Genomic DNA, 72089 nt, shown 5'->3' on the forward strand with positions numbered 1-72089 from the left:
AAAAGTGTTTATATGTATTTTCTATTACAGTTATTCAAGGCTGGTGTTAAAGGCTGAACACCAGCCTTGAAAGTCCCCCCACCCCCCGGGTTGACTGCTTCAGCATTTTCACTTAAACATACAAACCTTGTCTTTAAAGGCCTATTAACTGGCAACTCTCAGGTCCTAATGGGCCTCGTCGTTAGTGCTTTACTGAAGGGAGGATGGAAAGGTCAAACGGTTACACTCATGGTTTTCAGGTAGCACATTGATGCTTCACAGCAATGGACGAAGGCAGAAATGAGTCAAATTGAAATAAAGGGCAAACGAATCAGCAGAGGAACAGAAAATACGAAGGCAAAGTGAGATAGTGGGAGAAAAAAAAAAGAAGGGAAGACAGACGGAAGGTTAGATTGAATGAAATATGTGAGTAGCCAGACCGGCCCAGCTGGTCTCTGTCTGACGAGTGCCTTAATTAAGAGACATGGGGGGGGGGGGGGGGGGGCTTGGATTGGCCACATACACACTGGCAAGAAGCTCTGGAGGGGAAACTGTTAAACAGGCATACTTGTGTGTACAATGCCAAGCATCACTCACACACACACACACTTATCCTCTGGGACCTTGTGCAAAATATCGGCCAGTTATTTTTTGGCAACGCCTGCAAAGTGTACTAACCCTCAAAGTGAATATAAGCGTGTTTGATGTTTCCTTATTTTTTTGCTTTTGATTGTTAAACTGAACTGATTCCAAGTCAGGCCCCCGTCGTTTGTTCTAATGAGGCGAGGAGTCGAAAACGAAGATAGGGAGATGAACAAACAGAGGTTTTGTAGATCTCCGACTGACTTTTGCCCTTAACTGCCCCCCCCCCCCCCCCCCCCACGTCCCTCTTCCTCAATATACCGTATTTTCCGGAGTATAAGTCGCGCTTTTGTTTTTTTTTTACATAGGTCCTGCAAAGAATATTCAATCAGCTATTTGATTAAAATGGATTAAATATAACCTGTGTACATATGTAATTAAGTTTTTAATACTTTACCTTGATGCTGCACGCAATTATAGTACTAACTACTATTTTGAATTTTATAATACACATTATACAATTTTATCATGAAATAAAGCCATGAAAGGGGTAAATGGGGCATTTTGTGCAGGTTAACTGGATGTTAGGGGGTGATTTTTGGAAACTGGAAATGGAACTGATGGTGAGTCTGACGAGAGGAGGAGGAGACGGCGCTTCATCTTCCTCTGAGTCGGCGGAACTGTTCAGGAGTGACACAGAGGATGAAGAATTCAATGCATTCAGTGATGTAGAATGAGATCGCGAGTTTGTTAAAGTTGTATACTTGCTTGTTGAAGTAGCATGCACGGCAGGTTGACTGGGTGTCCGGTGTGTTTGGTTTTCGGTTGTTGTGCACGCGATACGTTGCCGAATACCGGTAGTTGTTAATGTGTTTTGTTTTTGATTGTTGTGCAAAATAAATATCCCAAAGAAGCGCGACTTATTTGTTGTTTTCATTAATTGACTAATGCGATTAATGCGAATTACACTCGGGAGCGACGTATAAGTACATCTGAAAAATACGGTACATCCCTCAAAACAACCTCGTCCCTCACAAAAATATATCACCACCCGAGGCTAAAAGTTAATCAAGCTTCTCAAAGACCCCCCCCCCCCCCCCCCACCACCACCACCCTGCACTTTTCAGGCTTAAAAAGCCAAAGACAGACAGCAAGGTTAATGTTCTCTCTTTAAATCAAAGAACAGAAATTAATACAGTCCCACAGGACCTTCCTCTCCTCTCTCTCCCAGTCACCCCCAAAATAATTTCATTTCCCATTAAGTGATTGCTTAATTATAATTACTATTAACTTTGCCAAAGAGGTTATGTTTTCCACAGGCTCCGGCTTTCTGACTGCAGGATGCCTCAAACAGTTCTGAACAGATGTTGATGAACGTTTTGTGGAGAGGTAGAGCTTTTGCCCAAGGAACAATCTATGAGGTTGTTCTGATGGTTTCACCATTGCATGTCGAGAACAATTACAGAGCTCCTTCTTCTAAGTTTATGACTAATGCCGACAATGCTTTGATGAAAGTCACACGTGACATTTCCCTCGGCTTTACACCTCATCAGAGTATGATCTGGATCAAGAAATATTCTGGATCTGGTGATGCAGAATGTGCAAATTTATATTCAGGAAATAATAACGCTATAACACCAACTACCACACACACACGTGTGTGGCCACTTGTGTGTGTGATAGAATTTATTGTTATGAAGGGCTCAGGTAAGTGGATCACTGTATTTTCAAGCAATGAAAGTCTACAAGAATCTCGGCTCCTGACAACAGATTTGTTTTTGCCCGAGTCCTCAAAAAGAATCCTATTACCGGTATTTGAATCTCATCACGGGACTGTTGTTTTAGGAGCAATGACATAATGAGGTTTGTTTGTTGCAAATTCTCTGCAGCTTTAAAATACTAATAATAATAATAAAGGCGGTGAAAATGCACAGAAGAGTGAAAATAGCAGGGAGAGGGTTGGTTAAAAAAAAAGAAAATCACACTGAACCAATAGGCCCTTACGCCAGTTCAGCGCTCGGGCCTAAATATGCCATCTAAATACTCCTATAGTCTTGCTGCCTGATGGAACACACAATGCAGGACTATGGTTTTGAAGCTTTTACATTTTATTTCATCATAAATGAGTGTGTGTGTGTGTTCATCTGTCCCATGTCTTATCCTGTCGCTTCAGGGCACGCTGTCTGCTGAAGGTCTCCTTAGAAAAGAGATTCTTGCTCTCAATGGAATATCTTGGTTAAATAAAGGTTAAAGAAGGAGACAGTGATTTCCCTGCCCCCACATACACATTTAACTACAGTCGGGACCCTCTGGTATCCGGGTTATTACCATTTCCTCGAGGGTACAGCTGCTTAAATCAGGAGGTGGTATCATTTGTACTTTTCCAAGAAAAACGTTGCCTTTTTTCAGATACTTCTTGAACCAGATTTGGTATTTAAAAAAAACATGTTCAAGTGCCCAGCAAAAATCAGTGTGTGATTTTCTCTATTTGGAACTACATATGGTGAAACTTTGCTCCGGGGGAGCCCGGCCATGGTTATTGGGCACCCCTCGGGCATGGTGAGGCCGATCCCGGCTGGTACACACACACACTTTCACACTACAATACACACAAAATTCAGCCTTCAGATGTTCTCTTATTTCTACACGTCTCAAATATTAGACTTTAACGGTCACAGTTCCTAATAAATAACTTCAGAAAGAGTTTAATCCTATGAAGAAATTTAAAAGACAGAGGATTCAAGACACCCGGCAGGCAGCGTGGGTGAGTGTCTAAGATTAGTCAAAATGTTTTCGACCAGATTAGATTTAAATACTGGTTATTACGCACTCTGAAGAGCCAACAGTTGAATCAATACAAATTAACACCTGCAGCCACAAACACAGATGTCTGTGGGTGTTTTTTTTTTTTTTGGTCAAAGTTTCCAAGAATAAAAAAAGAAAGAAAGACATTTTCATAGGTTATTTTCACAAAGCTGACTTTCAAACAGGATGGCGTGTCCCTGGCAGATGCAGATAAAATTGATATAAATAAACTATCGTCATGAAACACACACACAACAATCAGCTGCAGATGCAGCGCAGAATGAAAATTTCAGAGCTGTCCTGCCATATGAACGCATGCAGAGGGAGGGCAATGCCATAAAAAAGATTTGTTGTGTAAATTACACACATTTTGCATCACATAATTATAAAGTTGTAATAACTTAAACCACAAGCTAAAAGAGTCGAATCAGCGGATTCAAATGTGGCCGCCATGTTAGCGATCTGGATCAGCTCACAATATAATCGTCTGTTTCATGTTAAAAAACAGAGTGGGCTCTTCCCACTGCGAGAAGCCGACAGATCTACAAAGCGAGAACAAAACAAAACCCAAAACCTGGTTTCTAATTATTCAAAGAACACAATTTCAATGAGCAAATTAGAATCATAGGAGCAAATCTGAAATGTAACAAACACGGGAAGAGAACAATGAAGGGGCACAACGGCGGACAGAAGCAGTTAAAAAATGATTCACTTGAAAAAAAATCAAATAAATAAGTTTAATCTTTTTTTTTAATCAAACAATTAGGCTTTCTGCTGAATTTCTACATTTCCTCTTCTGTCGCCTGCACTAATATTCAGTCTCATGTAATGTGCATATCCTCTGTTTAAAAAGATAATACGAGTCAAACTATGGCACAGTGATTTCATGGTGCCTGTGTGTGTGTGTGTGTGTGTGTGTGTGTGTGTGTGTGTGTGTGTGTGTGTGTGAGTGTGTGTGTGCCTGTTCAAACACACGGCGTAGTAGTGTGGGTGTGGCGTTACACCTCGTGTGGTACTGGGCCGCCAAGATAAGCGCTGATCCTATCCAAGCCTCCCTTCTGTGACGCACGCCCACCCACCCACCCACACACACACACACACACACACACACACACACCAGAAACCTCGTCTGGTACCCAATATCCACTGTAATCTCACCATCATTAGCACACAGACAAACCGGCCAAATCAATATTTCACTCTGTGCAGTGTCCTGGCATGCGAGTGAAGATCTCGCACACCTTCGAAAAAGGACCCCAGAAAGTTTTTGCCTCAGATCTCAGAGTTCAACCATCTGAACACAAACGTAAAAGGCCAAAGCAGCGAGGAAGCTGTGGATTAGATTACAGCCGAGTCGAGTGGAGTGAAAAAAAACATCTTACCTTTCTCCTTTTTGCAGACAGAGAAGCGCTAACCTTTAGGCACATGTTCTATCGGTTTCTCTAATTCGTCAAAGACCCCCCCCCCCCCCCCGACACACACTCCACAGCTCGACGCACACTGGTGTGATCAACCACCCCCGATAGCAAGTCGGAGCTGACTCTCTGAGCCTCAAACAAAGTTTTGTGTGCACTGATCAAAGGCGAGGGGCCAAAAAAGTTACGGAGTGGGAAATAGGGGGGTGGGGGGGGTGACCACTAGGTGAAGTTTAACCACTTTCGATTGGAGTTTAGCTCCAGCCCATCCTGCCTACACCCCCCAGACGCATTCACGGGACCAGGCCCACCTCCCCGAATGGGCTCGGCGCTGAGCCGGAGTCCTACGTTTTCCATCTGACTGATGCTGCAATGCAGGACAAGCTGCCAGCCCTCCTTCATCATCCTCCTCCTCCTCCTGCTGTCTTTTCTCTTTCTCTTATCCAGTGTCTCCCACAGATACACCCACCAGCAGCTGCCCACTGTGCAGCCAGGTGACAGATCGTTGCTGGGGGGGCCATGCGTTTGATAAAAAAAATTAAAAAAACACATAAGTGAAATCATATAAGAGAAGAACGATGAAATTATTCCATTTCTGCAGGGAGAGGGGGGGGGGGGGGGAACTAAGTGTAGTGAATGTGATTTGATGGAGATGCTGAGATGGGGTTAAAGCGTACAAATACTATTAGGCACTGCTGTGCAAACCTGTTACTCACATCCACACAATGTGGGAAGAAAAAAATAAATACAAATGAGCCAAGGCTCCCAACTGAATGCAGTGAAAACCAAACATGAAATCAATCTTTAGATTTATCCAACAGCCCTGGAATAGAAATGTAATTGCAATTTTTGCCATCATGAACCTTCAACCAACCATAACCTTAAAAACAAACTGCCAGCCGATTTCAATTTCCTGTAAATGTGGAGATAGAAAAAGCATGTCTGCTTGAGGCTCAATTAAAATCAGCACCAATCATTACAAAGAGAAGGCCCAATCAAAAAAGATGACCAGTCACTTATATAGGACAGCAACTGTATGCAGTTTATACACAGTTTCAACGCATACTGGTTTTGCATTAATGGGTACGTGAAATCAATAATAAAATACATGTAGTTTGTACTCAAGACATTGTGCAACATGTCATGCCACGATAACAAATAATAACTTTACGTTCATTCTTTATTTATTTAAAAATGAAAAATATTTTCAGCATAAAAAAACTGGTCATAGAATGTGCAGCAACCTTTATTTACTAAATCAGGCAAGGCTTTATTGTCATAGAGGTGTAAAATGCTTGTGTCAGAGATTAATAATACCAAGTAAATAACGCAATAATATAAATCATAAGCCTAAACTTTGGATTACAGTAGAATGTGAACGCAGGTTCACGAAACAGAATTATTTCGATTCTCCGCTACTTTATTTTTATACTCCACTACATTTCAGATGAATATTATACGCTTCACTTCACTGCATTTCACTGATTATGAGAACTGCTGGTACTTTATCGATGTAAAATATCCCCCCCATGCCAACCCCCCTCCCCATCTCATTTCAGGACAATCTGTAAAGAAGAATTTGTGAGATTCTTTAAAAAATAAATGAATAAATAAAATTTGTAAAAAGAAGATCTCCTTGGCAGATTTAATAAACATTCCAATATACAGAATTGACAATTATTTGAAAACTGATCTATCTTCCTTGCAACTTTTGGAAAAAATAGACTCTGATATCCGTCAAGTGATCCGACCAGTTTATCCCTTCTAGTGATGCATTAGCCTCCACCTCAGTACAAGGCAGACTCATCCCCCAAAATTCTTTGCCATCCATTCTTCTCTTTCTTTTTTCTTTTTACTAATCCCCCCCCCCCCCCACACACACACACACATATTCCTCCCACTTTAGGACCCCTTCCACAACACACCCATGACCCCCCCATATGCAGACATGAGGTCAAGCTCCAAAGATCACAGAGAGAAGCCAGACGAGGGAGAGAAGAGAGAGAGAGGATAAAGAGAGAAAAGGAGTAGAGGGGGACAGACACCTAAAATCCTCCTCTCCAAGCCGAAAACTCAAGCCTTCCCGCCAGCCCCAAACCCCCTCTCCTCAAGCCCAGTTGTGTGTCGAGGAGGCAGTGCGCACTCTTGCAGAAACATCAGCCCAGGGAAATTCAAATGAGGAAGAAACAGTGAGAGACAGAGAGAGAGAGAGAGAGAGAGAGAAAGAGTGAGAGAGACGGAGAACACAATAGTGTGAAAATAGGATGAAAGAATGAGATAGGAGGGAGCCGGAGAGGAACTGGAGAGGTTGCCGAGGTTAAGATAATGCGCAGATCTGAAGAGATTTGAGAACATTTTCATTCCTTTTTTTCTTTTTTCTTACTCCCATCTCTCTCTCTCTCTCTCTCTCTCAACCGCTCCTCCCTCTCCTCCTCCATTGTTGCCTCGCTGTTTGTTTTCAGCATTAGCGTTATGGCTGTTGGCTGTTGCATGCGCCGCGTACACACGCATGCTGATTAGAGTCGGAATACAAATATTCATACTTTGCACCAGCCCTCACACACACACACACACACGCACACACACACACACACACACACACACACATCAATACGCACAATGCACATAAACACACTTAAAGATGCATCAGTGAAGAAAGAGGCTGGCCAGAAGGCGCCAAGAACGCTTACAAGGTTTACAAATTCTGAAACATGCAGAGACAGATGCTGCATATGTACATACAAATATGTGCACGCACACACACACGCACACGTTGCCCCTGGCGGTGCCCGTTTCTTATCAATGTGGTGCAGGTAGGTTGTGTTTTGAGCAAGCTGGTCCGTACAGAATTACTCACCATGTCCATTCTCGTGGTCACGCACGTTAAAAAGGCGATAAACACACTACAAGAGTAAAACACACACACACACACACACACAGAGAGAGACAAATACACACCTGCTTCGCTGTCAGACCCCCCTCCCTCCAGGTTGAGTGAGATGGACTGGTCCCCATCCTGATTCGCTCGGCCGAGGATCATCCAGTTTTCCAGGTAATCCGAATCAGACGAATCCGACGGTTCAGATGGAGACGTCGATTCGGAATCGGAAGATTCGGAGCAGCTGGAGTCCACGATCACTGGAGCGCCGAGACCCTGCTTCCTTTTTTGGGCTCCCTATGTAAGCAAATAGAACCGAGACTTTAGCTTTAAGTTACACCATGATGCATCCAATACTAAACTGACCAAACCACTTACTAGAAGCAAAATGTAAAAAAAAAAAGGGAATCCCTTGTTAAAATTAATGAGCTGGAGATTTGGGCAATGCTCTGTAGAGCAGAAAGTCACGAGACATTGCTACCGGTCCGACAGATCAAGTAGCAAATTAAAATTAAAAGAACAGCGAAAGTGGGAACATTGTGTTCAGAAACAAATGGTGCCTAAAATGTTTTAAAAAACAAACATATTCTGGGTTTAACACATTTAGAGCGCCTCATCTGAATTGTGAAGGGATGTGGGATAATAGATTATTCCCTGTCGGCATGTGGCCTACATGAGCAGCAGGACGGTTAAACCAGACCTCTCTGTGTATTGTAGAAGGGGACACCAGCGGTCGACCACCAGTCAAGGTCAAGTAATTGTGGATCCTATCGCACTGTTGGACAGATTTTAATTCTTCTAATTCTTCTGTTTCCGGCTCGTCCCGTCAGGGGTCGCCACAGCAAATCAACCTTCTAGTCAATTGCATGCTTAATTCTGGCAAAGTTTTACGCCGGATGCACCTTCCTGCCGCAACCCTCTGCATTTATCCGGGCTGGGAACCGGCTCAAGAGAGACCCTACCGGTATAACATGTCCTCTGCTCCTTAGGATTTGTGCTATGATGATTAAATGAATGAAATTAATGAAAGTCAAATCTTCAAAAAGCCTAAAAGGCATAAAAAGGGGTGTGGCCACACAGTCACACAGCTTGTTAATCCTCACCTGTTGGGGAGGGGCTGAAGTCTGGCATCGCTGTGTGCCTTTACCCTTAAAGGCACAGACCCCATCGTCGTCATCACCGCTGTCCCCCTCAGAGATGGAGATGACGTCAGTGCTGGAGTCGATCACAATGACCTCCTCAAAAAGAAGTGCCGACGACTTCTGACCCTTCGTGACCCTGACCCTCCTCTTCTTCTGGATGTCCGGTTTTTCCGGACGTTGCTGTAATTGGTGCCGACTTCCATCAGTGTCCTCCTGATCGCCACCAACATCTGCACCCAGCTCCGTCACTTCGGGCTGCAGACTGCCTCTGCCCTCCTCCACCTCTTCTCCTCTGCCCAACTGCTCCTCCATGTCCCCAGCATTAGAGGAGTAGTGGAGCTGACTATAGAGATGGAAATCCAGCTCACTGTTGGCCTCCGAGTCCTCGGAGTCGCCGTCATCTTCTTTGTAAAGATCGTCCTCAAACGCCTCTCGATCCCGGTGTGTACAGTACATTCCTCTGAACACCTTGATCCACACTCGTACGTACAAGCACAGCCGGCGAGATGCTGCAGACGCCTGCGGTGGCAAAAACACAAAGAACATAGTCGTTACAATGGATCTATCATTTGCATATTACAATCTAAAATTGAATGCAATAGCATAGCATAGACATAATTTGTAATATTAGCTTAATATTAAAATGAGGGAAAACAACTTTTGAATTAAAGCCTGTTAACTTTTAATTATGCAAATAAAACATTTTCCATTGCACATCACATTCAAAGCTACAACTAGAACAGAGTAATGCTCATTTAATTTATTAATGGTTAAAAAAATGAATGGCAAAAGGAAAAAAAAAATAGCACACAGCACAAGCATACAGAGTTCTATTTATTCTGGATCCTTCATTTAACACAATGAAACGGTTTAAAGCCGACACTATTTTGGTGTTCCGTGTGGTATATTCAAATGCTAGGTAAAAGCCGCATTGTGTAAAATTCTAAAGTAAAGCATTGCATTCAGTCATTCATGACAATTCGGAGAGCGTCGTGAAATAAACACGGGGCAACAACCTTTCTCAAAACACCAATTCAGGAGATTTTCTTTATTGCAACCTTTAATTATTTTCCTCCAAACCATGAAACTCCACAGCGATCTGCAGCTCAGAAGAAGAATGAAGTAAATAAACCAAGCATCGAATGCGGGAAGACTTTTGTCCTCTACTGATCCATAAGGCCTCGTCAATAAAGCAGAGAAACACAATGGATCAGCTACAACTTCTTAAACAAGCCTTAGTCTGTACCAAGAAGGAGCTCGTCGGTCAGGTGAAAATGTCGCTCCAAATTCATGAAATGATCTCCTAAATTCACCCAGCAATGTTCCAAATCTCTATCTCACACACACGTAGGCACACGGAACAGCGAAGGGGCACTGGCCCATTGCTCTGTCCAGTCCTGCGTGTCTTTGCCATGATGGCTGGAGATGATTGGCTCCCAGGCCGCACCCGCCGCCGAAATGCCACGCTACATGGTCACAAGCCGGCCCACTGGGGATTAAGTGGACAGAAAGAAGAGGCTTCCCTGGTAGCAAGACAGAGCAATCATTCTGAAGTTGAGCAGAACTTCAGCATGTGTCTTTTTAATGTATTGTTATTTTGCACCTGTGGAGGAATTTACTTTTATTTTATTGGTATTGTTTAAATGTCGATGATTTATGTACTAAGGACTTTCAACGGAAACAAGACCGCACAGGCTTTTTTTTGAAATGCTAGACACTTCATACAGTAATTGTACCTCACCAATCACCACCTTGTCACGCGCTTTCTTTGGACGCATCACTTATCAAAAAAAGAATATTCCCAAATGCATCAAAAATCACTTAATGAATTTTAAATCTAAAGTTACAGTTAGATTAACCTTTACATTAGCAAATTACTTTCCCCGCTTAAAGCATGCGGTTGGGGATGGGGCATAAGTTTCAAGCAGCCAGATTGTCATTCACTTATATTAAATACTTTAATAGCAAAAAGTGACTATTATTTTGTCATAATAAATGTTTTGCTGTTGGTTCTACTGGGTTTTGACCGTCACACATCTCTATTGTGAGATGCTGGCAGTAATGCAGTCACTGATGCAGTTTGTAAAAGCTTGTGATGGTTCTGTGTGGAACTCCTTATATATATATATATATATATAAGGAGTTCCATATATATATATATATATATATAAAGTGATATTTACTTGGTAAATAAGGTATAGTGGTAACTTTGCAAGGTTAAACAAGCTTATCCCTTGTCTTCCAAAAGGATGCACAATATTTCAGAGGAAAGCACCCGGCAGAAAAAGGTATATCCTCAGCTCAACAATCTGTGGCTGATAAATACAGAAAATACAAAGATCCTTTCAAAAGGCATGCTTTTCTGCTGCAACCGTATTTTATGAAGTACGAGTCAGCCTTTGGCTAGATCTCAGTTTAGGGCGAAACACCTCGGGGGATGTTTCTGAAGGAAGAATGAGCAAAGAAACTAATAAAGTGCGAACAGATCTGATTAAAACCGAAACCAAAAGAACAGAAATCTGAACTTAATTCATCTTAGCAACGGCTAGCCAAATGCTAGAGCTAGCAGTGAGTCCGAAATACACGTTAGCTCTGTGTAACCAAACTGTTGAAATACTAGCGCTTCGCTGCGTCCAGGACGCAAACTGTCTTTGAACACCGATCGCGTCTAACTGCGTCCACAAACGGAGAGTTTTGTTAGTTTGTATGGCTAACGTCTGTCCACGTGGTTCTGAGCAGCAGGTCAGCCGGTCCGATGTAAACAAAAAAAAAGGTCTTTGTAGTCGCGAAACTCACAATCATACATCACACAACATATTTATATGGAGGTCGCCTCGATCAAAGCCTTTCACTGCTAAATGTTTGGTAAGAATGACCTCACCTTTATCCAAACCACTGGGGAAAAGGGCAGACGAGTCACAACACCGGTCCTGCTTACAGGCAGGCGACAAACAACTTCCGGGTATCGCCGGGGGGATAAAATAGGTTGGCCGACCGAAACGTTTCACTGAGTGCAAGCAAATGCTTCTGGAACCGCGGTCAGAAACATTTTGGTTCAGAGCATCCCTAGCAGGGATAGAGTCGTGATCGGAGCAGAGCTCAACGGGCATGTTGGTGCAGGAAACAGAGGAGATGAAGAAGTGATGTGCACGTTCGGTCTTCAGGACGGGAACCTAGAAGAACACACGGTGGTGGACTTTGCCACACGAAATCTGTTCTGTTGGAAACCCCACATAAAACATAAAGTAACACGGAGTGATGGGGAAGGCAAGGCACGTTTTGAATGAGAGAGCGTCGTTCTGTCTTGTTCATTTATGTGTTACCATATTTAAAGTACTGTGTGGAAGTTCAAGTATGGGGCCACACCTACAAAACCAACTTACAATCATTAAGCACAGTACAAAAAAGAGCCGTTCACATCACCGCAGGATATTATGAACACACCAATACATTATTTTTAACATTACACACTGTAAAGTTTGTAAAAAGCCAAAAAATAAACTGTTCAAAGAGAGAATGGGGGGGGGGGGGGGGGGGGAATAACATTTTAAAAGAAACCTAAACTTGAAACAGTATGCTCAGACCAATTTAAAAAGTATGAATATAATGCAATTTAGAAAGTTTGATTTAAATAAGAGATATATCTTTGAAAAATACAGAAATTAGTAATGAGAGTGTAAACTCACCGATGATAATCGCACCTGTTCATTTGGTATTTTTTCTTAAATAGCTTAAATTGAGTATTTTTGTGTTGCCTGTTTAGTTTATTTACTGGATTTTGCATTGGTTGATGATGAAGGACAGGGAGCATACTATTTCAGCATGTGAATTTGATTCATTCTAAGGCACCATAACTTCAGCTGCTTTTGAATATCTGTCTTCTGTCATTATCAACCGGCCATGAATAGACAAGGAGGGAGGCCTTTGAAAACTTGCCAAAACAAAATATAAAAATTACATTTTAAATTGCTGGTTGAGCTATTGTCATGCCAAATATTATGGTCTCTCATGTTGCGTGTGCTTGGAGAATAACATGTAGACTATATTATTGTGAAACTTGCACTCTGATTATTACTGCTGATGTGCAATTATTAAGTGTTGTACTTGTAAGGCATCACATCTCTTTCTGCAGTACGCTGTTTTCTACTCCACACACTTTCATCAATCTGATGCATGCTGGGCATTTTCACCATCCTCAATGAGGCACTAATATTAGCTGTGAAATGTCAGAACATGTGCATAAATGTGTGAGTGAATGAACGGTAAGGTCCTTCAGGCCTGTGCTATTATGACATGTTGATGGGAATGTAAATCTATATGTAAATGTAATTCTACACACCGGCTTGTCGACATCAGTCACATTTACAGCAAGTAGAATGCAGCAAAAGTCTGCCCTCCTGGCTCCCCATGCAGACTGTGTGATATTTAACGTTCATCTTTTAACTATTTCCATATCAAAGGAATCATTGTGAACTCTGTATATCTGATGATAGACGTCGCCACCATGATAGTGAGCAAATGGCGTTATGATAGGAAATCAAAGGGTGAATGCCATTTGATTCCAGAGGTTTTTCCAAGCGTGTCGAGACAGGAAAGGCCACGACAGAGTTGAATTGTTTCCTTTCAAAGGTTACAGGCTTTGCTCTGTGTCTCACAGTTTGACTTTTAGTCCCTCTATACATCAGACACACACACACACACACACACACACACTTAATAACCTGCATCTGTTTTGTTTTTTGGAAGTGCATCTGCAGGCCTTCTGCCTCCTCTGCTCCCCATATCCCCTTTAAATTGGATGCAGGTTCGGGATGCCTCACTGCCCCAGTGAAATTGTGATGTGGCCGCCTGATTTGGGTTCCATGAATTTCACGCTATTTACTACTATTATTTTAAAAAGAAATGTAGAGGAGACTGTGTGAATGGAAGCACCTGGTTCAGCGGTTCATCTCGGAGCATCCAGACCAATGGTGTGTTGAAGATGGATGGAGAGTCCCAGGAAAGGGATTTAAAGTCCCTGATTTCCAATCACACATTCCAGAGGGATGGTTCTGCCTGATGAATGTTCTTTATTGAGGAGCAGAAGTTAAAAGAAGCATGTCATTGCTCTCATTTGATGGTTTTTGTTGTATGTGCCATGGTGGCTTCTACTTTCATTTAGTGGCAGATGTTACAACCATCACTCGATAGAGGGGTTCAGCCAAACAGGATTCTCGTTAGCCAGCGGTATTGGCAATATTCTGCAACTGATAGTCATTTGTGCACGAAACCAGTTGTGCAAAGAAAAAAATGCCTACGTTATTCTACGTTATACTTCTACGTTATTGCTCAGATTTGGTTAGTGTGATATGACACTAATGGGAAATAAAAAAACAACAACATTTAGTTAACAATGTTAGTTCATCATTACATTTTCTGCTGATCACAGGACATATTAATGAAGTATTACATTGTTAACTGACTAATTCTTTGAGTACACTAAACATACAGCTGACATGTTTTTTTTTTTAAATCACAAGAAGACAAAGAAAATAAAATGTTTGTTTTTTTTATTATGTGACATTGTGACATGCTTCTTTTAACTTCTCCGCATAAAAGGAAGCGGAATCGTTATCAACCCAGGTCTCGCTACAGACATGAAACAAGCTGATGCCACCAATTACAGTTAGAATCCACATCTGAGCGGCGCTACATATATTTCACTGAGCAGCTATTACAAATTTCATGATTGTTTGTTCTATAGTGCCATCAAAAAAGCAATGAATGATTTTTTTTAATTCCATGTTTCAAAAGTACATATTGACAAATTTACCTTTACGCAATACAAAAAAGAATTCGCCAAAATTTGGATCTAGAATATGAATATTTCTAGCTTTCTTTGTATTGAGTAAAAGTACATTTGTGAATATGTACTTTTGAAAGATGGACTTTAAAAAAATAATTCATGACACTATAGAACAAACAATCATGACATTTGTAATAGCTGCTTACATGTCTGAAAAAAACATTTATATGGCAAGTGGATTCTAACTGTAATTGGTGACCTCAGCTTGATTCATGTCTGTAGCGAGACCTGGGTTGATAACGATTCCGCTTCCTTTTTTTTTTGCTGTTGGTGCAGGTCTCCTTGGTACTGTATGTATGTAAATACAACCAGGCAGTATCAAAGCAGCCAGGCAGGAAGAATTTCCTCCAAAAAAAAAAAAAAGCCTTGCCCTGGATCAGTGCCCCTGAACAAAAAATGGCTCCCATGCGTCACCCATACGGGGGCCCTATTTGCTGGAGACATTCACGAACACCGGATGTGCAGCATTTTGTGATCCTAAAGTCACATCACCAGTGATTTATTTCACTCCATCACACACAGGGCTTACTTTATTCATAGTTAGGGTGCTATATTTTCTTTAAATTATTGACTTTGAATCACAGAATCAAATAGCTTTGAAGGCTAAGAGACTGATGGTGTTTTTGAGAATTTCAGTTGATTCTGGAGTTAATCTATCAAGTACAGCGTGTAGTAATCACTGGCAAAGCGCATATGCACGAAGAAGCACATGATAAAACTCATTTGATAGGGTAGATCTTGAAATTCTGAGGCATGTATTATAATATTTTTCATAACATTTTGAGAATACTTTGATACTGAATTATGATACTGGAAAAGCATGAAGATCCAAATGTTGTTTTTTAAAAACATGTAATTTAATTAGATGAGACACAAAGTTATGCCGCAATTGCATCTTCATCCTGGATCAGTGTCTCCAAACCAGGGAGATAAGACCTCTCTCTTTCTCAAGGGACTCCAAGAAAAAGCTGAGGGGTCACGTGCATACAAAAATATAAAAAATCATTTGTATTAACAAAACAGAAATATTTAGGCTTTTTTCTTTTCTTTGTAAAGACTGGATAAATAAGACATGTAAAAATGCTTTAGATGTTACATATCTATAAGATGCACAATCTTGTTATTTATGGTATTGATACTTGTACTAGACCTCTATGTCAAATAAAATCAATTAAGAAATATCCCAAAAATCTGGTTATTCTGTCAATTCCTCAGAATTATTCTAGAAAAATGTAACTACTGCACTTCCATTAAAAAAAATATCATTTAAGAAAAAACAGCACATTTGAGACTGTTTCTTGAAACTCCTGTCGATTGCTCCCACTGGGAGTGACCGACAAATGAAATGAACAAGCTTGACGATACCTTTCTATACTGGATAAAGTGGCTTGTGTCTACGGGGATTAAAGAGGTGAACAAGCCTTGTCTGCTTCGGAGGAATCGCCTCGCTGAAATGTTTACTTTTACATACAAATGTCCCAGTGCCATGTCGTGTCACATAATGTTTCACGGGGGGAAAAAAAGAATGTGTCCCGTTTCCCCAATTCACCCTGCAGCCCTTGAGCTCTCTTTTAACCCCCCCCCCACATCTTGGCACCATAATGACCAAGAAAAGGAATATTGTATCAATCCGGATTAAATCCCAGGGATATCAGGGAACATCGAGCACCGCTGCGATTGCAAATACTTTAATAGCAAAGGCAAATTATCATCGTTCTTGTGTTGTTGTTACCTGGTTTATCCAAAGTCCAAAAACACACAGTCGAATCAAAAGTGGCACAATGACCCACCCAACGGAGCCTTATTCAAGCACGCATGCATCAAACCCATGAGCAGGACCCTCTGGTTCAGTCGAGAAGTCAATTGAGGGATTCTTGAAAGATTATTTTTGTGGTATTGACTATTGAATTAAAGCCAAAGATAATGTACACCGACCGATGAGGCAACGCATAATGTGTGATGTCCTGTCATCTTCTGCCGAGCTCTTATACGAGGACAGTTTGGTTGCAGGGCATCGTGACCACTGCAGATTATACAGAAATAGTTTTAATGAACGGTGTTGCCATGGTTGGCTCTGAGGTGAGATCTTACATTGGGCTATGACAGTGGTTTAAATCTGTGGAGTTAAAGCAGGCACATATTACTTGAAAGCTGTCGGTAGAATTTCTGCGATACTCTTGTATTACTTGAGTGTTTATGTTCTGCTTCTAAAATGACAAATATTAACGTCACCATATTTCTCTCGCTACAGTGTTTGCATACAAACCACGATCCTAAAAACGCACAGCAGAGGCCTTTCTCAACAGCAAAGCATTGTTGGCCCACTTTGAAGCAGCTGCTTGCATATCAAACACGGACAGGCAATATTCTGTCGTACATTTTGTGACAATGAAGATTTTCTTGTAGCAGGTGACTAAATAAATTTAGTGGGTTATGCAAATCTAACTCTGAACCTCTGAACTCAGACCTAAATACACTGAGTGTAAACAGTGTGCTAAAAGCCAGACGCCCCAGAGAAGACATCGAGCCTCTACCCTTGTGTTTACGTGTTTACTTATTGTTCTCATCGTCCCTTTACTTCTTCTTTCTCACGCCTTAATGCGATTCTTTCCGGTTCCGCTCGGTCAGAGCGAGGGGTCACCGGTCCAACAATTCCCGCTCACATTAATTACATTAATTAACACGGAGATGGAAAAACAAACAAGTGATGAGTAAATATGTAAACCATGACGAATGATTTCATAAGATCCTGTAAGCAGTGTTCACCTGTTATCTCTATAGATTACAAAGGCCATATTTACATGAACCATGTGTGTATATGTGACATATTGTTGATTTCCTTATGTATTATTTTATGTTATATATTAAAATACTTAAAAACTATTTTAAGAAATAAGAATGAATGAATAAAATGTCTGTTTGTTGAAAGAAAATCCACTTAGTGTAATGTCCAGGTTTATGCAACAGTTTACTAAAAGTAAAGCTCTGATTAAGGTTCCTAAAATTATAATGATTTTAGGAACCTTAATTCCCTCAAATTGTATCCTTTTTTTTAAAAGATATTTTTATTGGCTTCTCCCCTCATTGCAAAGCTTGCCAAAATAGACTTTATGGTTTATCTGAAATTAATATCGAGTTAATATAACTGGGTTTAGCTCACGAGCATATAATTGTAAACCGACGGGGAGTTCTTTTATTTTTTTTCTGAGAGTTAGGAAATGCAGTGACTAATTCCTTCATGGCCATGAATACAGATTGGTCTATAAAAAAGATAACGATGAAATGTGCCAGGATCTAAACTCTTTTCCTAAACCACTAGAGTATAGAGTTGGTTTATGCTGTCAGAAAATAACTATGTGAAACAATTCTGTGTCTTGTGCAAAAAAAATGTTTGCTGTCTCTCAATAGTCTAAATATCAGAAAGTATTATAAAACTAAAAAATATCCACTGTACATCCTCATTTAACATAATTTAAATTCTCTTCTGTTCCACGTTTTTTCAATGAGAGTTGAAGCTACCTTTTTTTTTTTGCTGCCATGCACGGAGCCCTCCGCGTTTCTGTTTTCATGTCGGGCACAAGCCGAAGGTCAGGGTCGCTCTGTCGCCGCGCGAGGCGGACACGAGGAGCCCAAAGGGCCGCCGTCTCGCGCTTTGTTCCGGACTCAATTGTCTCGGCGCGGAGTGAACTCTGACCCGCAGCTGTCTCGAGGACCAGGGGACGGAGGGACGAGTCTGTCTGCGAGCATCGCGACGCAGCCATTGTTGTTATCGAACCTCTATTTTTTTTTAATATATATATATTAAATTATTTCGTTCAGGTGAAGAAGGAAAGATGCCTTCAGCTTCCGGAGGCCTGTCGGGCTTCATTTGTTTTGTCACACATTTTTGGGTTTTGGTGTCTCACAACATAAAAAAAAATATTTTTTTGTATAAGATCTTATATAAGTTATTTGGCAAATAGAGTTGTTATAGTTGAAATAGCAGAACTGTTGTAATTCGGTGGGAAAAGACACTTCTGCTCCTCTTGAACTCGCATTTCTTGCATCAAATGTTGCATCTTGCGACTATTGCTGTTTGTTTTATGATGATATTGTGTTGTTGAAGTGTGATGGAAACAGCTGCTAAACCGGGACACGTGCCTCAGTGTTATGGGCTGTATCCCCAGTAAAATGTGTCAAAGCAGTTTAATTCACGCTCACAAAAAGAACTTTGGTACTCGAATGAGTTTTTTATATATATATATATATATATATACTTACATTTAAATGCTTACTTGCCGTATTGTTTTCATTAATTATAATTGATTTTTTTTTTAATGGTACACAATGGTACAGTAAAAATTCGGAATGTTGTTTCCTGTGTTTTTTCTTTTTCCCTTTTCTCTCGTTTTCATATTCAGGGTATATCCTGCCTTTCGGTCGTATATACTGCTGGGATGAATGAATGAATGAATGAATGAATGAATGAATATTCCGGGTATTACCCCTGAGCCAGACGTATACAGCTCCTTGCATAACACTTTTCATACACGCAGCAGGCATCTAAGAAAATTCTTTTTTGATGGGGCCCTTCTAAGAGATTTCTTTCTGTAAACCTAACTGGAAGGGACATTGGTGGAAAGATAATTTCTGACTGAATAAATGTAATTTGATGTTATTTGATGTTGCTTCTAATTAAACCAAATATCCATAGAGCGCACACGTCTGGGAAATAAAGTAAAGTTCCAAAATGCGCGAAAAAACACGGGTAGTATATCACTATATGAGTCACCCTGTGTCAAATTTCAGCAGCCAAAGGACAAAACGAGGGGCAGAGGAAGAGACAGTGGGACGGCAAAGTTTAGTAAAGTGGAACTCGAACAGATGTGTCGAAGGGGGGCGCGACACTACAAGGAGGGGTGGAGATTTTATATTGCGGGCGTGGCCGCGCGTCAATGCACGTGCGCGCGTATTGAATTTGTGTGCGCATGCAGGGTCGTGCAGGAAAAAGGACAGGACATGAGCGCACATTGAGAGCGCGGCTCCTTCACTCGGTGTGATCATTTCACGCCCCCCCCCCCCCCCCTTTCCCCACCTAAAGCGTTTAGTTGCAGCTGACTGAACACTTACAGGGAGCGGAAGGGTCGAATTATTGCAACCCACAACTCGCTTTAAAAGTACTGTAGAACCAAGAGAGAGAGAGAGAGAGAGAGAGAGAGAGAGAGAGAGAGAGAGAGAGGGAGTGAGGGAGGGAGGGAGAGAGATAGTGGGAAAAAGTTTTTGTTCCCCCCCCCCCCCCCCCTGTTCTTACCGGGTAACATGGACCATGGGCCCAAGAGTCCTGCGCTGCGCCCGGGGAGAGCAGGTAGGATTGCATCGGCTCAGGCTATAAGATTTGAACTTATCTTTTATATATAAACAGAAATATGAGTTTGTGATCTGAAGTTGTAGTTCAATTAAAAAGTTCTATTTAATTTCAAGATACAGAAGGTGGCAGAACCTCAACTATTTTTTTGTTCGTTTTCCGTGCGTTAATCAATACTTTAATATTTTGAGACCTGGGCCCCCATAGAGCTCTGGTTTTTTCCCACTTTGATAAAAACTTTAATGGATATGTTTTATTGGTTGGTTTGGGTTGGCAACGCCTTCTGCGTCACCTGAATGAACATGATCAAACATGTGATAAACGAAGGAAAAACGTGTAAATTCACATAAAGAAAAAACAAATCAAACGGCCAATCAGCTCTTTTATGTTGGATGAAACGAGCACAGTGACTATTTCTTTGTGTTTTTGAGGACAAAAAGTTGAAGCTGCAAGGCGGCTTCGGGTCGTGACGTGTTTGTATCCTGCGTGTCTTCATCAGTTTATTCAACAGGTTCATTTCCTATTGAGCTATTCATAAAACAGCGGGCTCTGACGCAACAAGGGACGAGGCCATCGACCTTGTTCAGACACCCAATGGCTGTCGCATCATTTCATATTGCATGCCCGCTGTGTCTGCATTGATCAAACGTCGTTTGTCATTAAGAATTTTTTTTTTTTTTTTTTTGGTGCGCTTCAGAAATGAAAGATAAAGAAGAGCAGGATGAACAGAGGCGAGAGAGAGAGAGAGAGAGAGAATGACCTCACATGACATATAGCCTTTCATTTTGACCTCAAACGCCCCATCATAACGCAGAGCATGGTTTTTCAGGGCCTTGCATTTCATCTGACAGATGACAACCCGGCCTTTGCTTGCATTATCAGTCAGATGATTTCTAGTTTAGGTCCATGTGGTCAGAGAAAGAGGGCGTGTCATTTACAGTCGCGTCCCACCTCGGGAAGTCTATATATATATAAGACTGTTATCCCTCTTCGCTCCATATATTTATTTATTTATTATAGTTATGACTTTCATATTTTAAAAGCAAATGAAATTTTAAGAGGCGATACGGGAGCGTTCTCATTATGTTTATAGTCAGCGGGCGTGTAATAAGCGAGTTGGCGGAGTTAACATGCGCTATTAATTTTTCATTGCTTTTTCGTTTCGAGGCTCGGGCACAAAAAAAAAAAAAAAAAAAAGTGAACCAGCCGAGGCTTTGGTGGTGGATGGAGGGAAGGCAGAGAGGAGCATCGCCTTCCCATTCCGCTCCAAATGATTAACACAATTGTGCCACATTCTTGATGTTTAAAAAAAAAAAAAAAAAAGTCTACACACCCTCCTCCCCTCCCTCCCTCCAAACCTTCCATTTCCAAGGTAATGAAATATGGTAATGATTGGTACCCCCGGATTAAACTCGTCCCACCCCTGATGGAAGTTTTCTCCAAAATTTCAACCCTAAAGCAACAACAATTTGTATACATGATTGATTGTGTTTGGATTTTTTTTAATTGCTTATGTATTTAATTTGCAAATCGGATAGACAAAGGGCGACGGCATGAAGAAGAGCGGTCTCGTCTCTATCGCAATAAACAGATTGAGGAAAGAACGAGAACAATGAAAGAGACCAAACAAGCTATCGATCTCTTGGCTTTGGAAAATACTTGTTAGAAGACCGTAAGAGTCAAATACTCTGTCGGTGCGAAGTACTTATTTCTGTGGCAAATCAAAGGAAGACAAAAAAATATACAAAAATAGAAATACAGTATATACATATTTAAATTTGTCAGATATTTCTGCTTTCGTTCATTCGTGACCCACGTGTTTCATTTTCATCTGTATGTGTGTGTGTGAGTGTGTGTTTTTGTGTGTGTGTGTGTGAGTGCATGTGTGTGTGCGTGCTTTGCATCTTGTCAGATTTGTTTGAGGCCTCTAATTCAAGAATACTGCAGTAAAGAGATGAGAAATGTGAATGAGGATTAGTGCGAATGTTTCAGAGTGTACTTTTACTGCATGTCAGTGGATTAAAGAGCAAAGGAGGAGGTGGAATCAATGATCAATATTTAGTGCTGAACACAGATCGGTCATTTAACGCCGCGAATCAAATGCCACATTGTGTATTATTAAAGTACACAAGCCTGGACATTCTGGGTCAGTTTAAGGACACACTACATGAAAGTATATATGTCTTGTACTTGCGAGTGTGTATCTGTGTGTACGCGCGAGAACGCGCGAGCTAATATCTCAAGATTGATCGCCCCCCAGTGGTTTCTATCATAATGGAACCAGAGGAATCCGCACAGAAAGCGCCACATGCACAGAAAACCAGCAACCTCCATTGTGTTTTTAAAGTGAAATCAGACTGAGATGAGATGTCTGCTCATTTTGATGGAGACATCGGGGTGCTTCAGTGCACTAATATCTAGTTTGGGGGGGGGGGGGGTCGCATCCGCAAAGCTTGTTAGAATATAAATAAAAAAAGACATTAAACCAAGTATAGGCCTAAACGTTCTGGTGCCATACGTTGACATTTTCAGGGACAGAGGCTAAACAACAAAAACGAGAATTAATATCGCCGTTCTTATACTCCTGTTGTTCATCCAACCTAAATGTTGAATCTTTAAAGACACCGTGAAAGGTGAGAGCCCCCTTTAGCTTCGGGTTTACCTGCGTATAATCCAAACACAGCCGAAATGATTAAATGTCTAGAAACAGGAAGAAGGGAAATAACATTTTTTTTTTTATTTGGCTCATGCTTTAGGCTATTTACGAGGTTAATATTACAAGGGTGAGGCTTTCATACGCCCTCCCAAATCAGGTGGGACGTGCATGTAATGAATCCCTCTCTCTTTCTGTTATAGGAGTCCAAACGCGCACCTCACTCAATTGCATTTCATTAAAAACAACACGCGTTTGGATGTGCAATTAGGTAATGAGTGAGAATGAATGTTTCACGTTTTCTCCCCAAGCTTAATATTTACAACATTGAACTGAAGGAGGGAAATTATGCAATAAACAGTTTCCCTGAAAACTGAACAAAAACTCTTTGAGTTTCTGGTCGTTCCCTCATTTTTTTCAGTAATACTTACTTAATTATCCAGTTAATATTGACATGGATAAATTAAGCGAAATGGCTATAAAGGCATTACGTTCTTTTTTTTTTTTTTTTTTTACTTCGATAATTGAAATTAAACATATCACCGACTCCCAGAGTCCTGCTTCGCTTCATCGAGCCATTCTATTGGTGGACGCATAAATACACGCAGAGCGTCATTGGCCAAGGGGATTTCGCATCAGCCAATCAGCGCAATCCCCAGCGCGATTGTATCCGAGGACGAAGGCAGGGCGAGCGTTGTGATTGGCCGGCGCCGCTGGGTTCCAGGGGTTTGGGAGCGCGGGCGCTGTCCGCACGAGAGCAGGTCCTGAAACGCGGCGCGCAGGCAGAAAGCTGTTTCTGCACACAGTAAACTGCCTCTTCTGGCTTTTTGAATGGCCAAAGCGCGACATTTTTGAATTTTGGACAGGACGACATTTCTTTTCCAGCGCGGAGAAACGCGTCTCTAAAGTCACAGATAAACCTGGAGTCCAGAAATCGACGCTTCTGCAGCCCCGGCCAACACAGAGTGACCGAGAACTCATGCCTTCCGCGCACATGCAGGATAATAACTCCAACAGCAGTCTCAAAGCCGCCACGTCGTTGCTCTGTTTGTTTTTCTTCTGACTTCCACGCTGGATGTGAGGCTTCACCATGTGCGCGCTCCTCCGCGCTCCTCCGCGCTCACTTGTTTGGCTGATGGGAGATTTCCTCTCGTGTTAATGCCGACCGAGGACGACAGAAATTAACCTCGAAGAAAAGTTACCGTGGATTTGTAAAGAAAAAAAATAATCTATTTTTCGTTTTTTGTTAATATTTTAACAAGCTGAAAGGAGAAAGTTCACCCCCCCCCCCCCCCCCCCCGACGCAGCCACAGTTCAGGGGTCACAGCCCTGCAGCAGACCGAGGAGGAAAGAAAGGCAGAGGGGATACTTTGTTTTTGCGCTATTTTTCTCTCCATAGAAGTTTTCTTCAGTTCCGTTTGGTTAGACTCGGCGTCACCGAGCAGCAGAAGGAATGAGCGCCATTCGTGCCGTTTCCCTCCTCTGGTTTTGGAGACGCGAGGACAGACCCGCTGCGGCGTCCCGTCCCCATGAGGAGGGAGCTCGTCTCTAATTCATATTTCTTTCTTTCCTGCCACCTGAAAGCCTTCAGCTTTCCATATTTGGACATATATTTATATCCCTTTAGTATATTTTGTGTCACATTGTCAATCAAGTAAGATACTTAAATTTTTTTTTTTTTAATAATAATAAAAAAAGGGAAAAATCGGTTCCATTCACTGGAGGTCACGGTCTGTCAACACAGCTGCCAACGAAAGCAGGGATACCGGTGGCATTTTCTAGGACCCCTGATCGTTACCGGGACCCCCCGCCGTCCTGCCGTCCGGATGGAGATTCACTGTAAGCACGATCCGTTTGCTGCGATGCACAGTAAGTTCACATGTTTACATTGCCCTGATCAGAAACGCCATCAGCTCTGCGTGTACGAAATAATACCAGCACATTTATTATTATTATTATTATTATTATACGGATAAAAAGCGTCAAACGATGCTGACATTTTAACTCTAACAGGCTTTTTTTTAAAAATGTAAATAGTAACGCATTAATTATTGAATTAATTCGTCCGACTTAAAAATGTAACAGAATTGCTGAGCGTGTGAATGACATGTTTTTATTGTGCTTTCATTCCTAAATTCGATAAGTGATATTTTGTGCAGTGTTTTAAATCTGGATCATTTCAAACTATATGTTTGAAATTATATTCTGTTCGATCTTTTTTCAATTGTTGATGTTTGTATCTTTCTTGATTTGTCGATTTTATTTAAACAAGTCACTCAACTTATCTTTCAATTATGAAATTCCAAGAACCTAAATTCTTTGGATTTTGTGGTATTTGTCTGAGAGAGACGGGGTTTGCTCTTGAAACGAAGAGGAGGTGCAGGGGTCAGAGGGACAGGTGTGTGTATATGTGTGTGTGTGTGTGTGTGTGGGGGGGGGTCTGAACTTGAATACACTAACAATGTTTCTGCAGCAGGAAGCCGTGCCTTGCCCAAGGACGCCCCAGCAGCACGGCCTGCTTGTATGGGGGACACAACTTGCTCACTCAGTTGTGACATGGCGGGCTTGCTTTGTTTTTCTCCTTCCCTTCAAATAGACTCGATTTTCAAGGGACGTTGATAAATCAATCTTTTTCCAATTAGATTTTTCTTTCATAAAATTCGACCATAAACCGAATTTAAGGAAAATTGCATCCGGGTCGTTAGAACCTATACAGATTAATTCTGCAACTTTCACTGTTCTTTCGATATTGATGGGTTTTGTGCCGATATTCGAAAGCTATGTGAATGGAATATTTTACCTTTTCACTTAAAAGCCGAATGGAGCGTCTCACAGGCCTTCACCGTGTAATAGATGCAGTACCCGAGAAGACGCGTGTTCTGTGACTGTCCCAGGTTCCCACGGTGCGTTATCCTGCAGGATTAGAAAAAAGTCGCACACACACACACACACACACACACACACACACGCACGCACACACACAAGCAAGCCCACAAAAACTAGAACGAATCATGTTTCCACTTCTCTGCAATTTCTGCAAAGCCAATGATCCGCGGTTGTGACGGTATAACGGCGGAGCTAAAGTTATGTCAGAGCTTGGAGACGCTTTAAAACGATTACACGTAAAAATGTCAAAGAAATGAGAGAGAGAGAGAGAGAGAGAGAGCGTGCATGGCGCGGAAATGCTACAGGCCAATGTTTGTGTACGAGCATGTACTATTTAACCACTTAACCATTAAAAAATAATAGTTAACTTTTTTAAACTTCATGTTTCATGACCTTTCCTAATTTGAAGGGTAAAATTGATTTAGAATAAAATTATCATGATGATATTTTTTCAATGTGATGGACACATATTGCACATGCACGTTAGTGTTCCTCTGTGTGTGTGTGTCCTTCAGACCTATGAATGTATCAATAATGTTCTGCAGTAGCTCAGTTCATTTAGTTACTTTGTAGTGAAGATCAAACGGTTCAAAGGGCTCCATGATTCTCCTGCAACATTGTTTCCTTTACTTCCTGCTTCGATCATATAGATGGATCTTCCTCTCTTGCAGACCAGCGTGTCTCATCTCCACATCTTAAATGGAGCATCTGCTCCAGAAGGCAGGCCTAGCAGGTCATGAGGCAGTCCCTTCGTTGGCGTTCATCAGTGTGTTCAGTCATTTGGTGGATGTTTAATGGCGCCATGACGGTTTTCATCAGTGTGTCAGTGACTATATAGAAATTATACTTAAAAAGCCCAGTCTGTATGTGATACACTTGGCCTTCAGGATTTAGAGACTTCCACATCATAAGTTTTGATTTTTGATCTCCCCCCCCCAAATAAATAAATTATAATAATGAACTAATTCTAAAGTTTGGCCTGATGGTGGCGCTAGAGAACAGGATCAAGGTTTTATTATCAAAGGGTTATTTATGTATTTAACAAATTAACAAAGTCCCTGACACAACAATTTCCTGTAAATCATTTTCTGGATGCTAAATATCCCTGCATGTGACCCAAAGGATAAAATGTGTTTGTGATATTTGAGGATAGGAGGGTTAGAAAATACACGACTTTCCTTTAGGAGCATGCCAGGCTTGAATTATTCTGTGATATATATATATATATATATTATATATATATATCACAGAAAACTTTGAAACAAATTGTATGTCTCTCTGGGCGGCTCGTTTGTCCTGGAAAAACAGTTTTCACGCCTAAAAAGTTATTTTCGTCACTCAATTGAATGTCCCATCCGTGAGGTCATTTCCTCTTTGGATTACTATCTGTCAATCCAGAGAATTAAAAGTTATAAAATATTTGATTACTTGGTAATGGCTTCGGAGTGTTAATTTGGCGAGCAGCAGCATGCATGGGAGGGATGTTTAAAAAATCCATAGCAGGTAATTGTGATGATAATGAGATGAATTTCATAATCGTGCATTGTAATGTTAATGCGGCTGAATATTAAGTAGGCGAGGCCGCCGCCTGAATTTGACGATCGAGTCGTGCGTGAGCACAAAGGAAAAGAGAAAAACGATGTCCTCGCAATAAAATTAATTACTCTTGAGTTGAATCTAACTTCTACCCCCCCCCCCCCCCCCCACCAATGAATATACAGTCGTACTTATTCTTACTGAACTTCGCAGAAACAAATTCTATTAATAATAATTATCATCATCATCACAATATTGCCTGATTTACACTCAAATAAATTATCCATTATTTAAACATAAATAAATAGCAATATAAGAAGGGCCAAAACGCCCGAATGGCAGATCTCACAAATCAAGTCAGTGTTTGCTCAAGGAAATGAATTTCATCTGTATTCTCTCAGGCAACTTTCCAAACAGGTTTTCAGCCAAAAGTAATTTTCTTCTTGAGAGAGAGAGAGAGAGAGAGAGAGAGAGAGGATTTTGCTGCATTTCTTTTTTGCTTTATTTTTGAGTATAGTCAGGCAAATGAAAGATGAGATGAGAGAGAGAGAAAGAGCGTTGGATGTCGAGCGAAGACAGAAACAGACTAATGGACCTTATTTTCTGGATGGAGGAGTTTGAATATATTCTGCTTTATCTCTGTAATTTTTTTCCCTTCCAGAAACAGTGAATCAATCAAACATTTAAGAAGGCACTGAGCTCTTAAGTCAGCTCCCATAGTAGGTAAATAAATAAAATACAACAGGGATGGTGAGCCCCGGTACCCCCCTGGCTGTCTCTGTCCTGCTCTGATTCTGTGTCTCCACGGATGAAAGCGAAGCTGCTGCTTCTACTAACAACCTCGAGACAGCTTCTTACAGAAAGACCAGCAAAAGTCACCCGTCTTAATTTGGCAATAAAAAAAAAAACCCATCTTGGTATCTAATTTGCGTCAAATCTTCTCCAGGTGAGTTCTGACTGAATGTCTTGGAGTGAGTGGCTCATCTGTTTGTCCAGGGTGTGGAATTACCGGAGCCCTGTCACTGAACTCACTAAACTTCAGCCCCAAATTCCCATGTTTCCAAATGTATTTCCTCAGGCGTCGCTCTAAAGAGAAATAGAGAATGCAGGGATATTTTCCTGCTTCAGTGATAAAAGTAGAAATCCATTCAACCTTTCTAACCAATTCCTATATTCTGCCTGATGCCTTATACTGCAGCAGTGTAAAAACATGGCATAAAGGCTTTTAAAATGTCACTTATAGCACTTATTCATAGAATTATACTGCAATTGGCTGATAAACAAATGTTTTTAGAAGTTATTTGTCCCTATCAGTATATTTATAGGTTTGGAAAATAAATTTGTAGAGGCATAATCCCCATAACCGACCCCGAGAACGATGAGCGTCTGAACACCTAATGCCAACAGTAAAATGCACAGATAAGTGAATAAATAGTTATCTGTGGGGTCACAAGTCATTCCTCTCCATCTCTTTACACAGCAAGGCCTATTTCATGGCCTGGCCCAGATAGGAAGGGTGAAAGGAACCATTTCATTTGCTCTTATCTGAGGAAGGAGGGGAGAAAAATAGGGAGAGAGACGAGGTGAGAGTCTGCTTGGCAGATACCTGCAAACGGCCCTGTGAAAACTGTGCTTTTATTCAGGTTTCAGGACATAATAATAATAAAGAGAGGAGGAAGGAATAATGGTTGTCGCCACGCAACCATACAAAACACTTAGAAAGCAATAGAGTGTGTTGAAATGTGCATGTAGGTCAGCAGGGTCACTGTTGCTTTGAGGAATATCCAGAAGTGTCTGTACCTGTGGTTTCCAGTTACCGGTATACTCTTGATTTTTTTTTTTATTAATGTAAAGGACTTATGCACAAACATGCACAGAAACTTTGCGATTCTGGAGTGTGGGAGGTCGAGGATTCAGGCGTTGACCATGAACCTCAACCATGATTCATATTCAGCCAAGGATCTTTATTGCGAGCCTGTTGTCTCATGTAGCGGCAGAACGAGGTGGTGGCTCCCAATATCTTCAGTGAAATGAGGGCAGAAGGACAGAGAGAGCATATATGGGTTACGATTTAAAAATACTTTGATGGTAATCTGAGATTTAGGGTCCGGCATCGAAATAAAACTGATCTGATATGACTCGCTGTGCTGGACCTAAAAGCAGCTGCTGCTTGCACATTGGCAGGGACGAATGATGTGTGGAAAGGAGCTCTTTCATATCATTTCAAATAGGCAGCCTTCTGGAAATGTTCCCCAAAAGCAGGTCATCAAGTTGAAACTTGGAGGTTTTCATTCTTTTTTTTCCTGAGTGAGTGAATGGTGCTTCTTCACAGACACAGGTGATGTGAGGTTACATTACTACTCCTAAGACCTACCTATTAGAATTTAGCATATAATAAACATATATAACTTTAAGCCAGAATGACATTCCTGATGGGGGGGGGGGGGTGACTTGATTTTTTTTAAATCAGGCAATATTTATTTACAAAGTTGGAAGCAAAGCTTAAGTTTTTGTGTGTGTCTTGCATGGTTGAAACGCAGGAGCCTAACTCTAATCCTATGAATATTGTTAGTTTCATAGCATAATTGCCCATTGTCAACAGGCATTGCCTAAGACTTAGGCGATTATGCTTTTAGGCTAACGACGTGTTTCCATTAAACCCTCCAATCCTGACAAAATGCCCACATCATTCAAACACAGGCATCAAACTGTGGTTTTTGTTGTGTTTAAACCCAACCAGACATCATTTTCTCAGTGATCTGCAAGGCGGATAAGCGGCTGTAGACGAGACGGCCGCGGTCATCTCGCCGCCAAAAACAAAATGGAATGGATGGATGTTTCACATCTGGAACAATCAAGCAGGAAAAGTTCTCCCCATGATGACCAATCCCCTCCCTTAATCCACCTGCTCCATTTCTGCCACACGATCGTGAATGTTCCTGTAATTAAACAGATGAGAAGAGATATTCTTGTGATAGAGCTGATGTTGTACGGTTAATGTCATGCAGACTTTGAGCCCCCCTTTTGTGGACTTTGCATGAATGACTATGCCGTTGTCTTTAGCAAATATGCAACTGCTAATTTTAATTTTAAATTCTGTTGTTTACCGGGTGCATCTACATATCGAGGCTTCTTCTATATCACCGAACGAAGCCACGAGGGAAGAGAGTGACGTCCACATCGGCGGTTTTGAAATGGCTTTGTTGGATTCCGCCGAATGAGATGCTCTAGACTTCACATATCTGTATTTATCCTCCCTTTGTGGATCTATTTACATTTCAGTTGGGGGGGGGGAGGCTGGCGAGGACAGAGGGACAGGTTCAGGGGACAACTTTGTGTTTAAAGGGTTATCCCAGCTGGGGTAATGTGTCTCAAATCTATTACCCCCACAGCGAGGATTAGCGTGTGCGGGAGAGAGTGTTTGTGTGTGTTGCGTCTGTATTTCCCCTACAGATGTAATCACTGTGGTAATACAAAAGCTCGTGGATTATGTGGTCAAAAAAATCTGGTTGATTTATGCTTGTCGTGAGATACACACACACACACACACACACACACACACACACCCACACCCACACACACACACACACAAAGCTGACTGATTGGTGTAGTGGCGGCGGCTAAAAGTGGCTATCATTGTAGTCTACATCGGTTCTGACTTTCCTTGGACACCGTTTACGTAGGTGTGAATACGGTTCTCTCCAAAGAACACTGAGATTGGTGAAAGGATATATTTATAAATGAGGCAACTAGTTGTTTAATAGATTAATGGACAGACAGCAATTTATGTGACATCAAATCTGATCATGACTTTTCCATTTTGACTTTAGAGGATGCTATGATTTTCTAAGGTTTATGGTTAAAGCAGGCAAAGAGCAGAGGATTAAATACGTTTATATAACAAGGTTCAGCTAAATACTCTGTTACTCTGTGCTCGCGTGTGGCAGCCTGATTCTGCTTTATTCATTTCACCCCTCTGGGGAATATTAGCACCGTCTTTCAGTAAGGGGCTGGGGCCAGGCCTTGGTCAATAATTAATTGAAATCCCTTCATTTACTTAAGATCTTAGCTTGCACTGCTTTGGGTGTAAATGGGCAAAGTCTGCATTCTGAAAAAGTCTAACTGGAGCTGTTATGCTGAGACACACAAATCAGCTGCATTTGAGGTGCTAAACCGATTCCAGCAAGAGAACCAAAAGCTGGGGAGCCGAGAAAGTGACCTCTATAAATATTTCTCGTGCTTATTAATACGTTCAATGTTGTGATCAGTGTTTCAACAGAGCATGCCGATATATTTTTTTAGCATGCTTTAACATGAGTTTACAGGATTGCCAACAAACTGTTTCTTTAATTGACTTTTGTCAATGAACAAGAGGAAGAGTGACGAGGAGGATTTGAGAGTGAGCAATTATGAAAATGGTTTCTTGAATGCATACTGTAATGCAGATGTTGTAAAAGATAGATGCCAAAACATGATCAATCAAGTGCTTTTTAGTTAGCGCCGTTTGTTAACAACAGTTGTCATTAAAGACATTAATGGACGTTGACAGAAGATTCCCGATTATCAGATTGGAATTCGAGCACGATGTCATTCCAGAGCATGACCAATGTCCCGTCGCGTCTTTTAATAGATCTAATCTCAACAAAGACCAATTCAATTTTATTTCTATAGCGGCAGATCATAACAGAACGTTATCTCAAGGTACTTTACAGGAGTAGCAGGGAAAGACAGAACCCAACTCGACCCACAAGAGCAAGCACTTTGGCAACGGAGGCAAGGAAACACTTCCTTTTAACAGGCAGAAACCTTGGACAGAACCTAAGGCTCATGGTGGACGGCCATCTGTCTTGACCGGTTGGGTTGAGAAGGAGAGAGACACAGTGGTAGAAAGACAGAGAGACAATGACAGGGAGGGAGAGACACAGACAAGGACAGGTAAGAGGAGAGTCAAAAACAAAGAGAGTGATATAGAGACAGAAGAAGAAGAAACAACCACACACATGCGTATAGGCATAGGGGCCCATTGCATGCGGAGAGGGCAGAGGGTGAGGGTGCCACCATGATCAGCGTGCCTGGAGCAGTTGGGGGGGGTTGCCTTGCTCAAGGGCACCTTCGCAGTGCTCCGAGGGTAGGCTGGCCCCTCTCCAGCCACCAGCACACACCTCATTCCATCTGGGCTGGGACTTGAACCGGTGGACTCGCTGCTTTCCACTCTGGCTGTAGAGGGCTTTAAAAGTGAGCAGAAATTTGTGTATATTCAATTTGTGCTCTAACAGGAAGCCAATGCAGAGACGCCAGAACAAACCAGAACTTGAACATTAATGATGGGGGAAATAAAGAAAAACGATTTATGAAGATTTTGATCATTGTGTGTTTATTCTCATTTGTTGTGCCTGCAGCTAAATTCTCAGTCCTTCTTCTCATCACAGCCTCATTTGGCTGCTCCCATAAAAAAAACAGTTTATCATTGCTTCTGTAATGGGGCAGCATTTTAACCTTGTTATTTTTTGTTTACCTTCAGATTTACAGGTATACAATTTCCGCTCTCTTTACCCTTCTTTTGATTCACCTCTCTCTCCTGTAGGACATGGTGGAGTGAATCAGCTCGGAGGCGTGTTCGTAAATGGCAGGCCCCTCCCTGATGTAGTGCGGCAGCGAATAGTAGAGCTCGCCCACCAAGGGGTTCGGCCCTGTGACATCTCACGGCAGCTTCGAGTGAGCCATGGATGTGTCAGCAAAATACTGGGCAGGTAAAAAAAATACACAATCACCTATGGTGACCTTTTTACACACACATTAGTGTGGGATCAGAATATGAGGTTGTGTTACCTGCACAGTTCTGATTTCACAGCATCTTTTTACAAATGGTGGAAACAAGACAGCTAAATAAAGTCTTATTCTTTAATACGGATAAATTAACACACAAACGTAGGCTCAGTTTAGTCAAATCATCGTTGAGTACCTAGTCCTCTATTTCTTGCTCTTTTTCACGAGGCTCCTTTCTATCCAATATTTCTGCCTCTCCCTGTCACTCAAATTCAAGAATAAATCCCCACTTGTTCCATCCCCCAGAGAAGAAAGGGGTACAAAAGGGAAAAGATTCATCACTTTTTGGAATTAGCATCAAAAAGAAAGTGGCACCATATTTCTACACCCAACTCCCCCCCCCCCCCAAAAAAAGGGAAACAATAGTAGAATGAGGGAGATGGAGAATGGGAGAAGGACAAGAACAAGAAACACTATCAAAAGGGAAAAAGGATGTTAAAGAAGAGCAGTGCAGGAAGAAAAAATACAATGAGAGACAGAGAGACCATTTTAGGGGACAGAGGGGAAGGATTAGCAACAGCGACCCTCTGCTATAAAAAAAAAAAACCTGTGTTGCTCATTGTTCTCCCTTACCCCCCCCCCCCCCCTATCCTGGCCATTCAACTTACTGAAGCGTTACTGTGGTGGTGGAAGAAGGGAGGGAGGGTTGTTTTATCCTCTCCTCCCTGTCTCTGGTGCCGGCAGAACAAAAAACACCAACACTCCCACTCTATGTGTGTGTATGTCGTGTGTGCTTGCGTGCATGCTATGGGTTTGCCATTGCACGAATATCAATAACCATGCGCGTTTATTCACCAATGATTCAACTGTGAATAATTTAAATAGTTTTCCATTTGGAAATAGATTGTCTTTTCCTTTTAGCAGTGTTTATCCTCCAGCTGTGAGCAAGAACCAAAATGTGCAGCGCAGCCAGATTTCGATGCGTGCACACACACACACACACATGCACGCACGCACACACACACAAGTGCGAAGAAAGACAAGGAAATGCACATTTACAGAAACACACATCTTCAAGGAAAGGATTACTCTACCATACAGTGAAGAGAGAGAGAGAGAGAGAGAGAGAGAGAGAGAGAGCCGCAGGTTTAAGACTGACTGACAGCTTGTATCCAAACACAGCATCCCCCCTTTTCTGCAAACTACGTAGCACATTTGCAGTCCGCCCTCCCCCTGCCCCCCTGCCCCTTCTGCATGCAAATACATTCATGAAATAGCCATGGTGGACAGGAGATGCCTGAATCTGTATGTGTGTGTGTGTGTGTGTGTGTTTGTTTGTTTGCATCAGTGCCACCATCTTCTTACCTCTGTGTCTTAATGTGAAAGGACCAAAGAAAGCCACAGCCGTATTGGTTTCAGGTGAATTCAGGAAGGATAAGGAGTGTGTGTGTGTGTGTGCTTTGCATCTCATCTTCATGTGGTCACAATAGGCATTAAAAATATTGCCTGCCCAGAATTATTCTTTTAATCTTCATTTGCAGGTGAATATTGTTTTAATATATAATATTGTTTTCAGGTGGACAGCAACATTGATGATCTCACTTAAGTTGCCTTCATTAAGTAGGATTTTAAACCACTTTATGTCTGTTTTTAGAATAAAGTTAGAGAGACAGACTACGGCCTCTCAGGTCTGATTGTTCGAATCCGGCTTTCATTCTGCATTTAATTTTATCCTCCGTTCGCAGCATATCTTTCTACTTTTTCATTTGCATTGCTTCAGAACTAAATAATATCAAATTCAGAGCTCTGACTGCAAATTGGCTGATCTGGTCAGACATATTATTTGATATTTAAAGAGAACAAGATGCATTTAAACAATTTAATACAAATGCTACAATATGAGATTTAAATGCTCAAATGTAACATTCCAACTCCATTTATTATTTCACACTTAATCTTGAATTAGAAGAGTTCGACATATGAGGGTTTAAAACCGAGACAAAAGATCCTGAATACTGAGAAGCACAACTTTCTGCCCCATGACCAGAGCAAGTGTCTTCTCTGCTTTCATTGAAAGGTACTATGAAACGGGCAGCATCCGCCCCGGGGTAATTGGGGGATCCAAACCAAAGGTTGCTACTCCCAAAGTTGTCGACAAGATTGCAGATTACAAACGCCAAAATCCCACCATGTTTGCCTGGGAGATCCGGGACAGGCTCCTGGCAGAGAGAGTGTGTGACAACGACAGCGTGCCCAGCGTCAGCTCCATCAACAGGTAACCAAATCGGTGTGATCTCTGCGTGTTCGACCATCAGCCCATAGCAACAGGCACAGAGAAAGGCAGAGCAAGTGTGACTTGTGTGTGGAGTGAAAAAGAGAATGGCAAAGAGCCTAAAGTGGCTGCGGCTCAGTGGTTCAACACGACGACCCACGGGAGCAGAGAAAGGGAGGGAGACGGAGAAGGAGTGAGCCAAAGAGGCATACAAAACGGAATGAAGGTGTGTGTGAGAGTAAGGAAAGACACAGACACAATAGGAAAGGAAAGAAGAAAGGGAGAGGACGGAGAGGAAGTGAGAAGATGGGAGAGGGAAGGAAAAGAACGAGGAAGAAAAGGGCTTGCATGAGCAGCCAAGCAGGAAGTGTGAGGCCCCTCTGCCATGTCAGACTGCCTTAGTCACTTCACACACACACACACACACACACACAGTTTTTCTCCCACGATGGTTATGTTCCTCTTCCTTTCCCTCTCTCACTCACACACACACACACACACACACACACAAAAATGACCGTTTCACTCACCGTAATATATCTCTTTCTCGTCCTGCAGGATCATTCGGACAAAGGTTCAGCAGCCTCCTGGTCAAACAGGCTCAATGTCGGCTCACAACTTAGGTAGGTTTCAGCTATGAAATCCTGTTTCCAACTGTCGAAACACATTTTACACCAGAGCCGCTCATGTGTGAGTCTCTCAGCGGAGCCCGGGCGCCGTACGAGGAAGACAGAAACATTGAAATTCTGGACATCAAATTCTTACCCCACAAAAAGAATCACAAGTGTGAAATGTTGTGTGTCTTATCTGCTTATTAATACAATTTGGATTTTTGAGCAGGGAGTTTTGGTTAAACTGATGCTTTGAGAGGTGGTTGGGTTTCGTCATTTCTTCAAGTGCTTTTGGTATTATTCTGAGTGGACAGTGGGAATAAATCAGGCAGGGGATTTGCAGTTACTCAGTAAGTAACTGCAGTAATCTAGTAAGACGATAGGGTATAGTGAAACACAAATACGATTTGGAACTTAATAGAAATTCCATCAATAGAGCCACGGAGAAGGTCCAGGATTCCAAATGAAGAACTCCTTAAGAGCTTGCTGCACCAAAGAGCTCCATGTTGAACTTTTATTAATATTGTTGCAGTGAAAAAAATCATTATCACAATAATGATTCATTCTTTCCTGATCTTAAACAAATGAATGTCCATAAAATGAAATATTAATGGAAATAAAAACTATCTGGCAGTAAAGACTGTAAGACTAACAAGGTTTGTCTGTTTACATGCACACTTTATAATCAGGTTACTGCTGCAATATATCTATTAACACTGAGAATGAAACATCATTTCCTTATTTATTCGAGCAAGTGAGCACCAATAAATACACGAGGCCGCCTCTCTCTCTCTCTCACCCTCTGCCTCTTCCTCTCTCGGCCTGGTAGTGGCTTGTGTTGAGGTGTCTGTCAAATCTTTCATAATCGCACATTGTCTATTAATCTAAATTAATTCCACATGCTTTTGACGCACATTTCAAGCACCAGCACACACACACACACACACACACACACACACCCTGCATGCTTACTGATTACGCAGATAAATGCTTCCCACTCCTCGGCGGAAAATTGAACATTTGGATTTGCAGAATAAAAGCGCTGCCTTCCGATAAAAAAAAAAAAAAGTGAAAAGAAAGAGAAAGGAAAATCAGATAATTGAAGTGTTAAATCAAGTGATGGGAAAAGAAGGGATATGCATTCATTATAGACTCCCTGTCGTTAATGAGGGAGCAATGGCGAGAAGGGACCTTTATCATCTGCTTCATCGTTTTTTGTTTTTTTTTCAATTCCTTTTTTCAGTCTTGTCATTTTGTGTTTTTTTGGGAGGGTCTACAGGGAGAGAGGATTAGGGTGTCTGTCTCCACACCTTTCGGTCCCTCCTGGGATACCAAAACTGTCACTCAACCCCACGTCCATTTACAAGGGCACAGATAAGAAACCAAGGAAGCAAGCATTGACTGTATGTTTCAGTGACTGTGTCAGGAGGTTGCAGAATGTGTGTGTGTGTGTGTGTGTGTGTGTTGTGTGTACACGTATGTGCCTGTTAGTGTGTCACTGAAGCGGTGACAAGTATGTCGCTTTGTTGCCCAGCGAGGAACTTGTCTCCTCCAGGGGGAAGATTAGAAGGAGACATGAGCACAGACAGACAGACAGACAGACTAATGTCCTTTGTGGATGTTCTATTTTTTTCAGGACTGAACGCAGTTTTGAGAACTAAAAATGCATCTTTAATAAGATTAAGGCAAGAAAAACAGGATTGTTTTGTTTCTTTAATGCTGGATATATTTATTTTTTGAAGGCATCTTAATAAAGACAAATAAATGTTTTTTCTTCAAGTAGAAAGAACTATAAGCACTGCAGATTCTCCAATCTTCAGAAGCATTATTGGATATATGACTCAAAATTATACACGGAGAAAGCTCATTTGAAATTGGTAAAGGAATTTTGTCACATGAGATGAGAAGACTCCATAGTTTCTTAATTTGGGCTTGTATGGCATGTTATAATGTGTGTGAGAGTTTAACCGAGATACTTATATTATACGAATGTTTCTTTTTGTACACGCTGTTTGTTTATCGTATAACAAATACAATTTTAAATACTGACTTAAATACTTGTTTAGCTCTATTGGGCTCCCAATGATATATATAAGCCCTAATTCAAAAACAAATACCTTTAAAGTCACTTAAAGAAAGCCTGACATACAGTTTGGATGAGGTCAATTACAGTCACATGGTTGTCTTAAAATATAACATTTCTATACTCTATTATTAAAATGATAAGGTAGCAAAGTCACCAGTCACATTTCAGGCTGCATGCTACCGAATAGACATTTAATATATCTTAAAGTGCCACAGAAATCCCCCCCCCCCCCCCCCCACACAAACCTGACTTGCTGCTCCCCCCCAAAAAAAGCCATCCTGTGGTCTGTCTGCAGCAACGTCCGTGGCCGCCACACAAGTGTCAGCTGTGACCAGCGACTCTCCCGGCTCGTCGTACTCCATCAGTGGCATCCTAGGTATCAGCTCAGCTGCTGATGTGGGCAAGAGGAAGCGGGACGAAGGTGAGCAGAAGAAGATTTGTTTTGTGTTTCTACCTATTTTCCTGATCAACATTCCTGAAACCTTGCAGGTGCTATCCGAGTTACGACCGAGATTTCCGGCCACCTGGGTTGTAAGTCAGAATGGACGTAAATCGGGCAAAAAAAAGACACGGCTGACATGAGGGTTATATTTTATGGTATATTTTAGCTCACACACTGTGGACAATTTGGAGTTGACCTAAATTGCATGCTTTTGGAGGCGGGAGGAAACCGGAGAGCCCGGAGAGAACCCACGTGGACGTGGAACTGTATGGAACTCCATACAGACAGACGCAGAGTCGAAGCCGGAACCTTCTTGCTGTGAAGCGGCGGCGCTTATTTAGCTGTGCCGCCCCACAACCTGCAATAGCTATTAAATGATTGTTACACCAGTATCTACTCACACACATTTGTTGAAGTTGTGGCCTCAATAATGGCTTCTGTCCTTCATGTTCACATTTTTGTTCTTTCATAAAAATCCAAGTTCTTGTCTTTTAATCGAGGGTTCTTGGTCTCTCTGCGCCGAAGCAGTTTTTCAAGGCTTCATTGCCTCGTTAATGCAGAGCGGCATTGATGCAGAGTCGGGTGTAGATAAAGCCGGCTTTTAAGTTCAAAGAAGCTTTCTTTTCTTGGAAGTCACCGGCTCCTCTTCCGGCTCCTCTTCCGGCTCCTTTTCCGGCTCCTCTTCCGGCTCCTTTTCCGGCTCCTCTTCCGGCTCCTCTTCCGGCTCCTCTTCCGGCTCCTCTTCCGGCTCCTCTTCCGGCTCCTCTTCCGGCTCCTTTTCCGGCTCCTCTTCCAGCTCCTCTTCCGGCTCCTCTTCCAGCTCCTCTTCTGGCTCCTCTTCCAGCTCCTCTTCCGGCTCCTCTTCCGGCTCCTCTTCCGGCTCCTCTTCCGGCTCCTCTTCCGGCTCCTCTTCCGGCTCCTTTTCCGGCTCCTCTTCCGGCTCCTCTTCCGGCTCCTCTTCCGGCTCCTTTTCCGGCTCCTCTTCCGGCTCCTTTTCCGGCTCCTCTTCCGGCTCCTCTTCTGGCTCCTCTTCCAGCTCCTCTTCCGGCTCCTCTTCCAGCTCCTCTTCCGGCTCCTCTTCCAGCTCCTCTTCCGGCTCCTCTTCCAGCTCCTCTTCCAGCTCCTTTTCTCCTTTGCACAGAAGCTCTCCTAATACTTTTTTTAAACTCCTTTTTGCTAGTTTACGTCGGTATTCCTTTGAGTAACGAAGCACGTGGCGATTGTTACGTGGGAGAAAATCCGGTTGGTTTTTAAAAAGAAAACACCTGTCAGACTCTAATCAGAATCAGAATCAGAATCAGAATCAGAATCAGAAGTGGTTTATTGCCATTGTCAGTGAGGGTACACAGACTAGGAACGTCTCTCGGTGAAGTCGTGCTACATCTAACATTAATGACAAAATACAAAGACCATACAAGTACAGACACATCAGCAGCAGCCGGAGTGGTTACACAGATGTGTACTAGCAGCAGTAAACTATACAACAATAATCAATACAATGGAAATTATACTAATTATTGATTCTTTCTGTGCGGCCTGGTAACAAGTGTCTCAGACCGGTACCGGTCGTAAGTACGTGTACCGTCGCGCAGGTCGTAACTCAGATAGTACCTGTATGATGATGGAAAGCCAAAGGACCCCCCCTTCAAGGATGGATAGAACTCAGCACAGGAAGATCAAAGATAGTAGTGGTGTGTGTGTGTGTGTATGTGAAATATGGGAGTTCTAAAACCAAACATCTTTATTTAGCGTCGCCTGTTTTTTATTAACAGTACTTCACTGGAGCTCGACCTGAGAAGGCAGTTTATTCATGCACTATTGATTGTATTTGCTGCTGTCATACTGCATCAATGCTGCATGCATGCTAATAGAGGTACGAGCTTGTGTGTGACCACATAAAGGGGGGCTGTTTCACGAAATACGTGTACTGTTTGCGAGTGTGTATAGTTATGTGTGCGTGTTTGTGTGTGTGTGAGAGTGTCAGTGGCATTAAAAAGCCATCACACAGACAGTCTCCTGCAGGAAATGAGACAGGAACAGATGTTGGAGCGAGAGTGGGGTGGGGTGGGGGGTGGTGGTGGGGGGGGGGGTGAAAGAACACCACTGGGGTTATTTCTTCCTTTTCCTTTCTCTAACACAAGGACACACACACGCGCGCACACACACTCACACACACATCCACAGCCTGCATGGGTACTGATCTTTCTGACACCTGCATTCTCAAGAGTAGCTGATCAGTGTTTAACTATGTTGTAAACTGAGCAGTATTTTGGCACTACTATAATTATGTGAGTTTGTAATGCAAATAAAAGAAACTGGGCTCACTGGTAATTCCAAGCTCAAATTTGTGCATGATACAATGGCACAGTAAGAAGAACAGATGCATGATCCTTTTTTATACTTACAACCTGCACATATTCATAAGACATAATCCCAAACATGCCTTACAACATTAGAAATAAAACTAAGTGTAGGAAAAAAAACACATATTAAACACATTTTAAAAGAAAAGACGAGGATCTGGAAATTTGATGTTTTTTTTTTTTTTTTTTAACTTTATCCTGCATGCTGATCAGTCAACATTCAAATTGACACAGGTGAAAACATGGCCTCCTTGGTGGAAGTAAAATGTATTTTCATTTGTGAATTAAAAATGTGTTGATTAAAAAAAAAGTCACATCTTCTGGAAATACAGTAAAACACGAGATAAATGAAGCATTCTATTGATTGCGCAACAAGAATATCCCATTTTTTTCCATCAATTTTTTATAGTTTTTTTCCTCACGTGACAGGCATATTATTAATCCCCATTACATCGTGTATTTCTGCAGCATTTTCGTTTGTCTTCACGCTGGGGCGCTGTCTCAGGGCTGTGGCATTGTGCCTGCTGGTTCAGTGGCATTTGCTGTGTTAAACACACCTGTGATTTCCCAACTGTTAGTCAAAGCGGCATCAAGGGTCTACTTTCCTTATGAAGCCATATTTCATTGACAAGAATAATGAGTCATGTAGCATTACAGATCGCGCTATTATGTGTGCTCTGTCGTCTGTGGTAAAGACTCGGTGGTTGACTCTGTGGAAGTGGAAGCTCTGTGATCTAATTAGCTGCATTATTGTTTCACTTTGTTCTTTATGTGCCACACCATGTGCTACATGGGGGCGCTCTGTTCTTTTTCATAGTTCATATTAAAACTATATGCGGCCGCTTCCCATTTCACTGAGGCGTCCCCAAAGCGCCACCCAAGCATTATGTCACGGCGCATCACATTTTATCTGCAGTGTTTCGGTGGCAGGGGTCTGCGTGTTTGGCTCTGTGGTCTAATTAACAGCATTGCTAATCACAGCTTCCATTAGAGCAGCCCCCGCTGGATAATGACACGTACACACACAGCAAGGGGGTACGGGGGGGGGGGGGGGCGGGGGGCACACACAATGACATGGGCAGATAAACACATACACAAAAATGCAAGCTACTCACACACAAACTCATACGCCTGCTGGTAAAAAACATTTGTACACAAAGGGGGACACACACACACACAAGTGAAACAATACTTTTCTTCATTTTGATATTTTAACATCATAAAATTGATAAAATTGACATATTCATTGTTTGTTGAACTTCATCTGTATAACTTCTAAGCATGGCAGCTGTTCAAGTGACGGGAATATTGAAAAGAGGGTGATGTTTGTGTGTCGGCAGAAGGAGTGTGTTGCGGTAAAGCCCTGCCTTGACCTGTGCCCCCCAGCCAAAGCGAGGGGAAGTAGGGGGTGACTGGGGGCCAAACGTAGATGAATAGGAGTGAATGGGACAACTTGACTTGTGGGGCCAAAAGGGGACTATTGTATCTGTAACTTATTCCGTCACACACAGAGGCATGTGTGTGTGTGTGTGTGTGTGTGTGTGTGTCCAACATAGATATTGAGCGCAGGACAGATGGCCTTTTAGGATAGGGAATGTTTATCTCCTCTGGTTTGTTGGTTACTTTTTGGTACAGTCAAAGGAAAAAAATGTGCACTTAATGATCAGTGGCATTATTTACCCAGAATGCCAACCTGGCCCCGTTTCCATCCACGGTGTCCAGTTGAGCAGATTAAAGAGACGGAAGAGAGGAAAGGAGGGAGTTCCTCGCTGTTACGCTTGTTCCCCGAGACTTTGATCTCTTCAGTTTGGCTTGGGCATGTACACACACACGCACACGCACACACACACACCCACACACACACACACACACCCACACACACACCCACACACACACACCCACACACACACACACACGTCGGTGATATCCCATCTAATTCTTAAAGGTATCCGGATTCACTAATTCAACTTTTCCTGGGTGGTTAAATAAATACCATTGACAGGCCAAGTCAGAGATAGATGGTGATGGAAAGAGCGAGCGAAACGGAGAGAGAGAGGAAGACCGAGAGAGAGAGAGAGTGAGGAAGAGCAAAGGAGAGAGAGAGACAGAGAGAGAGTGAGTAGAAAGGAGACAACAATAAGGGCTCATTGTTTTGTTCTGCTCTTAAAAAGAGGAAGAGAAGCGCTTTCCTGACTCACAGAGATCGAGGCAGCTGTGTGTGTGTGTGTGTGTGTGTGTGTGTGTGTGTGTGCGCGCGTAGGTGTGTGTGTGTGTGTGTGAGTGTGTGTGTGCGTGTATCCGACAGTGAATAGGATTTAACCCGTCACGGCTATGAGTTTCTTTACCCATCCATGGATACAATGAAACCAGCCGGATATCAAACTACCCACCCACACCGACAGACGCATTTATGCACACACACACACACCCACACACACCCACACACACACACACGTGTGCACACAACGTGCATACTGATAATATATTGATTAACACAAATACAAGTGTTGTTCTGGCTGTTTGATTGTAGTTCGGCTCTGCCATCTCTGTCTCCGGTCTTTTTGGGATTCTCTATTGTCTTTGGCCTGGGTCGGTTTTCCTATGTGTGTGTGTGTGTGTGTCTGTGTGTGTGTGTGTGTGTGTGTGTGTGTGTGTGTGTGTGTGTGTGTGTGTGTGTGTGCGCAACAGAGAAAGCAGAAAGCAATAAGGTAGCTGAAATGGTGCCATCAGAGCTACATGATTGATCAATTGAATTCCATCATGGGGCCTGGCCGGTGGGATTAAATGGGTCGCCGTGGGTTACCAAGCTAGATCATCATGCTGGCTTTATCTCCCACCTGATTGCTATGTCACCAGAGAACTGGACCATGTACTCACGCTGCTCTCAGCGTTGGCATATGACTGTGTGTGAGTGTCACATGGTTGAGGTTCACGCAAAGTTCTTGAAATGAGCTTGACTTGCATATTTGCTAAAATCCATTTATCTATTTTTTTTTCTGGTTGACTTTTAGTGCTGTTGACCCTCGTTTACAATAATCCCGTCCAGCGTAATGTAATTCATCTGAAGACTTCTTTGACCAAGATGGCAAACCTCACTGTCGCCTGCAGGCAAAGATTGCCCCTTTGTGTTCCTGACTACTGTTTCTGCTTATGAAGATGAGTGAACGTCGTCTCGCTGTGACGCCACAGACTAGAAAAGCAAAATATACCGTAAATAAATGCAGGCCATTATTTACAAAACGTCATAGCATCGTCACATCGGGGGGGGGGGGGGGGGGGGGCAGCTGCCTCTCTTGGGGAGCAGCTAAATGATAAAACAAGTTGTAAACAACTAAATGAAACAAGCAAAAATAAAAAATCAACAAGCTCTAATTCTGATTCCGATTCCTCAGCACTCTCTCTCTCTCTCTCTCTCCCTCTCGCTCTCTCTCATATGTGTGTGTGCACCTGTCTGTCATATTACTCCTTCTGCTTTACACACACACACACACACACACACAGAGTGACCCCCTAGGACCAAAATAGGATCTCTGCAGCTGTGTGGAGCAATGAATTGTGGGGGGGGCTCTATAGTGGGGGCTTTTCACCCTCATCCCTCTTTTCTCTTTCTCTTTTTCTCTTGTTCACTCTTTCTAATCATTTGTGGGCCACGTCTCTTCACAGTTTTTATAATTGTCTCATTCTATCCGTCAGCCCTGCAATAACTGCAGGATACGAGTGCTCACGTTCTAAAACTGATCTCTCATGTGTGTGTATATATATATACCGTGCGTGCGTGTGTGTGTGTGTGTGTGAGTGTGAGTGAGTGAGTGAGTGTATGGATGATATGGCAAGAGTGTATGAGAGGTGACAGTACTTTTGAGAGTGAAAAGGAGTCACTCATTCCTTCATCAGCTCACGGGGGTTCATTTGAGTCCATCTTTTAGTCTCATTTCATGATCTGCAATTTCACCAGCCTCTATCCTACCTTCACTCCTTCCTTTGTTCTCTCTATTGTTTCTGTGCCCACAGATGTTCAGATGCTCTCTCTGCCCCCTCGTTCATACACACCCGATTCAAAAGCACTATCTTGAATTTCTGTCTTTATATCTTCACTCTCACCTCTCACCTCTCCTCTCATTCTCTCACCTGACGCTTTTCTCCCACCTTTCTTTGCGTAGGTCTGCAGGAGTCACCGCTGGCCAACGGGCACAGCCACGCAGGGCGGGACTTCCTCAGGAAGCAGATGAGAGGGGAGCTGTTCTCACCACAGCAGATCGAGGTATTGGACCGTCTGTTTGACAGACAACCACCCTGTCCAATCCAATCCAGCTCTGACCTCTATGTGAGCCCTGACGCGGGCAAGGTAAGGGTGTGGTACCATGCAGGACCTAGGCTGAGGCTGAGTTTGGGAACACGTCATTGAGGCTTTAGGCGGCTGTGATGCAAAAGTATTGCAGGCGAAAACTTCCATTTCAATGATGGGGGGGGGGGGGGGGGGGCATTGGCAGACTCGAGAGGTGGTCTGTGGCAGCCATGTATAGACTACAGCCTAACAAATGCCATGCACATTGTGCCGCCCTGCACGTCAGCATTTTTAAGGTGTGCGTCCGTCGAGTTTTAGGTTTGATAGCAAAATAACAACGATCACACACTTGCATTGTTGCATTATTGTGTATCTGTGCTTCACTGCAGGATAGTAATCTTATAAATAGCTTTTGTTTGAGAATTATTTATTTGTATATATGCAGTTTTTGATCGAGCGCTTGTTCATTTGTTCTCAAACACACTCATTTCAGGTTACCTTAGGACCAAAACTCCAAAGGAATCTAATGTAATCTACAGCATATTGCTCCAGTACCATTGTGCTTATAAAATATGCTGATGGACAGAAGAGCCTTAAACATCAACTTAACTTAATGCAAACGTAAAATGCAAAGGAAATAGTGTTATTTATCAGGGCACATAGCTTCATGAGCTATTTATTTTTTGGAGGTTGCAAAAATAAATTGTTTGATTTACAAATACACTGTTTAAATGTTTATTTTTTATAAATGTAATTTCATGTGACTTTAAGCCTTAAAGTCACACGAAATAACCTTAAAGTTTAAGGTTATTATCTATTATAGGGATTATAAGGTTATTATAGGGAAAAAGCAACACCATTACATCAGTGGCATCTTATCGTTCTTATGTGGTGTCAGAGAAATTGCTTCTCCGCTTCCAGTTAAAAGCCTATCCTGCCTGCTATGCCTTGAAATGCCACGATGATTCAGAGTTCATTATGAAATCCAATTAGAACATTCCTAACTTTCTCTCAAAAACAACACACAACCATTGCATTCATCCTGATGTTTCTTTTCCCGCTTCCTGTGTGTTTTCTCAGTGTCAGCATGAATTTCTATGTTTCTATGTTAGTCTGACAGGCAGCTGTGAGAGCTATTGATGCTCCAATAATCTCGATACACTGCAGGGGTTAATGAGCAATATTGACCTGGCTCTCATTATGACCTCACTTCCTGCTGCTCAAAGACAGTGATGGAGTTGTCTGCATGCATGTTTGGAATGAGTGTGTATCTGCTTGCTGTTTGCATGTGAAGAAGAAGAAAAAATAAACAAACAAACAACTAATTAATTAAGAAAAAACTATATATGTGTATATATACATATATATGAATATATTTGCATGTATATATATATATATATGTAGAGAGAGCGAGAGAGTGCAATATTAATTTATTATTATTATTTTCCTTTAATATTGTCTCAAATTCAAGTTTATTTATTCTATAAATGTCAAGGGCAAGAGGACAGACACTAAAGGAGCCACAATATATGGACAATATACACATGTAGGCTGCAGCCTGGGACCTTTAGGGCAGGTTTGGCTTTTTAGCCCATTCACTTCACTTTGACCGACATGGAGAGTGGAGTGGCTCTGGGGGAGAGGTCGACGGGGACTGGCTCTACTAGCTCTATAGACTACGACTCTAGACTATAATACCCAGGATTTATAGGTCAGTGTCCTCTCTGAGCCTGTGGGGTCACGGGATAGGGGGTTTAAATGGCTGGTTGCCCTGGGGTCAAAGTGGTGTTGCTTTGTGATTACAAAGAGGTGCACGCGCCCACATGCGCGCGCGTGCATACACACACACACACAAATCTAAATCACTATCTGTTCCTCTACCTCCGCTCCCCTTCTCCCATCCTGTCTGGCTGAACCCCTCACCCCCTTCCTTGCTTGTATTTCCCAGAGGGAATGATTGACAGTCATGCTCTATAACACTGACACACTGACAGCACGGGCTGATGTAAGTTTATGTGTGTGTGTGGGCTTCACTTTAACACAAATGCGTGGTCACCCCCACATCTTATGGCTGGTTGGTCCTTTGTCTGCAGCATTGCAGTTTTAACATCTTTTGAAGTTATGTAGTGATAATTACAAACGCATAATCATTTAATAGCATGACAGAATACATGCTACACAGTTGATTAGTGAGAGTAAATCAGCACATATTGGCATGTATTGACAAGTTTGGGATTCTGCTATTAATGCAGGAACGGTCCTTTTTACTCCCCTCTTGACCCCTCCTGATTACACATTGTCAGACTGTGCAATTTTTGCTTTTGTTTTTCCAGGTTTTTTCATTTTATATCAGTCTCTCATACTGAGCAAAAAATACAAATAAAATTAAATAAAAAATAACTTTATTGTCCATAAATAAATTCCATAAATTCTAGTCCCTAAATTTGTCAATAGGTCTAAAACATGTTGTCTAACTGTTTCGTAGGTGACTACGTATACACTGGCATATTAGGACATTTTCCCTTTTTGCAGAAAGAGTTAAATCACTTTCAGAAAATTTACCCCAAAAAATCCTGCACACCACCCGTTGCATGGCACAGAACCTGTTACCAGTGAAATGGCATTTTTTATAATGTGTACAACCCTGTAAAGCAGTGTCACCTTGATGAAGTCCTCTGCATTAATGTTTTCACCATCACATAACTAATCAAAATCACTCACATAAAGAGCAAAGTGAGGCTTTGACCCGCAAATGTTGTTTTTATTGTCATTTTTAAAATACATATTTGCTTTATTTATTGTATATGGCAGCAATTGTTCTCTCAATGTGCTCTCAGTGTAATTCTGAAAAGAATATTGAATCATTGAATCTTTGGAATTCTAATCATAACAGGGATAGCTGTTGACAGACAGGGGCACCCCACCTCACAGGGGGGAGGGGGGGGTATTTTATAGGCCGGAGCGAGGTGGTGCTGATGGGGTTACGGTCAAGGAGGGTCAAGCTGGGTTGTGACTGACATTCCTAAAAGATGCCTGTTGCATTTCTTCCTCTTTCTGCCCTACCAAGCCATCCTTTTCTGCTTTTGTTCTCACCCTCTCTCTAGTCCATTAGATCCCAGTATTAATTTGTGTGTGCGTCTCACGTGTGTCCTCACATGTGCCTGTCATGGAGAGTTCATTTGAATTCTCCTTCAATCACTTCCTATTACCCAGGTGATAAATCAGCAGGCCTGACGGTACCCCCAATCATGCATGCGGCTTCCGATCCAAATGCCCACCCCAGCACCGACCGCTCAGTCTACAATGAGTCCGGAACGCTTAGAAAGAAGGACAGGGATCAAAGTCATCCATTCTGATGGATGTAGAAAGTTAAACTAGTCAAAAGAGGTTGACAGACTCCTCTAGCAATAATGCATTTGCTTTGAGGATGCATACATTTAACTCCAGACAGAAGCTAAATCAGATTTGTTAATAAGTCGAAGACTCTCCATGTTGTTATTTGCAGTTGACAAGACCTGATTTTTGTGGCTAAACATGAGCAAAAAACCTGAACGGGTTCAACTGTTGTAATCACTGGAAGAGTCGATGTTCTTAACTTTAATTTTTAATTAAATTAATGTTTAACTGCATTAAATTCAAATGAAAACACTAGTTTTCCTATTCAGTGCAGGTGACAGAAAATGTTATTTATTGTTATGGCACAACAGTCATCAGTTTCATGCACCTTAAAAGATTTAAAATATAGTCACTAAATTGCACCACTTTTTAGTAGATTAGTCCGACTACATTCAATGCAGCCTCATGGGTAGCACGGGCAGTGTGTTTATCGGGAGCTAACGTAGCATTGCCAGTTTCTCCCTTGTGCCGGTCTCAAGCCTGGATAAATGCAGAGGATTGCGTATCTATGGCATCCGGCATAACATTTTGCAAGAAATTATGCAAATCAATGTAATCGGGCGAGGCCGCCATACGACTGCCAGCAGTGTTGTTAACCCACGGTATGCTGCTGGAAATTGGATTACTGTGGGTCAAAGACAGAGAGGAAGAGGAGGCAGCAAGAGAAGAGGGAATGGAAGCGTTTAGGATTGAGAGTAGGGACTTTGAATATTTGGACAATGATGGGAAAAGCTAGACAGCTGGTGGACATGATGATGAGGAGAAAGGTTGATGAAGATGATGAGGTGATGATGATGAATATGATGAATATATTTATTAGATAGAATGTTAGAGTATAAGTACAGTCACACAGTAGCATGTATTACAGTACAAATACAGTCAAACATCCTGTCTAAGAGGAGCATTTCAACAAAGCCCTTGCGGTCTTGTTTCCGTTGAAAGTCCTTAGTAGGACTGAGGTTCTCCTTGGAAGTGACCAGGTTGGATAGGATTAGAAATGAGACAATAAGAGGGACAGTGAAGGTTAGACGTTTTGGAGATAAGGTCAGAGAGAGCAGACTTTGATGGTTTGTACGTGTCCAGAGGAGAGACAGGGACTATGTCGGTAGAAGGATGCTGAGGATGGAACTGCCAGGGAACAGGACTAGAGGTCGACCCAGGAGAAGATACATGAATGTAGTGAGGGAGGAAATGAGAGTGGCTGGTGTTGGGGAGGACGATGCAAAGGACAGGGTGAAGAACATTGAGTTGCTGTGGCGACCCCTTACGGGACAAACCGGAAGTGCAGTAGTAGTAGTCCGACTACATTCACACATCTTCCCACTGATGTCTCATGTATGTAATTGGACTACTTTTACTGTCTGAATGTCGTCACACGTCACAAACAAGATCAGGCTTGTTCTTTCACTTCTGTAGTGGATGACATTTCTATTCTCTTCAACAACAACTTGGGCATTTATTGTCAAGATTCAAACCGTTCATTTCAAAATTAAAATCAACAAATCATTTATGAAGTACACATTTCCAAATATGAATTTCTCGGCGCCCTCTCTTCAGAGTTTCCTCGGGAAGCAAATATCGTCCCAACTGCTGCCGCACTCAGTTTGAGCGCGGATGAATTTCATCCTCAGAATCCCTGTCTCAGTATATGGGCTCCTGAGGGAATCGTATTTGTTTCTCGTGGAGCCTTTTTCCATCAGGAGTACACCAGCCAATGTGGAGAGAGAAAGAGATGGAGAAATCTGGAGCTATTTGGGGAACGGAGGAAAGAGGAAATACTATTATGTAAATAAATAAGGAAAATGGTGTGTGTGTGTGTGTGTGTGTGTGTGTGCGTGCGTGTGTTACTCCTCTGTTTATTCACGTGGCATTTTAACCAAACCATTGCCGTCCTAGATAAGAGTCTATACCGATTCCAAAAGCTGACTTTGGCTTATAAACGCATAGGGAGGGCTTTTAGTCTCTAATCCGTCTGGGCTTAAAGACAATAGTTATGCTACTGAAGCTATGATGTGATCTTGCTCACAAATTATTGACCAATGCGCTGCTTTACATTCTGTGTTTGATCTCGCTGATCTTTCTGCCCTACATTGCAAGAAAGGGACTGTGCTTTAGTCACACAAGGCTTGTTAGCATTGCACCTTTCCTAATGTCTACGATGCATTCATCTCTATCCCAGGCAGCCTTTTTCTGCCTATGACTTCCTGTCCCATGCACAACTCCCTCTGCCACATGTTTCTGTCCTAGCATTCCCACAGCCCCCCAAAAAAACAGTCTCTCTATGGACTGGCAGCTGCGTCACCCCGCTTTGATGAGGGCTGATGGTGCCGTATGAGCGCTAGAATTGACAACATTTACCGGGCCGAATGAGAATGATCCATCTTCCTTAGTGGGCTTGTCACCCCGCTGGCCAAACTTAATCATTGCCAATTACCACAGGAGACCCCGTCTTCTTCACTGATACTGCTGATAGGCCCCCATCTACATGGATACATGGATGCATTAGACCCCCATTATAGTAAGACAGAGTGTGGTCAAGTGAGAGAGGAGGGGGTGTGTGTGGCTAGCATGTATGTAGGGTAAAAATAAATAAAAACTACAGGTGTGATGTGTGAAGGGGGCGAGAGGGGCAATTATGACAGAAAAGAGGGCTGAAAATGTGTCTGGGGTGTAAAGAGAGAGGGAGCTGTGTGTGTAGTGTACTGGGTAAGCTCTTATTTGGCAGGTCACAGTCCAGTGGTTGTGTTGTGTGTTGACGAGCACAGGGGTGTTTAAGAGGTCAGTGAGCACACGGACACACACACACACACACACACACAGCAAGAGAGAGAGAGAGAGAGAGAGAGAGCAGTACAGAGGTATTAAAGGGTCAGTGAAAAACTCTCACCTCATCACCTAGAGGACATTTTGATTGCTGTCATTAGTGCACGCACAAACACACACACACACACACACACACACACACACACACACACTCAGCTGGTGCAAAAAGGTGAAACAAAACAATTTGAATAGAGAAATTAATTTGATATTAAATCACATGATATCAGATTAACTGGCTGTCTATGATTTCTTTCATAAGCACTTTGTAGTTATATGTAAATTTGGAAGATTTCACTTCTTACGCTTTCCCCATTTTTTCTATACATGCACAGACATAAAAAAAAAAAAATGCTAAAGATATACAGACAGTAGAAAAAGACACACACTGACATGTTAAAAAGCCAGCAGAAATCTTTTTGCTTTTTCCATCATGGAGTGTGGCAGCCCTGAGCATCAGTGGCTAATCTATTCAGAGTTGGTCATCATTGTCAATGCCATCACTCTAAATCAGCACAATGACCGGCAGAGCGATGAGGATGGATGGATCATGGCTCAGTTGAGGGGTCACACAGAGGTGAGGGGACAGCTTCTGTATTTTGTCCATCGGTATGCATTAGGAGCAAAAGAGTACTTTATAACAAATGACCCCCCCCCCCCCCCACACACACACACACACATGAGAAGGGAGAGAGAAAGATCTATTTATTTATATCCGACTTTTACCTGCATGGGTTGAGCTGATCACAGTTCTTATTGTTGGTATCTAGGGAAAAAAGTGGCTTTGTTTTATCCATGCAATATATGGAATGTGCGTGTGTGTGTGTGTGTGTGTGAGAGAGAGAGAGAGAGAGAGAGCTGATCCAGTGGTTACAGACTGTTGGACTTGGTTGTGCAGTAAATCCTGTGTTTGCAAACAGATCAATAACCTCGGAGCTATGGGGTTGTTTCTGCAAGTCTCTGTGTACGTCTCGTCTTTTGTTCTCTGTCTCTCTTTCTATGTGTGTGTGTGTGTGTGTCGTCTAATCCTAAAGCATAATTTCTCTTTGCTATGAGGAAGTAATAGCATGTTGGGAAGGTATAAGGACTCAGCCAACAGCTTGATGGCAGCGAGTAGGATAATTCTGTATCTAACAGAAAACGTCAACATTTCTTCTTCTCCTCTCCACTTATTTCCGCTCCCCAGACTTCAGAATATTCGGCCATGGCCTCGATAACTGGTGGACTGGATGAGATGAAGAGCAGTTTGACCAATCCTGCTACAGGGGCGGAGTTGGGAGCCAGCGTGTCCGGTCCGCAGTCGTATTCACTTGTTCCAGGTAAAAAAAAAAAAAAAGACTCTCCAGCTGAAAACTATGTGAAATAGATCTTTTCTTGCCTATATATCTAATTATATGAAGGAATCTCACAACTGATGCCACAAAGGGACAAGACATTCTCATTCTAATGCACAGCTGTGACCTCAGGAGTAGTTTATAAAAAGAAAATACAGTCATTTAGATTCCAAACGCAGCAAGCCAAAAACACCTTTTAAGTCCAACTCAGCAGTGAAGGAAGCTGCAGTGATTGCAAGTGATCCTCCTTAAAGAGCTCGGTGCTTTGGCTCTCAGGAGAGGTGAAAATCCTCAACCGAGAAGAGGAAGAGAAAGGTGGATGGATAGAGGGAAAATCAGCACCTTGAGTCTTCCTCTGTTTCCATTTAGGGGTGCCAGAATAGGTAACTGTTAATTAAGGGGAGACCTGTGAGCGTCTGAATAACATTTTGATATTCGCATCTGTAATGAGGGAAATCATCGAGGTGGGAATTTGGGATACCTGGGAAAGGGCTTTTTCTTTTCTTTTTTTTTTGCCCTTTGAAACCACTGGAATATTACCTGCTCAAGTCAGGAGTGAGAGATAAAAATGTTCCTTTCTGCTTATGCATGCAAACACACAAATTCATATTCATATTCACACACCGCTGAATATTATGCATGCATTTCCTTGCCCGCCTCTCCCCTCAGAATAGAGCTCCCTCTAGGGGGATCAGATGTTTGTGTGTTTGACGCAACGTTATTGCACCCCTGAAGTGTTGATTCTCCGGACTCACGCTGAAGAGGAACATTTACACGTTCGATCTTCCTTTCTGAGGCCTTTACAGATCTTCATGGTATTTTCATTCGACCAGTAAAGTGCAAAGGAGCACACTCTTTCCTCTATGATCCCCTCTCGGTTAGACGCGTGTTGCTCTGATGGTTGTTTGATGAAGAGGACTAAGATAGGCAGACGCTAAATGAGAAAGAGGCAGAGGATGCCTGCTCATCTGGAGCTGTGCACACAAGCACGGAAGAGACTTCTACTTGTTTGTTGACCTCTGCGGCACAGAAGTGGAGAACAGACACATCAACACAGCTCACATATATATATATACAAATACACCACATGGACAGAAAAGGTCGCACACACATCTCAGAGGATGTGGCTCCGCCCTTTCTAAGCTGGGCTGTGGCTGTGCATCTCTCCTACCGTCCTCTCTTCCCACCTCTTTCTTGCCCTGTGCGCTGACCCTGGGCGGATGAGTAGCCCGTCTGCGCTAATGCCGCGTTGTCGCGTCAAACACACAGAAACACTTTACCACACCGAGACAGGAGAGAGGAGCTGGAGAGGGACAGAGGTGGCTGGAAAGGGGCTGGGGTCTGTCGAAAGAAACGCAAGTTGGGAAGGAATTAGAGGCACATACTCTCCATTCCTGTTCCCATTAGCAGGATTAATAACATACTTGTACAATTCCTGATATGGCATCAACATGTGATGCTTAAAAATAGGGAAAAATATGAAAGCATTGTCAAGTCATTCGTAAATGTAAATGTTAATACATTAAAGCAATATTTATTTATTTTAAATTTAAAGGGTAAATCTGATCTTTACACACAGTACAGTACAATCTGAATTTTGTGCAGAAATTCATGGTCGTTTATATTTATTTATTTTTTCTGTTGTCACCAGTAGGCTGCCATTCCTAGTTTTGGTAGCTTAACTCTTCATCCTGCTTTACTTTGCGTTTATTACTAATTAGCGAGTGCTAATACCTTAAGCAAAGATTGTTAACATGCATCAAGCCGATGGAACGCTAGCCTTTTCCACAATGTCCTTGTAAGTATGTGAGCCTGCTGATGCTGGACTTAAGCTCAAAGGCATTTTGACCTGTGAAGCATTTGATTGGAGTGAGTGAATCAGAGGTTGAAAAATAAACCTGATGGTTCACTATTGGTGGGTAATGGTTTTAAAATTGTGCCAGATATATTGTCATTTCTGATAACATAGAAGCCGGCGAATCAACCTTGCTCTAGTCCCCTGTGTGGCAACTGGATTAATTTTATACATGCATTGCTCACATTTACTTACACAACATATTATAAATGAACATTAGCGCCACCGTGATTGACTACATCACTATACACTTGAATTAATGTGCAGCCTGACAGTAATCCATTGATAAAGGAAGACACTCTGCATAATGAATTATTTTTGTGTTGTATTCTTGTCTTGAATAACTTTTATTCTGCTCAAATTTTCATTCTTTGTCTGGTCTTTCTGTTTCCAGCCTTTTATCTTTCTCCTCTCCTCGTATTTTAGCATCTCCTCTGTGTTTCGACTGCCTCTTCTTCCTCCTCCTCTCAGTCAGTTAGCGGTGGCTAAGTGGAGGGGAAGTGAATGGGATTGACGGTATTAGCATCAGAGCTGTTTATGATGATGATGATGAATGTGTGTGTGTGATGATGATGATGAATGGTGGACTCCCTCTCCGTGCACTCCCAATGTCTACTGCATACAAACATAGAGAAATGATGCGGGCCGACAGACCGTCATGCAATCTAGGAACGGGGGGGGGGGGGGATCTGGCAAATTAATATATGTCAGTGGAAGGAAAACGAGGCAAGTAGAAACACAAGAGAAGTGAAACCCTGCCCTCGATATTATTCTGCATGAATCTTTAAAGTGGACTCTACGGAGAGCCCTTCAGCATACTTTTAAAACAAATGTAGTTTCTTTCTAAAACAACATTTTAGAGATTTAATACGGCATTCAAATATGTAAATCTTTTCTTTGACGCTGTAACGATTTTCTGTGTGTGTGTGTTTGATTATAGGCCGAGATCTAGCCAGCACCACTCTGCCAGGCTACCCTCCTCACGTTCCTCCTACTGGACAGGGCAGCTACTCCGCCCCCTCCCTTACTGGCATGGTACCAGGTGAGCACGCACACGTGCACACACACACACACACACACACACACACACACACACACACACACACACACACACACACACACAGACCCAGTGCTGAACTTGCGTTGCTTGTAGCTTCTTCTGGCCATTACCAGCAGTTGTGTAACTGCCCCTTTGTGTCCGTTTGCCCCCCCACTGGCGTGTGCGTGCTGCGCCTGTGTTTGAGGCTGTGTGTCTTCAGGGGGTGTACTTGGCTTTGCCACTTCCTCTTCCTGCTCTGCCTACAATATGGCTGACAGCACTCCCGCAGGGGTTGGAGTGTGTCTGCGTGTCGGTGTGCATCTAATGAGTGTGTGTGTGTGTGTGTGTGTGTGTGTGTGTGTGCGTGGCGTTTGTGCTTGTGTTGTCTGTGTGTCTCTCTGTGTATCATTAGAAACCAGCCACAGTAGCACAGCTGTCCCTCCTCAACATTAGTAATTTGTTTTTAATGAGAATCACTAGTGACCCACGACTAATTCATTCATTCCCTTCTCTCTCTCCCTCTCTCTCTCTCTCTCTCTCTCTCTCTCTCTCTGTGGTCAGTGTGAATAAGGAATAAAAGGAGAATCTCAAAAGCAACAATGGCAGTGGAACAAAGTCAAAACAATGTTTCTGTGTATTCCCAATCATTCGGCCTGTTACACACACAGACTCATGGGTTGACATGGCCACACACACACACACACACACACACACACACACATACATCCAAACTCTCAGTGGACATGCAGAAACAGCGCATCTTGAGATGGATAACCCTGTCCCCATGCCTCAGCCCATCCTGTCCTTAGGTTTGACAGCATACTTTGTGGGTTAGTGTACATTTATGTTTGTGCTGGTATGCAGTTGTTTGTGTGTGCGTGTGTGTGTGTGTGTGGTGCGTTTGCGACCTTGACACGGAGTTGCACATGGGAGACCCCCGAGCCCCCCCCCCCCCTCCCTTCTTCCACTCGTCTCCCAAACAACCTGACACGTTGCCGTCACTACAGCGATGACAAGGAGGGGATGTTTGCACCCGAGGATGCCACGGAGACCGCATTCCGACCCCACCTGACAGACGCAGCTAAACATACGCACACAGATCAGCACACAAATAGAAAGGGGGGGGGTGCAAAGGAGAAAACTTGTACATCTAAATACACACAGATACACACACACACACACACGGTCTAAACACGTTCTCTTATTGGCTGAGGAGGAGGCGATAATCTACCAACTCTGTTTCTCCAGCGTTGCCATGTTTTATATTCGCACTTCTTGGGCAAATGATCCTCCCTTTTGTCTCTTCTGTCTAATATCATACCTTCATTAAGCGAGCAACTCTCTTCTGGTGCTCCTCTCCCTCTGTCTCTCTCTCTTTCTGCAGCAGGGGGGCTGGCACTCACAGGGGGGTGTTGAAGAGCAGTGAGGCAGAACCGACAGAACGAGAGGGAGAGAGGAGGGAAGGGGAGCGTGTGGTGGTGGTGGGGGGGCATCAGGGTCTGTGACTGTCAGCTTGGGGAGAAGGATCCCCCGGGAGGAGTGAAGGTTCAGGAAAAAAAGAAAGAGCAAAATAGTGAAAAAAGAGAGCAAGTCAGGAGAGAAATAGAAAAAAAAGTAGGAGGAGAAAATGGGGGGAGAATGTTGTTTTGATGTGAAGGGTGACGGGTGGGCTGTAGTCAGAGGACGAGAGAGAGAATAAAAGAGAAAGGGGAGAGGGCAAGACTGGGAGGGTAGGAGAAGAGGAAAAGAAGAGCCCAGACAGGAAGCAGTAAATGGAGAGAAGCTACACTCGCACCCATTGCAGGGATGGACCGCGATAATTTAACTGAGATATCCAGTTCAGTTGCTTCTAACTAGATTTCAGCACAGATTAAAACTTAACTGTGAGTGAAAAGATTCCTATCAAGTCCTTGAAGTAAAATCTAAATGCCCATCATTTGTTCTTATCTTTATGAATCAGAAACTTTTCAGCCAAGCCTACGGACCTTTCTCATTCTTGAGCCAAAGAAACACGCCCACACAAATGTTCGCTTTCTAAACATAACCTCTTTCTTATCTTCTGTTTATCTTGCAGGGGGCGATTTTTCTGGAAGTCCATATTCCCATCCTCAGTATTCCACGTACAATGAGTCGTGGAGATTTCCAAATCCCAGTTTATTAGGTAGGTATATTCTTTATCTCTGTGCCCAGTTCCGCTCACCTGAACTGGATCAATAATTGTGTCAATAAATGTCAGTTCATTTAACCTCTCATCCCATTTCCATCCTGTCGAATACTCCCTTGTAACATGTAGTATCTTTCCTAGTCCACTGCTCATTTTTTTTCATTATTACATGACATTTCTTTTTGTATTTTACTGAACCGATTAATACATCTTGGACATACTAATGGCTCTGTGGATGGATTTGTGTAAAGACTGGCAATTTAGGGTGTGAGTGGATTGGAAGGGAAGATGGAGAGGGATAGAGGTGGATAGAAAAGGTGAGAGGAAGGGCTAGATTAACAGGCATTGATCTGCATCAATAATCAGTGGTGCATTTTGGGATTTCATGCTGTATGCTCAGGCAGAATAAGTTCACTCAGACAATGTACGTTAATTGCTAAGATCAAAATGAACCGTCGTCAGCAGTGATCTGGGACAAACATGCAGCATTAATTAGTGTCCCAGCACAAACAATGTTGATCAAGTCTTCACTCGAATGATCATGTTGCAGTTTGTGCGTGCGATGCAGGAAATATCAGAAATATCAATTATATATCTATTACTCTTTAATATGTTTGGGCTATAATGCCATTGTAGCTAATCTTACAGGTCAATGAGCAGATTTGGAATCTTTATGTTTGATTTTATTAATGGCACCAAAATAAAATATCATTGTTTTGTGAGATAATTAATTTACGATATTTGTAAAATAAAAAGAAAATCCACTAAAAATATTTTATTGATTGTTCAGAAAACTATAACGTCACCATTCATCAATCAGTATCCTGGTATAAATATCACAAATCCCATCCTCTTGACCCAAATTGTAAAACTTCTGCTCCACCTGCAAGCCAGATAATCTTTATTTAAAGGATTTGTACCATTCAGTTCAATCAATTTAAGATTAAAAACTCCTGTTTAAAAGTAAAAGATTAACCCTGAATGAGTCAGTGTCAGATTCCTTGTCTAGGGAATCATGTTTAAAGGGGAAATGGTCAAGGGTGAAGGTATGAAGGTCAATAAGTGAGAAGGGTCAGTGCTGCGATGACCTCTAGTGTGTTCCCACTCTTTCCTCTCCTCACATCTCATCTCCCTCCTTCCCTCAACTCCTGTGTCCCCCCCAGTGTTTCAGCAGGATTATGGGTCTCTCCTGGGGACGGAAATTGGCTGCTCCTCCAGTCTCTTCACCAGCCAGGCAGGACAGATGCAAGGTAGGTGGAGAAAGAAAGAAGAAGGGGAAGAAGGGGAAGTCTGAAAGGGAATGTCAGCATGAGAACGGATGAGCAGCCACATAATATGGGGACAAGATGCACATTACTCGACATTGAAAGGTTTACGATCGAATGATGGGTAAGGATTGTGATGGAGGAAGGCAGGATGAGAGTGGAGGTGACAAAAGAAAGGGGAGTTTTAGAAAAGGGGCAAAACGAGAGAGAAGGTCTCTGAAGTCTTGACAGAGACTAAATAGTTTGTTAGCCCGGCTTAATACCTCACTTCCCAAAGAGCCTCCTGAGATTACTTGCACTGTGGACGGACATAACCTGTCAGCACACAGTGTGGCTGATTGATGGGAATGATAGAGACAGGTGTGTGTGTGTGTGTGTGTGTGTGTGGAGGAGGATTCTTTCTCTCTCCATGCATTAAGGTGTGTGGGTGTGGGTTTCCGTGGGGGTTAGAGTATTGAATTGACCTCTTCCCTGAGGAGAGAATAGACTCAGGGGATCAGGGGTAGTAGAGCTGTACTCAGCTCAGACTGTCACTTAGATAGTGTGTGTGTGTGTGTGTGTGTGTGTGTGTGTGTGTGTGTAGATGTGTGTGTGTGTGTGTGTGTGTGTGTGTGTAGATGTGTGTGTGTGTGCGTGCGAGAAAGGAGAGGGAATGAAGGTAGGGGATGAAGAGAAGAGTATCTGAAAGCAGATGTGCTTCATTTTATTGGCTCTGCATGACAAGGAAACTAATGCTTCCTGCCATTAGCTTCATCAGCTCATGTTATCTCACCCCCCCCCCCCACCCCGCCCTGCCGTTCACTGCTCACATTCAAAGTAAAACCGAAACTCCTCATTTCATATTTACATTTACATTACATTTCACCATCTGGAGTGGTGAAATGGAATTTCAGATGTATTACAACTTGCCTATTATTTTCCATCGTGCTTAAAAAAAATGTACCCTGTGCGAGATAACTGGTCAGATGTGTAAGAAACAGCTTTGCCGCTAGAAGTCCGTTGGGAAAAGACAGTTTTTAAGAAATTGACGTGAAGTTGTTGCAAACACATCTCTACATCCCAGACCTGTAGGTGACAGGACGAGTCATTGATGTATTTTAGAGGGAATTAATAGAGGGATTATTACCGACATTGTAAGTTTTACATTTGATTAATGTAATGAAATCAGTCCGTTCAACTCTCTGCTTTGTAGTATCTTCGTGACCATGCGAGCAGACTTACATCATGACCAATGGCGATGAAGGCAAAGTGCAAAATGTGCACATCTTTTAGCAGAAATGACTGAGGCATTTCTGTGTTTCTTCTTCAGGGTCACCATACTACTATAGTGCAGCATCCCGGGGGGTGGGTCCAGCTGCCACTGCAACAGCATCAGCCTACGACCGCCATTGACCCCTCTTTTTTGAGAAACGATGAGGATGAGGAGATGAAGGAGGGAGGAATGGATAGCACCAGCACCGCTAAGTACAAGCCTGCCGACATATGGACAGCAATTTGGGATGAAGTGGGTTTTTTTTTTTTTATGTCAGTGAAGTATAAATTGATTGATTGAATCACCAACAAATCTGTTACTGGGCTGCAAAATGGGGAAACTGTATTGTATGACTTCACTGTGAGGACACAGGCATGACAGTGTTGAAAACGTTTCAGAGTTCATATACTCAAAAATGACGTGGGTGTAGAGACTGAATCCACATTGTGATCTTCTGCGTAAAACGATGTGTCTTTTGAAATGTTGATGACATTATTTAGATGCTCAGCACTAAATAATCACTTTTTTAACCATCTTTTTATGCCCTGACATTAATCAATCAATTTTTTTTTTATGTCATTCTCCCGTGAAGTAAAAGACAATCCGACTGTCATAACTTTAAAAGACCAAAATTCCCATATCCCTGACATTGTACACGCCTTGATGCAGATTCAACACAATTTCCCTGGGATCACGATCCCTTAGAAAATAGGATAATCCCGCCTCCACTTTGTACTGCAATTTTACAGTTGCCTGTTTGCTAAGCCATGATCCAGTGAAGCAGCACTAGCATGCTCGTCAAGTAAATACACGTCAGCATTTTGCCAGTAGGAGGTTTACTATTAAAACTGTTGCAGCCATTCTATAAACAACGGGCCCTTGATTTCAAACAGAAGTCAGAAGCAGCTTTCAAGCCAGCAATAACATCCATCAGTAAATTGTTATCTCATTAAGTTGACTCGGAATAATTCTTCCAACAACATGTTTTAGGGTCAGTGTTACAAATAAGCTTTTAGTAAACATAATAAATACCTGGACAGAGCCACACATTCCATTCAGACAATGGCAGAAAATGGGTGTGGGTGGACTTATCCTGCAGGATCAATACTCAAGTACTCATAACCTGCTCATTTTCAAAGAAAATATTGCTAATAAAATTGATAAAAGTTTTTATCAGGTACAGCTCGTCTGTATTAGAACATGGGGCAGCCCATTTAATTTGCTGGGATGCAGCATTAACTCCTGCCTACTTGCTGTGATGTAGGGAGCTGGTTTGGCGGACATGCTAAAATTTGACAGCTTATTATAACACAGTTACTAAGACACAAGATCATTACGAACTCACCTCTTGCTTCAGTCCCGGCATGTTAAGCCGAAAAGCTCGGAAAATAAATTTGACTAATATGCTACATGTCCTTTTATTATAATATTAGAATTGGTTGCATTATATTCACGTACTTAAAGGGTTCAACAATTTATTGGTTAGCAAAAAGAACACAGGATAAGACTACAACACAAACCATGGGCGCTAATATTGGCAATGAATGGACGGTGCCATGGTTGGTAGGGAAAGGAAAGAGAGAAGCAGTCAGAAGTGATGCTGATGCTGATGAGGATATTTTTGAGTGGGCTTTAGCAAACAGTCAATTTCAGAAATCGCAGTCCTATTCTAATGTTTCCCAAATTGTATCCCAGCGTACACACCTGGAATCTGGTGGCTTGAAACGAGCAGTGTGGATGGTGACGTGTGGATGTGGGCTCACTATTGTACAGAGAGATGCTGTCCTGGTTCTGCAGACGAGATGAAGTCCTGATCAAGAGCTATTTATGATGAAGGAGACACATAGTAATATATTAAGAAGCTTTTCTGCGCTGCACTCTATGACGAGTGAATGCCTGTAACGATTTATATTTGTCTCTCTGTTATGCTAGAATAGTGATGACGGTGATGATGATGATGAGGATGACGATCACAATGCAGTGAAATAAGAGATCTTGAAAACTACGGAAAAACATTTTTTTTATTTGACCTGTTTATAGTTTATTTCCTGTTATCATTTTGTCATTAAATGCAGGTGTGATTATATTCAAATGCAATTTTATTCCTGAATATTCAAAAGAAGACCAAGGAGGCTTTCTTTGTTGACACTTTTTCTATATTTCTCTTTAAACTCCCCAAAGATGGCCGCCCGAGTGGATCGGCTGACTAACCACAAAAGCACAAAGAGACTCAATCAGCATTTAAGTGAACATTTAACTTTTTGACTTCCTTAATACTTCTTCTCCTCCCTTTTTGAGTACATCTCCTCGTGCTGTTTGAAATTCAGAAATGATTTCTGTAAATAATCTGACAAACACAAGTTCAGACCTTTTATTTGTTTGTTTGTTTGTTACATCAGTTCTGCGCTGTGACAATATATGACACCAGGGTTGAGGCCTTACCCATCATTGGCAGACAGAGTAGGACAGATTTGCCCTTGACCGCTGATCTGAGATCAGTGTTTTGCCCTCAAATGTTTTCGGGTCCACCGAGTGGCAATATCTTCCCAAACCTGTACGTAGCTTCCTTTCTTAAATTCAAGATTTGTGTACACTAGTCTACAAAGGAGACGTCATATTGTCAATAGCAATTTCAAATATTCACATTGGAATTTAGATTTTAGTGATGAAACTTTGTTTACAATAAAAAAAGACTAAAAATGTGAGTGGTGTTGTTTTAGCCATCTTGGTTTGTTTGGGTATGAGTGGCTAACCGTAGCATTACGCGCTACTGTGTAGTTTGGAGGGACCCAAATCTGCAGCCAGAACATAAGATACCCCGCAGATACACAAATGTATAACCTATAAGCTCCAAAATACATTGTTTCTTTGTTGTGTTCTGGTGTTTTGAAATAGGAATAGCGCCGATCCTTTTCTAAACCGTAAAAGTTGTGCGCTCTTAATTCTAAAGAAGATTGTTTTGACGGTTTGCCGCCGTCGTGCAATACAACGGGAGCCGTTTCTTCGTTCGCTCTTTCTCTCTTGACCTTTCTGAGGCATTATTGAACCTGAACCACACCAGCTGAAAAACAAGGACAGTGCCTTTCATTTTATATATCAACACCCCCCCCCCCCCAAGGCGACCACGCAACACTAGGATAACAAAACTCTGCCAGTGTGATTGTAGATTATATAAAACCTCCCACTGTTAGTAGTAGTACACATAGTATAGTAGTAGTACATATATTCACAGCGCTAAAATGACCCACTGGCTTGATTCTGAAAAAAATGCACAAAATGGCCAAATAGATGGCAGACATATTTTAAGTCTGTTAAATATTGCTGTTTAAATCAAGCAATTTAATTACACAATTTTTAACACCCCCCCCCCCCCACACACACACACTACTGTTAACATTTAGAAATATTGATTTAGCGTCATTCTCCTTGAATAAACTGAATCCAGTCGTGCCTCCGCCAGGTCTGCCAAATCCAACGGCCGCTCTCCCGTGTGAGGCGTGCGATGCATTAACAGGATTATTTTTCGTTAGCTTGTGCATCTCATAGGGACACAGCTCGCCTTGCCATTGCTTTGACCTAATTGGTTTGCATGTGGAGAGAATGGGGATCTCATTGGCCCGCTTCGATTGGCAGCCGTGACATTGACTGCAGTGATCAGAGCAAACTGTCATTGTGGGTGGTACTGTAGGAAGCATGCAAGACAAGAGGCCACACACACACACACACACACACACACAAAGTACAGAAACACACTCTATCCCTCCCTTTGTCCTTTGTGGAGTGGTTATCGCCCCTCCTCTCGGTTCCCCAGGGGAGTCCAAACCTGCTGTGCCATCAGAATCTCATCCTGTCCTTTTTCTCCCCCCCCCCCCCCTCAACCCTAATCTCATCATATCTCACACACTTGTCTTCCACCCTTTCTCCTCTCCTTCCCTCCTGTAGCACTGCCACACCACCAGGATTAGGAATATTGAAACTATTCTGTTGCTTTCCAGCCTGTGACCCTCCTCAAAAAGTCCCACCCTCTGTCTTTCGACAACCCTGTTAATCCCTTCTTTTCCTCTCCGTTCGTACTTTTCTTTCTGGCTATTCAGACGTGATTCATACACGTCCCGTCAGAAAATCAGAATAGGAGTTAAGCATTGGTCTTTTGTGCCGAAGCAAGGTCATTTTTAATGGCAATATTGCAGGTGGAATTTCTATTTGGCTGCATATTCTGTTAAATTGTATCACATATTTTCTTTTATAGAGCATTTAAAACACAAAGAAAACTGAGTTTAGCATCAAAGACGTTTCATTCTCAGCTATGTTACAGTTTATTATCCATGAAAATACAATCTCATCCTGAACATGTTTTTTTTTTTATCCCGGCTCAAAATCAAATAGGAAACTGAAATAAATGCAAATGAGTTTTTTTTCTTCTCTATTATGATTTCTCACCGAGCGTGCAAAGCCTGACTGTATCTCAATATGAATCCACGAAGATGGCTACTGCCTTTTGCAAAACCTGAGGGGATTTCGGCATCACATCTTGACAGCAATTAGTGGCACAATCTGTTCTATGCTTGCTGATATAACTAGGCTTTGGACAGATCTCATACTGAAGTGTTACAATGTTCTGTACATCTTAATATTATTCAACTGTGGAAGAGGACTCTGACTACAAAAATCAACTGTGCTTTTTAAGCAGATGTTTCAATCAAAAAAAAAGATAAAATGATTTCTCACCTTATTGTGGCCTTTCTTATAACAATCTGGAGTTTCTTTTTGTGTCCATGGCTTCCTATCTGGGTGTGAAAGAGAAAAGCAAATAAATACCAGAATGCAAAGACAAAAAATTGGGATTTAATGATTCAGCTTGTTCTATTCACTAAAATCAAAATGTGATAAAAAATAATAATAAAACATATCTGTAATATTCACCAAAGCCTGTGATGCCTGTTCAAATGATAGATTCTTATACAAAAAAAAAACAAAAAACATATAAAATATCAGAAAAGATTTACAGATACAAACAAAAAAGGAAGTATAGAAATGCCTTCAAATATTCTGGAGAGGAGATTAAAAAAAGTTCAAAGAAATGCTTCTTTTAAGAAAATGTGTATGTTTTTTAATTCGATTTTCTAGTAGTTGCGAACAAAACTTGGTGTTTTTTCTCTTTGTGTGTTGTGTGTTGTCTTAATATTTGAATGTATTTTACCGCAGTGCAAATTTGCCAAAGATGTCATATCACTTGATTTATCTCCTTCTTTGTTTTGTTTCATTTTTTTTTTCCTGAATTGTTACCAATTCTGTTCAGAAAACAAAATAAATTGTGAATTTGTTATTATGCTTGTTTTTAATATTTTATTGTTAATACCACTGTTAACTTTATTTCCTTGGTTTGCATTAACTGTAAAATATTAAATTGCAGTTTGCCTGATACATCTCTTCATACTCGATTTATGTACCAGCCCATCCGTCCACCTGAGTGACTGTTGTTGGTGAATTATTATGTACCTGTAATGTGAAGCGAAGAAGTAATTATTTGTAAATATTTGCCATAATTTTATTGGTCCTTCAGAATAAAAAATACTTTTTTGGAAGTTAACGTTCCAGTGTCTGTACTTAGCTGGAGATGTTTTGTCATGGAAGTAAACACACAAAAAATACACACATATATGCTTTTAAATATAAATGTAGATGTCACATTCCTCAACATCCAGTATCGGCCTGGACAGCTGCTGGCGTCCACAGCAGGAGGTTTGTGTATGTCTCCCTGTAACCCTGCAGTGCAGCTTCATTCTGGGGGACACAGACTCGTCTCAGGGCATCTGTCTGGAAGGGGAGGTGCACAGGTCCCCCGCTTCAGAGTGAATGGAGCGTCCCAGTCTTGGCTGCTGGCCGAGAGCAAACGTGGACGTGTGTGTGTGTGTATATGTGTGTGTAAGAAAGGAGGAGAACGGGGGAGGGGGTGATAATCAGACACAAGCCATGACATGGCGACAACAAGCCACATGCAGGAAACAGCACAAACCCATCTTGTGAAACAGGCCGATCTGTCCGCAGCTTGGGTCCCTGCCCAGGACACAAGAATGGTGTGGTTCACTTTAGTGTGTGTGTGTGTGTGTGTGTGTGTGCGTGCGTGTGTGTATCCATCCAGCTTTTCCGCTTTGTGGGTCACGGGAGCTGCTGGCGCCTATCCCAGTTTGCTATGGGCAATAGGCAGGGTACACCATGGACGCCAAGCCACACAGAGACAGACAACCAATCACACACACTCTCATACACTGCGGACAATTTGGTGTAATTAATCCACCAAAATGGAATGTTTTTGGAAGTGGGAGGAAACCCATGCGAACATGGGTAGAATATGCAAACTCAGCACAGATAGGATTCGAACCCGGTACCTTCTTGCTGTGAGGCGACAGCACTAAACATTTCCAAGAGCAGACTGGGGGGGGGCAGAGCTTTCCGTTATCAAGCTCCTTTATTGTGGAATCAGCTCCCTGATTGGGTTCGTGAGGCAGACACCATCTCTATGTTCAAGAGGAGGCTAAAGACTCTCCTTTTTAACAAATCTTATAGTTAATCAACCATTAACCACCGTTAACCATTTCCATTTCAGCAAACAAATGTACAATTAATCAAAGTAACGCAAGCAAATTGTATCCTTCACGATTCCTTATTTAGACCGTCTTCTTCTGCAGTCATATGAACTGAAAGCTGGAAAGAGACGAATCTTAAGGCATTAATGGACAGTTTAATTCTGTAAAACCATACTTTAATTGCTCAGCTAAGCTGGAAGACAATTGCATTTTTGTCCAAAACAATCACTGTTAGTAACGGCGCTTGCTGACAGGTTGATGCAAGTTCTGTCAGATCAATGCCGGTGTGAAAAATGAGGCTCTGAGCCACACCCTGCACGCTCGACAAGTTGCTTCAGATTACATAACATGACTACGCTGGACATATTCCACCTTCCCTCCCCTCCAATCCAATCCATTTCCTACTCCTCTGGCTTCCTATTTGAAAGCAGGAGACGGACAACAGCGGTGCTTATGGAGGCCAAGGAGTCATGCAAATTAGCGTCAGTCAATATCAGTAGTTTTTGGCCCTCTAGAGCCCCCGTAGTTAAGAAGTATGGGGCCAACTGAGCATAATTGGGCCTCAGCTGATTAGTCAAGAGGGACTCGTGCAGGAGCGAGAGGGGGATGTGAAGGAGAAACGCAGTCGAGAGCAGGCCCTTTGAATCAAACAGGAAGAGGAAGAGAGAAACTGAGAAAAGGAGGAGAGGATGGAGCATGGCGATAAAACAGTACTACTACAGTACTACTTGCAGTACGGCATCACCCCTGCTGATTCCACCATTCAAGAGGCTGCAAATGCTGCTGCCCATAGCGATGCCTGCAGCTTCGGCAGCTACCACCCGACGGACCTGGAGAATGCTGACAACACCGTCTTGCTCGGCGCGTCCTCCAGCCAGTTGAGAGACGCTCTGGGAAAATACAGTGAAGAGGCAGAGAAGCTTGGCCTCCAAGCGAGCTGGACAAAAACCAAGTTCATGCGTGTCGGTGACGGATTGGATCCACCTCCCATGCAGCTTGGCATGGACATTATACCAGTCAAGAGTTTTGTGTATCTGGGGTCCATTGTGACAGACAAGGGGGACCTAAAACCAGAGATTATCCACAGAAGAGCCCTGGAACCCTCAGCTCTGCAGGCTCTGCAGGCTCTCCGGAAACCACTCTGGCGGTACCAGACCATCTCACACACGTCAATCTGCGGTACTCTCCATCCTGCTCTACGGCCCTTAAACACGGCCCTGGCTGCCAGAATAGATGGCTTTGATATCAGGGCTCTCAGAACCATCGAAAGCATCAGGTGGCCCCAGTGGATTTCCACCTCCATCTGTCCTTCTAGGTTCTTGTCCTGAATAGCAAACTTGCTCATCACTTCTTCATCTCCTCCGTCTCCTTCACCAACGTGCCCATTGAGGTCTGCTCCAATCACGGCTCTCTCTCTAGGGATGCTCTGCAGCACTTCATCTAAGTCACTCCAGAACTTCTCCTTCTCCTCTAACCCACATCCTACCTGTGGAGCGAACCCACTAACAATATTCAATCTCCAGCTTCAAGCTCATCGGTCTATCTGACACTCGATTCACCTCTAGAACACTCTGCACAAACTCTTCCTTCAAGGTAACCCCTCCTCCATCCTGCTCCTAAGCTTCTCGCCTTGCTTCCTTCCCACTTGGTCTCCTGGACACACCAACCTTTCTCCTCATCATCATGTCCACCAGCTCTCTAGCTTTTCCCATCATCGTCCCAACATTCAAAGTCTCGACTCTCATTCCCTCATCTTTTGCTGCTGATGCACTGCACAGTATGAATATGTAGTAAGAATGGTGTGGGGGGAAATATTGAAATATATATATCTTATTAAATCCAAGATTTCACAATCTGGGGGGGGTTAAATTGTGTTTTGTGGATGTTTTTGTTTGCATAGTGCTATTTAGCATATGTGGGTGATGCAAAAAAAAAAAAAAAAAAAAAAGAAAAATTGCACCTCAAAGCCTGTTTGAGGTGCAAGGTTTTTATAGCAGCACTTTCTGGCATAAAAACTACTTCTTTGGGTCTTCCGGGTATTTTCACATTTGTTATCTGAGTCACATTGTCTCGCTGGCCATTTCATATTTAAGGGGATGAACATGATTCGTTTCATCTAAATGCTAAAGGGTTCCTTTCCATGTGAGATACCAAGAGCAATGCAAGGTGGTGGAATCAGATGTCCCCGTGTAATGAGTCTGGTATCAAATCAATCAATTATTTGAAACGTTAAACTCTTTGTCGAACAAGACAGTGACATTTGGAAACTATGATGAGGGACTGAAAAAAACAGTATTACTCTGAATGTAATTACCTGCCACCGATGTCTATCGTTACTTTTAATCATTGAGTGTTATTACTGGTCCACTAAAGAAGTCTCTTTAAAATTCCGGGAGTCTGTGAAGGAAGTCCGTCCTTTGCTGCTCCGCCTGTTGCCTCATCAAAATCAAATGAACAAAACCTCTCTGACAGACTCACAGTGGGGAAAACGTGGCTTGACCTTTTCACAGAAGACATTTGGACCTCACAGAATGAGCGTTTACATTCCTCTTATTGCCCTTCATAACAGCATCAGCGTACACACACACACACACACACACAAAGAAATCACCATGGTGATAATAATGCAGCTTGAAGAGTGTTTGTGTGTTATGTTTTAGTCATTAAGACACCAGGAATAGTTTTTTCCTCTTCTTCATGTCACTCATTCACACGGATACTACATGTAACAAATGTCAAGTGTGTGTGTGTGTCTGCGTGTGTGTGTGTGTGTGTGTGTGTGTGTGTCAGCATGTTCACGTCAGACCATTGACAGGCATGGAAGCAGCTTGCTTAACTAATAGCTTCACTAATAGGTCTGCCCCCCCCCCTTCTGCAAAACCGATATGTATGAGCTGAGCAGAGAAAGTGAGGAGAGAGCAGGGAGGAAAAACGTTGGGAGGGCAGTGCAGAGACCCTGTTGCCCTCCGATCTGACTCTAGCTCCACTTCACTCCCTGAGGGTCTGTCTCTGAGGATAGTGCTATGATGAATAGGCCTGTCTAAGCTAACCTAGCAGAGACCAATTAGAGAGAGAACGAGAGAGAGAAACAGAAAAACAATAAGAGAAACTGAAGCAAAGGGGGAGACAGAGGGAAGAGAATAATTCGAGACGGAGGGCAGATAGGTTAAAAAGAGGTAGAAGGAACGGGGCAAAAGACTTTGGAGCAATACGTGTGTGTGTGCGCGTGTGTGTAGGTGTGTGCGTGTGCGTGTGTGTGTGTGTGTGCATGAGTGAGCTGCCAGTGTTCAGGGAGGAGAAGCAGTGTGAACCTCTTAAGTCTTGTCTGCAGCTGAAGGAGAGGCTTTGACAGCAGAGACAAACAAATAGGACTGCCCTGAGCCCAATGCCCCCCCGTCCGTTCTGCACAATATCCTGTCAGCCATCAACACATTAGCTATATCAATTATTTAAACCAGCACATTAAGTGTTGGTGACAAAAAAAAATATTGAAATAAATGTACCAATGTCTGCTAACGTCCGCATCCTGCAGGTCTCTACTCCTGCAGGTCTCTACTCCTGCAGGTCTTTACTCCTGCAGGTCTCTACTCCTGCAGCTCTTTACTCCTGCAGGTCTCTACTCCTGCAGGTCTTTACTCCTGCAGGTCTCTACTCCCGCAGGTCTCTACTCCCGCAGGTCTTTACTCCCGCATGTCTTTACTCCTGCAGGTCTTTACTCCTGCATGTCTTTACTCCTGCATGTCTTTACTCCTGCAGGTCTTTACTCCTGCATGTCTTTACTCCTGCATGTCTTTACTCCTGCATGTCTTTACTCCTGCATGTCTTTACTCCTGCAGGTCTTTACTCCTGCATGTCTTTACTCCTGCATGTCTTTACTCCTGCAGGTGTTTACTCCTGCATGTCTTTACTCCTGCATGTCTTTACTCCTGCATGTCTTTACCCCTGCAGGTCTTTACTCCTGCAGGTCTCTACTCCTGCAGGTCTCTACTCCTGCATGTCTTTACTCCTGCAGGTCTTTACTCCTGCATGTCTTTACTCCTGCAGGTCTCTACTCCTGCATGTCTTTACTCCTGCATGTCTTTATTCCTGCAGGTCTTTACTCCTGCATGTCTTTACTCCTGCATGTCCTTACTCCCACAGGTCTCTACTCCTGCAGCTCTTTACTCCTGCAGGTCTCTACTCCTGTAGGTCTTTACTCCTGCAGGTCTTTACTCCTGCATGTCTTTACTCCTGCATGTCTTTACTCCTGCAGGTCTTTACTCCTGCAGGTCTCTACTCCTGCATGTCCTTACTCCCACAGGTCTCTACTCCTGCAGCTCTCTACTCCTGCAGGTCTCTACTCCTGCATGTCTTTACTCCTGCAGGTCTTTACTCCTGCAGGTCTTTACTCCTGCAGGTCTCTACTCCTGCAGGTCTCTACTCCTGCATGTCTTTACTCCTGCATGTCTTTATTCCTGCAGGTCTTTACTCCTGCATGTCTTTACTCCTGCATGTCCTTACTCCCACAGGTCTCTACTCCTGCAGCTCTTTACTCCTGCAGGTCTCTACTCCTGTAGGTCTTTACTCCTGCAGGTCTTTACTCCTGCAGGTCTTTACTCCCGCAGGTCTCTACTCCCGCAGGTCTCTACTCCCGCAGGTCTTTACTCCCGCATGTCTTTACTCCTGCAGGTCTTTACTCCTGCAGGTCTTTACTCCTGCATGTCTTTACTCCTGCATGTCTTTACTCCTGCAGGTCTTTACTCCTGCAGGTCTCTACTCCTGCAGCTCTTTACTCCTGCATGTCCTTACTGCGGGCTTATAAGTGCAAATGCACACAAGAAAAACATCAGATCATCAGAGAATCAAAAGAGCATCTGCATTAGCAGCCCCACGTCTGTTTAACAAAGAAGATGTTCATCATTTCAGCAAAGTTTCTATGGAAACTTAAGCCACGTTCCAAATACGCCATTGCTAAACGATTTCTCTGTTTGACCAAATACTTGGCCGACACTTTGTGTGGTTTTACAATCTTTGTTCTCACTCTCAAATGTTACATTACACTGGAAAACTTTGACGCCCAATGTCAGCCCACTTTGGCATGAAATCCCACTCCAGCTTCCTTTTCCCGTGTCTCCAGATGACCTCTGTCATCCTCCTCCCATCTCTGAGACAATTACAAACATCCCACTTCCCCCATTCATCACCAGCAATTAAACAGCGCAGACAGAGGCCGCTTCATAAACAGAGACGGGAAGTGCGAGGAGACAAACGCGAGAGGAATGAGGCAACAGAAAGAGAAAGAGAGAGGAAGGCTGACAGCACAATTAAGGTTTTTAATTCTCTGCTTGAGTGGGCTGGGCCAGTCTTTATGCTAATTAGGATGCCATGGCCACGTAATAAATCTCTATGATCCAGCCTCATTTTCCCTCCGTCTCTCTATCCGTTGCTTTCACACACACACACACACACACACGGACCCAGTGAAAGTTCACCCATTACTTTTCATGG

At 42.6% G+C, this 72089-nt stretch overlaps 2 protein-coding genes across 2 annotated transcripts in view; one reads left to right on the forward strand and one right to left on the reverse strand.

Annotated features, from left to right (window-relative positions):
* zcchc7 (zinc finger, CCHC domain containing 7) overlaps positions 1-11734 on the reverse strand; it is a 40341-nt gene extending 28607 nt beyond the window's left edge. The window contains exons 1-3 of the mRNA XM_068751195.1: positions 11683-11734; positions 8763-9320; positions 7740-7956 (exon numbers count right to left, since the gene is read on the reverse strand). Of these exons, the coding sequence (XP_068607296.1) occupies positions 7740-7956; positions 8763-9257 (712 nt within the window). The 5' untranslated portion in view covers positions 9258-9320; positions 11683-11734. The remainder of the gene's footprint in view (positions 1-7739; positions 7957-8762; positions 9321-11682) is intronic.
* Positions 11735-31600: 19866 nt separating this feature from the next.
* Positions 31601-60155, forward strand: pax5 (paired box 5). Its single transcript, XM_068750521.1, has 12 exons — positions 31601-31638; positions 31993-32000; positions 32650-32815; positions 34909-35106; positions 35662-35726; positions 38096-38221; positions 44766-44866; positions 52293-52425; positions 55236-55337; positions 57409-57495; positions 58662-58748; positions 60073-60155. Exons 1-12 carry the CDS (start codon positions 31601-31603, stop codon positions 60153-60155), a joined length of 1194 nt encoding a protein of 397 aa, XP_068606622.1.
* Positions 60156-72089: the final 11934 nt, after the last annotated feature.

The sequence above is a fragment of the Brachionichthys hirsutus genome, chromosome 17 (genome assembly GCF_040956055.1).
Source record: "Brachionichthys hirsutus isolate HB-005 chromosome 17, CSIRO-AGI_Bhir_v1, whole genome shotgun sequence".
Taxonomy (NCBI): domain Eukaryota; kingdom Metazoa; phylum Chordata; class Actinopteri; order Lophiiformes; family Brachionichthyidae; genus Brachionichthys; species Brachionichthys hirsutus.

Bases quoted from the DNA above. Each gene is read 5' to 3' on its own strand.
- pax5 (XM_068750521.1), top strand. From the start codon at position 31,601: ATGGACGTTGACAGAAGATTCCCGATTATCAGATTGGA. The intron at 35,727-38,095 runs GTAGGTTTCAGC...GTCTGTCTGCAG, and splicing joins AATGTCGGCTCACAACTTAG to CAACGTCCGTGGCCGCCACA. The intron at 58,749-60,072 runs GTAGGTGGAGAA...TTTCTTCTTCAG, and splicing joins CCAGGCAGGACAGATGCAAG to GGTCACCATACTACTATAGT.